The 58724-nt window shown below is 39.0% G+C and overlaps 3 protein-coding genes across 4 annotated transcripts; 2 read left to right on the top strand and 1 right to left on the bottom strand.

The window, feature by feature from the left end:
- The first annotated feature begins 1596 nt into the window (after window positions 1-1596).
- slc26a10 (solute carrier family 26 member 10) lies at window positions 1597-24877 on the top strand. Of its 2 annotated transcripts, XM_079802851.1 has the most exons (20): window positions 1839-2157; window positions 3118-3228; window positions 3356-3513; window positions 3601-3765; window positions 3906-4058; window positions 4255-4337; window positions 4703-4850; window positions 4941-5054; window positions 5270-5347; window positions 6588-6683; window positions 6800-6906; window positions 9671-9740; window positions 9927-10106; window positions 11290-11344; window positions 11444-11532; window positions 11623-11677; window positions 11752-11858; window positions 11980-12006; window positions 22785-22865; window positions 23323-24877. In XM_079802851.1, the coding sequence occupies exons 1-19, from the start codon at window positions 1893-1895 to the stop codon at window positions 22809-22811; spliced, it is 2088 nt and encodes a 695-aa protein (XP_079658977.1). In that variant the 5' UTR covers window positions 1839-1892; the 3' UTR covers window positions 22812-22865; window positions 23323-24877. The 2 variants fall into 2 exon arrangements, with proteins under 2 accessions (XP_079658978.1, XP_079658977.1); XM_079802852.1 differs by lacking the exons at window positions 22785-22865; window positions 23323-24877 and having other exon boundaries at window positions 1597-2157; window positions 11980-13860.
- b4galnt1a (beta-1,4-N-acetyl-galactosaminyl transferase 1a) lies at window positions 13284-29904 on the bottom strand. Its single transcript, XM_079802853.1, has 11 exons — window positions 29482-29904; window positions 23769-23986; window positions 23270-23446; window positions 22782-22888; window positions 21745-21785; window positions 20728-20908; window positions 20035-20127; window positions 19751-19938; window positions 19531-19671; window positions 15586-15823; window positions 13284-15497 (listed from the first exon to the last, which is right to left on the bottom strand). The coding sequence occupies exons 1-11, from the start codon at window positions 29497-29499 to the stop codon at window positions 15277-15279; spliced, it is 1623 nt and encodes a 540-aa protein (XP_079658979.1). The 5' UTR covers window positions 29500-29904; the 3' UTR covers window positions 13284-15276.
- An 8394-nt stretch (window positions 29905-38298) lies between these two features.
- On the top strand, window positions 38299-43508 carry LOC307117244 (uncharacterized protein; the record flags this gene model as incomplete). The annotated part of the gene is made up of 10 exons (XM_079802036.1): window positions 38299-38402; window positions 38496-38544; window positions 39111-39458; window positions 39559-39676; window positions 39930-40021; window positions 40108-40225; window positions 40335-40439; window positions 40625-40825; window positions 41229-41405; window positions 41517-43508. The coding sequence occupies 10 exons, from the start codon at window positions 38299-38301 to the stop codon at window positions 41732-41734; spliced, it is 1530 nt and encodes a 509-aa protein (XP_079658162.1). The 3' UTR covers window positions 41735-43508.
- Between the last annotated feature and the right edge of the window lie 15216 nt (window positions 43509-58724).

The raw sequence follows: 58724 nt of genomic DNA, 5'->3' as shown, positions 1-58724 counted from the left end.
CAATAACAACAGGCTGAGCTATCTGACCAATCAGAGCATAGTAGGCTAGCAGAAAGGAGGGGTTTAGATCAAGTGTGCCACACGAGTCCTGAAAAGTGAAGCCAAAGCATCTTGATCGCCCCCCGGAGTAACGTTATGATTGACAGCTGAGATTGACTGCTTGTCTGAGTGAAGTAGTCACTGAGACACTAATGGACATTTTTCGGGAACTTCGGGATGAGATTGGAGCATTAACTTGAATCTCTACATTTCCATAACTGTTTATTTCAATTTGATTAGGCGGGAGCCCTTGGGTGGGACCTTGATATCGCGGCTCCACTTCTCACTCACTACTGCACAGACTCGGGCTCCAAGTTGCTACTGCGCAGACTCGAGACCCAAAATGTCAGCGCCATATTTGAACGCTGGTGGCTTCACTTACGTCAACGGAAGTGAGTGAAGGTGCATCGGCCATCTTTTTTACAGTCTATGGTTAGAATCTTCTAGACTCTTTGAGAAATGAGGTGATGTGCAATGTACATTATGAGAAAATTAACGTGTTTTTTGACCTCTGATGCAGGCAAATCTATTGTAAGAGACCTCCACAACAAAAATAGGAACCTTTAAAATATGTTTTTTATTTTTTTAGTGTTAGTTTATGATGATAACCCTGGTCAGAAGCCATACTAAGATGAATAAGAACTACAACAGTACCGCCTTAACCAAGAGCTTACAGTGTGACAGCGGCCTGCCCCGTCTGACCCAGCGCAGGTGTGTGGCATTCTGCACGAACCAACAATCAACATGGCCAGGAAGAGGTTCATTCATGCGTCCTAATACTGGGCTATTACCAAAACAACTGTTCCATTTATATTGTATCACTCTTTGTTTTATGGGTTGCACTTTTTTTGCGTGATTGCAATCTTAGGCACCCATGACATTGTCTAGAGGTACAAACGTCAATGGTTTTGTTGGCTGAGCCAGCGCTGAAGTGATCTCCACCACGTTCACACTAAAACTGCAGACTCACCCATTTTTCATTGAATTTTACCAACGTATGTTACTTTTCAGACAATAGAAAATACTTGACAATGGAAATGAAAAACAACTGGTATATCTTTTTGATAATCTTTTTGTTTAAAGAGTTATACTTTGTCTACTCAATAGATTATGTCCCACTTCTATAATATGACAAATCTTTTCTTCCTCTTTTAGTGTATCTGTCAATGGAATATAATGCTCACCAGAATCATATTGGGGTTTGATCAGCGAGGCAAAGAAAACATATATCATTACACTTCACAAGGCAGCTTTGGTTCCTCAAAGTCCATGAAGACACCAAAGGCAGGGAGAAATCGACCCCCTCCCGGAAATGACCACCTCTAATAATCAGTAATAGTTGTGGTTTGAGGTTTCACCTTCAGCCTGTAAACAATAGTACTTTGATCATCATGCAGATGTCCCACAGAGCTATACATTGTACACTTTCTATAGGCTTCTCCATGACTCCTCATGTCATATAGTGATGAAGAAAGAGTCTTTTTTTTAAGAGATACGGGCCATGATGGGGAGGAGGGACTGAGAGCTGGTCTATGTGTTAAAGATGAGAGTATTCATGTCATTGTTTGCTTTGTAAAAAGCCTTTAGCAGTAGGACCTTGAAGACTTGCAAGACATTTAGGTTTGTCAAGTATTAAGCTCCAAAGTAGCATGTTTTTTTTTTTTGCCGTCTTGACTTTGACTTTACTAAAAAAAAAGCCCCTGCTGTTCAATTGGCTCCAGTACTTGACAGGAAAATACAATTGTTCCTGATGTCAAATTCCAGCGACTCCTATAAATGACGGGTTGGGCACTTGCTTGGAGCAGTTTCTGAAGATTATTTACCTTGCTCGCGGAAGAACACTTTAGGGCAAGATGAGCGCATCAGTGGCTGTGTATAGAAATATATACACTGAGGATCGCTTCAAACAGACGTATGGTACGGAAGCCCAGTCTAGAGGGAGAGAGAGGCTCCGCGACAGACTGGCGCAGAGATGCAGCTGCTCTCAGGTGGAGTGTGTTCACCTGCTCAAGAAGAGACTGCCCGTGTGCAGCTGGCTGCCAAAATACAAACTCAAAAAATGGCTTTTAGGAGATATCATAGCGGGACTGACTGTTGGAATAGTACACATTCCCCAAGGTAAAAATTAACCTTAATGAATTAGGCTAGTTGTTTCTAGTTGTATTAGGCTAATGTAATAGCAAGAGGGAAAAAAAGTCATTTGAATTGGCTAAAATCATTGACAACATTATATAACATGGTAAATGATTTAACATCAACTAGGCTATTATTTAACATCAACATATTTTTAGTAGCTATGGTACAGCTTTGATTTTTTTTAATCGAATATTTTTTTAACTATATTGTTAGACTGTTTATACTAGACTACTTTAGGCTATATAAACATCAAAAAGAAAAAAAATTTTTATTTTATGTTATTTTAATAGGATATAGGCTATATATATTTGTTTTTTTTACTAATGTTGGTTTAAAAAGTTCTTAGAAATGTAAATCTATGTATAAACGTCAGATTCATATGGTTTTGTAAAAACGGTCGTTAATTTTTTTTAAATAAATAAATAAATAAACTAAACCATCGAATAAAAGTCTTAAACTAATGTTTTTGCCACTTGAATACACGTGAGTAGTAGAGTACACAATTTAATAGTTACTTTTAAAAAGTGTCCCCAACCCAAAGATATAAATGTAATATTTCAGAAGATACACGTTTCAAATAATTCTTTGAAAATGTCCATAACACAAAACTATTCGTAAAACGCTCAAACAATGAAAGTTTCTTGTCAGCAATATGGCGTCCTGCATGTTCGTTACGCGTTTATGGTGAGTTTGATTTTTGTGTATAAAAATAGAGATTGCTGACCGATATATAATATAATATAAAATAATATATAACAATTTAATATATATATATATATATACAATTCCGAAATTGATAACCTGTTCATCATAGAAAAAGCACAGGCCTGTTTAAGATTTTGTGTGAATGTAACTTTTTTTAATAGCTGAAATATGCATCATGTCTTTGACCCATATTCAAGACGACGTAAACACAAATAAACATTTTTCCTTTGTTGTTAGGAATGGCCTTTGCTTTGTTGACATCAGTGGCTCCTGTCTATGGCCTTTACACATCCTTCTTCCCAGTGGTTCTCTATATGCTCTTCGGCACTGGTCACCACGTTTCCACGGGTAAAAGACCTTTATTCACGAGAGTTTGGCTTTGTAAAAAAAACTATTTAATCCGAAACCATGTTTAACCAGTCAATGTTTAATCAAGAAAATGAAATACCATTATCCAAGGGTTTGACATTTGCAGGTACCTTTGCTGTGTTGAGTCTGATGACTGGCTCGGTGGTGGAGCAACTGGTTCCCATGCCGCTCGCTCTGAATTCCAGTAGCCCAGAGGCTGCAGAGTTTGAGGCCCAGAGAATTGGGGTGGCATCAGCTGTAGCATTTCTCTCAGGCATAATGATGGTAAATGACATCTGCTCTATTTAAACACATAGCACTCTATTTAAACACAGAATTATGATTGTGTGTTGCCTGTTTTTATTGTCCCAGCTATGCATGTGCGGCCTCCAGTTGGGTTTCCTTTCCACATACCTCTCAGAACCGATTGTTAAGGCTTTCACAAGTGCAGCCGCTTTCCATGTGACTGTCTCACAGCTGCAAAGCATGTTGGGATTACGACTACCCCGATATGCTGGTGCCTTCTCTCTTTTTAAGGTCAGAAATGGCATAACACAGATGTTTTTTTTTTTTCTATTTTGGTTACTAGTTATTCTAGCAACAGCTGCAGCAGTATCACTGAATATAACTGAGCAAAAATGAATCAGGCATGTCAGAAGTTCCCTTTAAACCCACAGACTCTGGCTTCAGTGATGGAGAATGTGCCCCAGACTAATTTGGCTGAGCTGGTGATCTCACTGCTGTGCCTGGCTGTTCTGGTGCCAGTTAAAGAGGTCAACTCACGCTTTCGGGAGCGCCTGCGCACTCCCATCCCTGTAGAGATCATCACTGTGAGTTTGCACTTCACAACAGGCATATGAGAAGATTTCGAGTGACTTACATAAATAAGCCAATGAACTTTTGTACAAATATTTGCCATTCACCAGCCAACTAGCCCAGTATAATGAGAGTTTCATCATCAACGCTATTTTCTACTGTGGTCTGCATTGTGAAAAATAATCTTCCATTCTGTTGTGTCTCCTGCAGGTAATAATTGCAACAGGAGTTACATATGCCTTTTCTCTGGATTCCAAGTATGACATACAGATAGTAGGACATATTCCAGCAGGGTAATATATTCTTGTAATACATTAGATTCATAATATTCATAATTAGTAATGGTATACTTTACAGTTCAAAGGTTTAGGATTGGTAAGATGTTTTTGAAAGAAGTCTCATGCTCAGCAAGGCTGCATTTGATCAAAAATACAGTGATATTGTTACATATTATTACAGTGTAAAATAGCTGTTTTCTATTTTAATGTATTTTAGAATGTAAGGGAAGGGTCAACAGTGTAATTATTGATGTAATTACAGAAATTAATTATAGCTAATTACATGCAGGTATTTTTTTTAAATATAAGTTAAGTGTTAACAATTGTATATACACAGTAAGTGCATGATTTAAAGTTAAATGTGTACTATTTTTTTTCAGCTTCCCTGAGCCACGGCTGCCTGCATTGGAAACAATTCCAGAAATCGCTGGTGACACAGTTGCTATCACCCTTGTTGCCTACGCTGTGTCTGTTTCTCTGGCCATGATTTATGCTGATAAACATGGATACTCCATTGATCCAAATCAGGTAAATACTGCATTTATAATCAAAGTTATGAAAAGTGCTGGCTGGGTTTGTAAATGTGTTTGTCATCAAAAGATAATGTTCTTGTTGTAGGAGCTTCTTGCACATGGGATCTCCAACACTGTGTCCTCTCTCTTCACCTGCTTCCCCAATTCAGCTACACTGGCCACCACCAACATACTGGAGAGTGCCGGAGCTCACACACAGGTACTGGTTTGTTTGAGATCACCTCTACTGTTCACTGTTCAGCCTCTAAAAAAAATGAAGTAATGTTATGTTGCAATGGTCATGCTGAGAGAATGATAACCACTTTACTGTATATTCACTGCTAGAAGTGTAAGTTAACGATTTTCTGTACAAGTTTTGTCTTGTTTGTCGAACATAGTATAGTTAGATTCAATAAAACCCTTTTTCTTCAACAGCTCGCAGGACTGTTCACAAGTTTGGTTGTTCTTATTGTACTTCTGCTGATAGGACCTCTATTTTACTTCTTACCTAAGGTAAGAGTGCCTTCCCAGCTAACAGGACACATTCTTAGAACTTTGGCTAATTTTCTAGCAAGGTTTTCAACAAACGTTCTTCCATTAAAGGTGAACTATGTAAGATTTTAGCAGTAAACTATCCAAAAACTACTAGGCCAGTGTTATATATTTTGTTCAGTTGAGTACTTAGAAAGAATATCCCAAATGTTTCCAACTATTTGTAAATCGTGAGAAATTGCTATTTTAACCAAGGAACCGGGACGAGTGAGCTATGCGTTTGAGGGAGTCGCCTGTTGATTGCGTCATATCTGCGTTACCCTCGGTTTCCGGTTTTATTTAGCAGAAACGCTGTACTCTCACTGCAGTGTGAACAAGTGTCATAGCAGCCGCCGAGCGAACGTCATAACTTCCTTTTCAACACACTCAGATGTGTCTAATACGATAAACAGAGTTGCGTTACCTCATACTCATGACTGGAAAAGAGGAAGTGGCGCCAGCGACCGTGTCATAATAAAAGTCCCGCCTGCGCCTATGCCATAATAACAGTCCCGCTCTTCAATCGCTCTTGCGGCCTTGCTCAGCTCCACAACTCTTGGCCCGCCTCTGCTTCATACTACAGTAATGTTAATAATCGCATCCATGAACATGATTTCTGCCCGAGTCCTATCCTGACTCTTTTCCACCGGCTGTCAGGTGAAGACCTAGATGTCCCCAGATTCTGCGCTCAAATGTGGCGTCATCAAACTACGCCTTTGTTTTGAACAGAAAAAGTTACATAGTGTAGCTTTAACGTTAATAGAATGTTTGTTCATATTTATCTGGTCTTTAATAACATTCTCAAAACGTTAGCACAAAAGTGTTATTTTATACATCATTCATGTAATATTTTTTCTGAAACTTTTTAGTTGGATATTCGTCTAACATTTTTTAAATGTTACTACTTGTATCAAAATGTTCAACATTCAAAAAGTAATGTTCTTATAATGTTTAAAATGATTAAACATTCCCTTAATGTTTTTGCTAATCTTCCCACAAACAAAAAAACTGTCTGTCTTGAACGTTCTGAGAACATTTAGAAATAACTTAATGGAAACGTTATCAAAACATTCTTAGAACACTTTTTTTTTTTAAAGAGTGGGATATTTCTTTAGAGTAATACTGACTTACGGTTCTAAACAAATAGGGTACATTTTGACTTCATGTTCTCTTTAAGGAGTTATCTATATAACCAACATCTCTCTCCCTTCTCTCCACCCAGGCAGTGCTTGCTTGTATAAACGTGACCAGCCTGAGACAGATGTTTCTGCTGTTTCAGGATCTTCCCGATCTTTGGAGAATCAGCAAAATCGATTTTGTACGTTTTTACCAGAAAAGTGCTAAATATAATCTTTAATTTTCTAAATGACATTGATTGACATGCAATGAATGACAGCTGATTAATTTCAATTCTTGTTATGTATGTTTGAGCAGATGGTGTGGCTTGTGACCTGGCTGTCAGTAGTTGTGCTAAATGTTGACCTGGGCCTGGCCATTGGAGTGGTCTTCTCCATGATGACAGTTATCTGTCGCACACAGAGGTATCCTTAGGGCATTATATACTCATTTTGTTAATATTTATTGAATAACTTGGATTATTGTATAACATGTTATGACACTTTATGACAATTATGAGCATATTGTCACTTTTTGAGATATTTCCAACTTTAGGGTTGTGATCTCCACTAGGGGTCACTAGTGCTCTCTTAAGCCCAATTTATACTTCTGCGTCGAGTGTACGCCGTAGCTACGCCGTAGGTTGTGTGTTGCACGCGTAGCCTACGACGTACCCTGACGTGTACCTCTCCAAAAATGTAACAAAGCGTCAATTCTACGCGGACCGCAAGCGCTGTGATTGGTCTGCCAGCCTCCCTCAGGTCAATAAATAAATAGAAAAAATCTGCGATAGGAGTGTGTGTGTGTGTGTCCAGAAATGGGATGATAGTTTAATCCTTACATCTGCTATATAACAATATTTTGTAGTGAGGGATTGGCGCTTGTCTGTGCACGAGCCCCCGATACTGAAAACGGCGGCCACGAGAACTCTGCATGATTTCAAAAATGCATTCCAGCGCCAGATCGCCATAAAAGCTTAATTTGTATTAGATACAACAACTCAAGCTGCAAAAAAAGCTGCTATCTATTTGCCGTCTGCCCTGCTGCTGCTACTCTGACAATGTACACAAACAAGCTTCTTCTTCTTCGGCTTTTGCCTTAATATTGTGGGTTACACCATCAACATGCCATGGTGGAGACTGCCTACTAGCGGTCTGCATGTGTAATTGCACATTGACGCAGAACAACGCAGAAGTATAAATGAAAACCAACGCGTAACTTGCGGCGTAGCGGATACGGCGTAGGTCCGATGCAGAAGTATAAATCAGCCTTTAGGGTCACCAAACATGCTTGATTGAGGAAATGGTTATGATTTCACTATAGACTTTAAAAAAAGATGGAGAATGTGTCTCCACTTCCTTCCACTGTAGAAAAATGAAGCCAAAATATCCCAGAAATAGCTGCTGACATTGTCTGCCATACTCCCGCAAACTCAGTGGCCGTTTACACTACACCATTTTCAACTAAAATGGAAAACTTTTCATTTACACGACAATGGCGTTTTGGGGGCCTGAAAACACAAACTTTCAAAAACAGGTTTCAAAGTGCAAGTCTTTGAAAACTATCCCATTATTGTCGAATTGCGCAGGTGTAATAGCCTACGTGTTCAGTCTTTTTTTTAAAGTACATTGTTGTCATGTAAACGTAGCCTCAAATGCAAGCAAAGCTGTCAATTGTTATGTTACACCGTGTATTCCGCTTTTTATAGCATCAAATAACTAGCTAAAACCAAACTTATTGGAAAAACGAACATACGCCAGTGTGATGAGAACTATCTGAAATAAAACTGTTTCACACGTCAAGCTTTTAGGCCAGGCTTTCTCAAGCCAACATCAAAGTTTGTTCACAAAATGTTTTGGCTTCACTTTTCATGACATGTGCAGCACATATGTGCTGTGTTCGAAATTACCCCCTACACCCTCATTCACTATTCCCTGCATTACTTCACTTGAAGGAGTGGATGAAAACGAGTGTGTGAATTCAGACACTGAGTACGCCGGAAAGGCTGCCGCTTTTGCATAGTTTGTGTATGCTGTTTAATAATTATTGAAAACTTAGCAGACTGGCAGCTCCAGTAGCAATGAAAAGATTTATCTTGAACTCTGCCATGGAAACTAGCATGTATAAACCTTAATTAAACAATTTAATAATCAATTAAAAAGGAATTTATACCTGTATGATATTACGCTGGACAGTGTGGTTTGGAAAATGGATGGATGAATGATGCACCATCTCCTAGCGAGACGTGGGAATTCATTCAGTGGGCGACTTTCTCAGTGCATTATGGGTATTCTCTAGCTGTTGAGCGTACATCAGTTGTACACTCTTTATTGCGGTGCATTGTGGGATTGAATGAGTACACTCAATACTGTCCACTATGGTTTCGGACACCACTACAAATGACTGTGCCCTCAAATAGTGCCCTGTTTAAGGGTATAGGTGGCGAATTCAGACACAGCCTTAGATTTCGCTCTAGACACTAAAACTGAAACTGCAATAAACACATAAATGATAGATTATAAAATTAATAATTATATAATAAAAATGATTCAAATCCTATGGCTAAACCAGACCGAGCAGCTCTATACCTGTCAAAAAATTGCTAAGCTTTAAAACAACAACCACGCAACATATTGGAAGTGTGCAATGATTTTTGTAATCACTCCTGAATGTAATTGCTGTAGAAACAAATGCACAGGATTCCCATAAAAGATGATAGTTTGTGGATGCAGGGTACTTCTGTGTAAATCTAATTTAATTACAAGTATGCTTAGATTTCAGAAGGGTTGTGAAACATATAGCATTTAAACAAGTGATCCTCTGGGAGAAAGATTGGAACCACTGAATTAGAGTATCATTCTGACTGTATAGAGATAACGATATTAGCAATCCAACTAGAGCAGCCCCAGTGAAACAAGATATTGAGTACATAATATAATTGGGATTGAAACTACCTAATTAGATTTGTGTATTTATCTGCTTTAATAATCATGTTTACTACATCCTTTAATTATGCTTTCCAAAGCTCAGGGGCTGTATAAAAACAGCAAACCAGTATCCCTTACAGACCCCTGTGTTCCAAAACAACCTTCCTCTCCTGGCGGATATGAAATTCACATTTAAGGAAAGGGGAGATAAAGTTGAGACAAAAAGATGTCCCTGAACTCACAGTAAACTTTCTGTTTTAAGGGCCAGCTGCTCTGTGTTAGGAAGAGCCGCCAATACCGAGATCTACAGATCCATCAACAACCACAATAAAGTGAGTCAACAGAGTCAGTCATATTAAGTTTTACCACTCATAATGTAATTTACTATGATTAGAATTGGGCCTTGTGCATTTGGAAATGCAATCGAATAACCTTTGCTCTGCTGTATTTGTCTTAATCACATCTCTGTTGTGTAACTAATGAAATGGTAATACCCTCTCCATCCCTCTGTACCGTAGTGCTATGAAGTTCCTGGTGTGAAGATCCTGACCTACAATGGGCCTATCTACTATGGGAACCGTAGCTTTTTCAAGGCCGATATGGCTCAGCTTCTGGGCCTCACGCCTGAGCGGATACGCAGCCGAGAGAAAGCCCTGAAGGCCAAAGAGAGGAGGGAGAGAGAGGCCATTAGTTCTGTAGTAAGAGGATCAATATATCAATTTATATGTAATATGCTCAACAAACTTTGATGTGACTTGTTCTGATTTTGCTCTTCTGATTTGCTTGCTTAGCCTGAAAATTACCATTTTATTTAAAATAATTTATAACATGAAAAATATTTCTGAATGTTCATAAGCCATGTTCAGAGCTGTTGTAAAAGCACAACTGCACATTCTCTTAATTTTTAATTCGCCAAGTCGCCATTTTGCATATAGTTATGTAACTATAATACCGAACTATATTACTTTGTGGAAAAATTGTTTATTAAAGGTGCACTGTTACTTTTTTTCCCCCAAATTAGTCGATATATTATCAATCCTTCTTCCTAAACTTGTTTTTGTCTTACCCTGTTTCACTATGGTAAGTGTTTATATTTTAGACCTGGCGGGATGGTTTTCATAGAAAAATTGCGTACATACGCATCCGTGCGTGTTTTATTATTGTTTTGATGTGTATGGTGTGGGAGTGGCATAGGTTAGTTGTCACAATGAGCAAGAAAGGTTGACGTGTCACCCGTTTTAAAAAAGGCAGCGGCTATTTGCACTGTGCACTGTTTACACCAAATGAAAATAGCATATTGTTTTAACGATAGATGCTATTTACACTAAGTGAAAATAGTGATTTATTCTATTTACACCATGTAAAAGTAGCAGTTCTTTGCAATATGTGTAAATAGAAATTAGATGGTATTTATACTTTATTTTGGCAGATACATACTATTTGCACCTCAGTATTGTTGTACATTAACAGGATGCAATAATAACATAGAGTGTAAATGATTATATTTATTAAAATTATTAATTATTATTTGGTTGCACGCACAACCAAAACAATGTTTTTCCACAAAAAGCATGCAGTTTTGTTTTTTTAACTTCTAGAAGGCCAAACGTTACATAGTGTACCTTTTAAGATAATGTTAAATATTATTTTATTTTTATTAAATATTAGTGTCTCGTGGCTGCACTTTTATTTTACCTGCATAAGTGGTTTTAAAATCACTGTTATGCAGAAAAACTCTAAAAGCATAATCAGTCATGTATAATAATTTTTATGTCTTTGCCTTGATATTTTGGAGATTTTCTTCTAACAACAAAATAACAGATTATGAAAAGAAAACACCTGATTGGATAACTTAAAAACATTTTTTAATTGTTTTTCAAGGAACAAGGAGTTGCAGACAGTTCATTTTCTTCAAAGAATGACTTGTTCAGACCAGGTGCGTTCCCACATTTTTGGTAGCATTAAAACGCACATTAGAGAGTAATTTATTTCAGACGAGTCACACTTGTGGGGTTTTCTAAATTGTTTGATGCAGAGATGGCTGAGGGGGAAGTCCAGGCCGTGTTGATAGACTGCAGCAGTGTCATTTTTGTGGATGTTGCGGGAGCTCGATTATTCATACAGGTGAGACAGGGCGTATAGGTTTTGTTTTGACATCAGTCTGCATCCTCGTGAATAATGTCATATGCTCACGGTACTTATATCCTGTCACAGATGTGCATGGAGTGCCAGAAGATTGGGGTAATGATATACCTGGCTAATTGCAATGGTGAGTTTCCAGGTAGATAGACAAACCTTCCAAACTATTTCCAACTATATAGTAATATTTTCTCTTTTCTGTAGAGAGTGTACTGATGATTCTCACATCCAGCGGGCTCATGAACTACATGAATCCTCAGCATATCTTTGTTACAATCCATGATGCTGTGGTCTACATACAACAGCAGCAGGTGAGATGCAAAGGCTTCTTCATATACGTCATTTCTTCAACAACAAAACAGCATATTTTGAGTGCTAAACTGTTATGGCACAATTTCGTTTCCATTAACATTTCATCATTTTGTTTGACAGGAGAAACCTCCTGAGAACAACACAACGGTATGGGTATGATTTATCTGACACTACCAAAGTAATGCAAGATTCATTCTAACTGAGACTCAAAACAGGACCCGAAGACCTGTGGGTGACTACAAGTGTGTCGAGGAATGAGTCATTCCAACATTTGCTTGGACTTAACGTGCTGGGATGGGTTTGTCAGGGCCCTCCATGGTGTCTAAGAGTACACAGCTGCTGTTGTGTTCATTACTTGCTAAAGGCCTGTTCACACCAAGACAATTGTGAAAATTTGCTGCGACAAACATTTTAATTTGAATGACGACTGGTAATGCGTTTGCTTAGACCACATCCAAATGAATCAATATCGTATTGAATGGAGATGGGAATTGAATCCCAGACTTGAACCGTGAAATTTGTGTCAAAACTCAGCCCTAAAAAACAGCAACACTGTGAAATATTACAATTTTAAAAAATTGTTTTCTTTTTTTTAAATATCAACAAAGCGATTTGCATGCTGTCAATGCGATGGATTTTTTACGAAGAGGTGATCTTTTCCATCTTGCACTTAGAAAATTGGCCTAACAATAAGATTCATGTTTTTGGTCACATGCCCAGAGCAGATCCTGTTACATAAAACTTGGTGGCACTCACAAACTGAGTGACAGTAAACAGCAGAGGAACAATCTGGAACAGGCTCTCATCTCTTTGTACTCTTTAATTTACTTGTTTCTTGATATCAGAATATGAACGGATGTTTGAAGACATGTATATACTGTTTGACTTCCTTCTTCGTGACAAGCAGGTGTCACAACACAAACAGACAGTTAATCAGTGCTTTGTTTATCATGTATTACTGGGGTATTTCAGATTTTTTAAATGCCACCTACTGTCAGAAAGTGAAATTACTTTTTCATTCAGCCCTCGTCTGTAGTTTTTATGCATTGGTCTGAACAGGTGCATTTTTTTGTGCATTTGTGTTGGTGTGAATCGGCCTTAACATGCATAAACATGATTAACAGCAGTGCTAACAATATTGCTAGCCCTGCAAACTCCAAAAAAGAGATAAATTATGGTTATTTGATCAATTCTGTATGTCTGAATCTTTTCAATTTTTCAAAAGTGGCTGAATTGGTATTTTAATATGCATTTTCTGATCTTACATTGTTGCCATCTTTTACTTTTACAGAATACTGTGCATGTTATTAAAACATTCTTCCATAAGCTATATTTATTTATGCAAAATTCACATTATTGTCAAACTAACTGGTAATCATTACGTTGTTCAAATTATGATGTTCAGAGATTACCAAGAGACCAAACCAAGAAATAATTTTTTTATTTAGCAAAAAAAAAAAAAAAAAAAACCTTCTCCTTCACTGGACAATTTGTGTTCTTTCAATATCATTCTTAAAGGTTAAACTTAATACATAAAAAAAAATATTACATTTCATTTTGATATATCCTGCTTTACTCAGAATTCCCTCTTCAACCAGGTTCTGATCAAAGTTCGGTCATAAACTCTTTACATTTAATAATGAGTGTTGTAAGTTACACATTGTCAGTGCACCACTACTGACTACATCATTATAACCCGTTACCGTGACCTCATAAAAAATATATACAGTTCAAACACAGACTCTAAAATTCTCAAATATATTTCTGTTTATTGTTTGATGTCTGCATTTTTCCTGCTGTATTTCAAAGACCGCTCTCAGGAGATTGTCAGTTTTCTCTTTAAAGCTCAAGAAATAATACACTAATTGGCTGGATGGAAAGCAGCCCACATTACTGGTGCACAGCACAGGACTGCCCAGTTGCCACTGTTGGCATTCCTCAGCCACACTGATGTTGGTGTTATACAAAAGACTTAAAATAATAATTCTGTTTAATGATGGTGTGATTTGACATTGTATGAAATTCTTCATGAAGCAAAGAAAAACCAGAGACAAAACCAATGTTTTAAAAATGTAAGGGATATTGTGACAGTAGATTTTGATGAGCAGTTATAAATATACTGAATACATTATGTTTTGCATTATAGCATGATCAGATTGTGATTCAATAGGAAAAAAAAATACAAACAAAAAAATAAGGGTTAGACAAAAGTTTTTTCTGGCCCATATTGGTGGAAAAGTTCAAAAGCTTACTTTGTTTCTATTAAAAAAAATAAACCAACATGAGAAATACCAAAAAGGGGTAGAAAACAAACTCCAAATATGCAAGCACAAAATGTATCATTTCCTATTAACTTAATGGAAGTCCTGATGATTTGCCGCCATCTTGTGGCTTGAAAATGAAATTACCACACTTAATAAAGTAACAGCAACTTCGAAAATTATCAGAAGAAAATACTCCAAATCCACTATGACATTAGAACGAGATTAAGAACAAACTCGTGTTCAAATAAACAATTATTAGTGAATGAGAGCCAATGTACATTTGCTTTTAAATTGTACCACATTTAGCATGTGCAATGCATAATGTAATTCATTAGCCAATGTGTTATTAAGGGAAATATAAACAAATAGAAAAAGAAACATTACTACAAACTAATTTAACTGCCATAGTACAAAATGTAAAATTATTCAAAGAGACACACTAAAGGGGTAAGTTGGCCTTCTGAAAAATATGAATGACAATAAAGCAGAATCCCATAAAAGAGATTCATCTAAAAACAAAGTATTATATGACATATATGCATATAAATTTAACTGCCCATATTTTAATTGAAGGTATCTCATAATAGCAGCTATTTTAACGAACTATAATGAATTTCAATGAACAGCCAAGAAATGTAGGCTGTATCGAACTCAAATGACTGAATAATAACACCATGAATTACAATCAATATTAGGCCTACATTTTAAAAATGATAACACTAGTAAAATAAAACGCCACTCCGAGCCTTCTTCGCCAATTCTGGGGGACAAACTTACCCCAAGGGTCTAATTTTATATTTTCTCTTCAAAATAAAAACTATTTTGACTTTTTTCTCTATAAATGTTCCCGCGAACCCCTCATTAACAAAGACACAAAAACCTTTAATGTTCAGCATAATAATGTCACAGATATGACACTATTTTGCAGAGACACTGAGAAAATCTCACAAATGTTGAATGTTGCAAAATGACAAAATTAAAGAGTGCATGGCGATTCATTAAATGTGTTGAGATGTCTGATAAAGAGGGAAAATGAAGGAGGCTGGTCATCTTGCTCCGGGGGGCTACCCTAATCTTCGTGTTCATTCATTCTGGCGTTATGTTTGTCGGCTCTTTATCAAGGGTGACTGCCATGAAAGTGTTCACAGAACATTTAGTCGCTAGTGACACATTTAAAGTAATTTTTGAGGTAATAAAGCTCATATTCATTCATAGAGGTCCCTTGAGTGGAATAATTATAACGGAACGTGGAATAGGCTTTGTCAGTCTCAGACTGTCCCCATGGCAACATCGCCTTGATCTTCGATGCATGACTAATAATAACATCATCACAGGAGCCCACATGAAGGGAGCCAAGTCCATCAATAAAAAATGCTGAAGGAGGAACAAAAATGTCACAGTAAGCCTTATACAAAAACACTGTCACATACATGCGTGATATACATTGAATTAGACCTCTTACCTAAATGGCCAACTCGAGCCAGGCGAGGGTCAAAGCTAACTTCTCGTATCTTTTCTGTGCGACCCATGAAAAAATTAATGACGGCATCTGCAACAACACAATTGGGAAATCCCTCGATGACGTGGTGGAATCCTGTCCTTATGTGTAAGCAATCTCCCTCTTCATCCCCTGCGCCTGTGGAGACGGTGTGTCGATAGGTGGCAGTGTATCCCGTCACTTCTCTGACTGCTCCCCCCACCTCACATAGCAAACACAAGCAGTTTATGTCAGCCAGATTATTAAAACTACATTATAATTGCACAACAGTATTACCAACATATTTTTCAACATTGTTTTTATCTATTTTTATTACATTTAGGCTATAAATAGGCTATATCAGTTAATACTTTTACATTTCATAAAAATTATGCTTACCAAACATTATAGCTAATTTGTAAATTAATTTAATCAAATGTATTAAATTAATACACCATGTCTGTGTATGTGATTTTTAAAAGTGGCAACAAGTCAGTAGCTGTGTTTCTATTACCCTTCAAATTGCACAAATTGAAATGGAACACGTGAATTTCACGAAAACGCCACTATAATCGCAAAAAAGTTATTAAGCTTGCATGATGTGAATATTTCGCAAAGCTGCAATGGAAACTTGCATTTACAGGTCACCTGGCGCAGGCCTGTGTAAAAGTCGATCACGTGGTATGTTTGGACAGAAGACGAGAGTTCTTTATTAAACTCATAAAAGACACCATAACATCGGTTAGTGGAAACACCGTCATTTCAAAATAGTTCGTTTTAATCAACATTTAGAAAATATTGCAAAAGTTTTGCGCAAATCTGTAATGGAAACCTGGCAGTGGTGTAATGTCACGAAGTTGCCTAGATTTCCGAAATAAAATGTATACTTTTACTCCGATACATTTCCCCAAAGCATTTGTTACTTAGGGCCTACTAGAGTTGCCACCCGTCCCGTGAAATACGAAATCATCATTGATACTTATTAAAGCTACTGTATTAAAACTTTTCAGTCAAGAGTGAGTGATTTTCTCTGTCTTTTGATGTTTTATCAACATATTTCACTCAAAAATTAAAATTCTGTCATTGTTTTAAACCTGAATAAAGTTCTTTATACTGTTGGAAAATATATTTTGAAGAATTTTGAAAACCAAACCGTTTCTGGTCCCCATTAAAGGAAATAATAATATGGAAATTAATACAGGTTTGGAACAACATTCAAGACCTGTCCTGTGCCCATTTAATATACAGACAAGCAGATTTTACTTTCACTTTAGACATAACCGACTGTGTTTATGTAAACCATGTGTGTATTTGACAGTATTAGCGCAGTAAGACTACTTAGTCCAGTAATCACGTGTTTGACAGGCTTTTAGTGAGCATGTTAAAACGGTGCATAAGCACACGAATGAAATGTTTAACCAGCAAGGCTTTAAAACGCATGCAAATAATGAACTTTTGTTCTTGTGATTCCTCACTTCACCGCTCTGTTAAAGTGTGCAACAGCATTGCAAACGTGGCTAAACACCCCTAACTTTAGTGCATAGTGATTGGATATTTGCTCATATCAGCGCGTAGACTCACAGGCACACTAATTATTATTTCTCTCTGAATTGGCTCTGTTTTTCTCGATTCTTCCTCACCACAGGCCAGCTGATCTGGAGACAGTTCATCCCACTGCCGGTGGTTTTATTTGCGGACCAAGGGAACACTCAGCATGGATGCACTCGCGCACAGCTGGCCCTGGGGCCTGCGCAAATATGGGTTTCCCACAGTGTGCCTACTTGCACAGACCCTGTGCAAAGTCCGGGAGGACGAGGAGCAGGTCCTGTTGGTGGCGCCGTACTGGCCCAACCGGACTTGGTTCCCAGAGCTAATGCTCCTCACGACAGCCCCTCCCTTGCAGATTCCTCTGAGGAAGCATCTTCCACCCTGTGACACCCGCGTCCAGACCTCTGGAAACTTCATGTCTGGTCCCTGGATGGGACACGGAGGTTCTAGGTGACTTACCCCAAGAAGTAGTTAACACCATCACTTCGGCACGAGCACCATCTTCGAGATGAGAGGCTAATGGCTTGAAGTGGAACCTGTTCGTCGAGTGGTTCTCTTCTCCCGAAGATGTATGATCATGTCTGTGTTTAGAGTTTGGCCTGGCTATGTGCCAAAGGTTCCTACCACTCCCTTCAGGGACCAGGTGGTGAACCTGCAAGCACTGCCCACGGTGGAGGCAAATCCAGCCCTGGCTTTGCTCGGTCCTGTCTGCACTCGGTGGCTGCACGTTGATAGAACGCAAAGCTTCAGGACCTCAGATCAGCTCCTTGTCCGTCACAGAGGTCAGCAGAACCGAAAGGCTGTCTTCAAGTAGAGGATGGCCCACTGGATAGTGGATACCATCACCTTGGCTTACAAAGCACAAGGTGTGCCCTGTCCGCTCATGGTGCGAGCACACTCTACTAGAAGTGTTGCATCCTCCTGGGTGCTGGCACATGGCGCCTCACTGTCAGACATCTGTAGAGCTGCGTGCTGGGCGAAGCCTATATTTAAAGCCGGTTTCCTCCGGTGTTCACACCTCAAACAGGTAGAAGTACTGAGAGACCCTGGCTCTTGTCGGCTGCCTGCGCTACTACGCTTATATTCTCCAGAAGTGTTTACCAATATTCTTACCGAATGCCTGCAGGGAACAAGGGTTACATAAGTAACCGAGAGGTTGCACAGTGTCATATTTTGATGGTCACATTTAAAACATGGACTTCCTGCACTACAAAGAATGCAGCTCACACCTTTTATCATATCTTTAGAGCTGCATTCGGTCATGCAGGATGTGTTAAATGTGCCATTACAACTGTGACTTTGTGTAACGAGACTGTCCTTAACTAAAATGTTGCTATAGTAGCCTAATATTAATGCTAGAAAGCCTATGCACTTGACAATTGTGATTTTTCTTTCTTAAATATTCTTTTCCGTTTCATCATTCAAATCTATTTCACATTCATCTTGACTGAGGGGAACTATTGCTCATGCGATTTAATAACCATTTCTCACTAGCTGAAGCACCATGCATGTAGCATGCATCAAGCAGCACGTCCTGACTTTGCCAAATTGGACATTGTTGAATCCAGAAACATGATGTACTTTGCAAAATCAGATTCTGCGTTTAAGCATGCGTTATCTAGTTCACAATCCCCCAATAAGCCAAACACATTGTTAATGGAAGTGTTTGTTAGTGCAGTGCGAAAATGGCAGCAATGCTTCTCAACATACTACACCCAGCAGCCTTTAACTTTATGAATGTTTGTGTTTGTTGAGGCAGGTGAACCAACCGCCAGGTGCATGACGCCCCTACTTCTTTGCATCTTAGATTTTTCTGTTTAAATTATTTTTGAATCTCATTTGTTTGCCACAACTAGTCAAACAACATGAAAGCTTTGTGTTATGAGGAATGTATACATTGCATTATGTTTTTTTTTTTTAAATGTCACCTTTGGTTTTGCGGTGTATGAAATATAAGGAAGTTATCTCTAAATGCCATAGCATGTGTCTAAGAGTGCAGTAATTTGCTAGTTTAGGTGCTCCTTTATGAGAATACAATTTGACAATTTAGCCAGCTTGCCAGACAAACGCCTTATTTTTAAAGACCACTGTGATTCACACAATTTTGTAGATTTTTGTAAATTTGAGATTTTGTAAAGCAGTTTTTAATTACATCCCAGTTTCTACATCACAAAGCTGTGGCTTCATACGTGGGAGGGAGGGGGAAAAAATGCAAATATGTGCAAGTTGGGCTGCCATTATTTCACAAATCACATTATTCATTGCTTCCTGCTTTCTCCCTACCAACATGTAAAAACATGTTCCACAGAATGGCACCAAATTTTCGTGAAAAACATTCGTCTTGGTATGATTGAATGAAAAAACAGCAAAAGGCTCTCTCACCAGGTCCAAAGTGGTTCTCTCCAAAATATCCACCATTTTTTCCAGTTTGGTGCTTGAGGTAAAAATAAAGTCATCATCCAGCCAAAGAACATATTTGGTTGTTACCTGAGAGACTGCCAGATTACGGCCAGCAAACCAGCCCTGTAATGAGGAGCAGACGCACTTTAAACAATCTATTTGTCCTGATAAGAAACCATAGTAGCTCAAATAGCATCCATACCTTGCCAAAGGGCATAATATAATGTTCGATGTAGGGTCCAGATACAGGTTTAGGATCCTTGGTGTCATCAGCTATCACTATAGTTATAGTGGGGTAGAACTGTCGAATGCTGTTGATCAAATCCTGAAGTTTATCATAGCGTAGAAATGTTTTCGTGGCAATGGTGACCAGGGTGCTTACATTGTATTCTGTGGGAAGGACAATATCAAAACATAAGTATTGCAATATTTCTAATAAATATAGTTGAAAAGACTATATAATTATTTTTAATATATTGGTTTTACCTTTTCTGGGTCCAGGATTATAGAACTTAGGCATTGGTGGATGTCGGATCTTAACGGTGAAGGTGGCCTGGAAAATACCTGCCTTAAATTGTACTGCCATAGACAAAGGAATAGCGTTATATAATTAAAAAAGACACACACACACACAAAAAAACTACTGAATATAGAGCTAAACATGCATTACAGCATAAATAAATGCTAAATGGCATGTATGGTCAGTCAATGGCATGTATGGAGTCTTTTTGTTGCAATGTATCAAGTCCTGATCTTGATAATATTGACGGTCTTGCCTTATTTATTGAATTGTGTACTTTGGGTTGTAATTTATATCGTTCTATTTTATAAATATTTATAGATGGCTCCATCCTTTGTGCTATTACAACACCACGGTAACCTGTTGTACAAGACGACGGGGAACATAAGCTTAATGGATATTTGATTTGACCAAATATTTCTCCATGCAGTGCTACTGTACAGTCATAAAGGCAATCATGAAGTTGTTTGCTCAGTGATAGGGTTTGTTGTAATTGTAGATAGAGAGAGAACATGTTTGAGGGCAAACTCTTTGTTTAGTTAAGCCAATGAGATAATAAATAGTGGTTTCCATAATAAACATCTGCCTTCATCATACCTAGTTGCTTACGTTCACGTAAAGTATATACCCATATAAAAGAATGTGTTCTGGGGTCTTACCTACATCTGCTGTGTTGGGATGGAACAGTGTGTTTGTGTAGGTAACAAACTCAAGCTGTCTGTTTAGTGAGGCCAGCGATCTGCTCATAAACTTTATACGCATCTCTCCTTCCCCTTTGACTTGCACTCCATCCACCAGCGCTGCCGTATTAAATGTTCCCATTGTAGCGTTCAGATCTACCTGCAAATTATATTGTAAAAATGACTTTGCTGTATTGAAGCAGAAAATTCTTGTTCTATGATGAAAAATTACAATCGTTCACTCCCTCCACCACCATTGCTTTCTTTAAACTATATTTCTATTAATGGTAGTTCAGCCCAAAAATTATAATTGTTTAAATATTTACCCTAATTTCAAACCTGTATGCTGTTATTTTATTGTGTGGAACACAAAAGAATTAAGAATAATTCTTCCCAAGTCTTTATGCGACTCCATACAACAGTTTAGTGACCATGGGCTAACAAGATCCATAACAAACACATTTTTGTGTGATATACATTTCAACTCATCTAAAGTCACATGAGAGGTTTGTGTGAGAAACAGGCCCAAATGCAAGTCATTATTCGCTCTCATAATTATACATCTTTCTTACCAAATATGGTAGCTCTGATGACATGATGTTTGTCACACACACCATATGATGTGTTCAGTTTAGATGTTGATGCATTCAAAGGTTATCGCATGTCTTGTGAACACACATCATGTCATCAGAGCTGCTATATTCACCATATTTGGTAAGAAATATGTATAATTATGAGATATATATATATATATATATATATATATATATGTTAGCCCCTCCCTCCTCCCTCATTTTTGCAGATTAACAGCCCATGGTCACCATTATGAAACAAAGCTGTAACGGTTACTCTACCACAGGAAAACAAATTAATACTGGTTTGGAATGACATGAGGGTAAGTAAATAATGACAATTATTATTATTAGTTTTCTTTTGTGCTAAACTATTAATTTAATCAATTACCATTTATGAAACACAGAATAATGGTGGACTTACCAAAAAATGTTCCCCTTTGTGTATTTGGTTCAGACTCAAACCTTAAGAACACAATAACACGGACTTATCTTGTGCTTTAACTCAAGACATAGCTTGTGCGTGCTTAAAAAAAAAGTGTGAGTTTTACTGATCATAATCTTTGATGGACCAGACAGGTGTTAAAATGGCTATTATGTAGAAGACAAACATGTATATTAAAATAAACATTTTTTTATTTGTTTGCTGTTGAATGGAAATTTAAGTTCTCAGGTAATTCAGTTCAAGACAGATACCAAGTCTTCAAAATGGTGACACAAATCTGACTTAAAGGGATAGTTCCCCCCAAAATATAAATTTACTCACCCACAAGCCATCCTAGGTGTATATGTTGACATTCTTCTTTCAGACGAATACAAAATCAGAGTTATATTTAAAAAAAATGTCCTGGCTAGTCCAAGCATAATAATGGCAGTTCAAAATGTTAAGCCCAAAAAAAGTACATCCATCCATTATAAAAAATAATCCATGCCACTCCGGGAATTAATAGGGGCCTTCTGAAGTGAATCGATGGGTTTGTGTAAGAAAAATATCCATATTTAAAACTTTATAAAGTAAAATATCTAGCTTCCGTCGGACCATCTTCCGTATTCAATTTACGAAGAAAGTGTAACGCCTCTCGCGGTTCAAAATGCTTGCGCTACGTCATCGGTGTGCCACTTTTTTCCGTAAGTTGAATACGGAAGGCGGTCCGCCATTGTAATGCTTGGAAGAGCCAGAACATTTTTAATATAACTGATTGTATTCGTCTGAAAAAAGAATGTCATATACACCTAAGATGGCTTGAGGGTAAATCATGGGGTAATTTTCCTTTTTGGGTGAACCATCCCTTTTATCCACATCTCTGATTGTAAATGACACATCCAACAAAAAAACAAAAACAAAAAAACATTTTTTTTTTTCCTTCTCTAAATGGCAACTACAGGATGAAACCAGCTTATGACATGCTGTGTATTCTCTTTATCTTCTGTCTATGATATTATAAAAACATTGTGTTTTACCAGGAATTAGAAGGGTCCCTTTTGGTCTGACTTCCACACCCTGCGTAGGGTACTGAAGAGGGCTGTTGGCTTCGGCTAAGATAAGTGAGTCTGCAGCTGTATGAGTCCTGAATAGAGAAAACACTACTAATTTAACAGTTAAGGTCATTAATGGTGTTGGCATCCTACTGAAAGGAATAGTTCACACAAATTGAAAATTCTGTAATTATTTATTAATGAGGTTCCAAGAGAAACAAAGATATTTTGAAATGGTGCATCTTTACAATGAAAGTCATTGGCATCCAATGTAGTTTGGACCCCAGCATTATTCAAAATATATTTTGTATACAGAAGAAAGGAAGTCTTACTGGTTTTGAATGACATGAGGGTGAGAATTTTCATATTTGAGTGAACTCTCCCTTTTAATAGGTAAAGAAAAACACAAAACTATGGTATCTTTTTACATTACACTTAAAGAAAACGAGCTAAAACCTGAAATGATGCACCACCTCTTATAGAAACTGCGATACTCTTTATTTCTGTATTGCCTTGCTTTTTGCAGGTCTGAATCTGGGATGGACGCATGTAGCTGTGTAGCAGATACTTGAGGGAACAGCAGCTGAGAGAATGGGAATGTAATGCCTGGTTTATCGCCTTCACAAACACACCCATTTACAGCAAGTAGCCTGGTCAAAAGTAAAAAAAAAAAAATTAAAATACATTTGAAAATTATGGGCTAAAAATCAGCCACAAATCATGTCATTCCATGCACTAACATAAAAGAGTGGAAAGTGGAAGAGGTGCCACTATGACAGTTAACGTGGACATTTCCATTTCAAATAATGTGGTTTTAGATTTAAGCCGGAAAACCGAAGACCTTGTGTCACCAAATGCATTTGCAATAGGCCTATGTCGTGATCAGGAAGTTATTTTTTTTACGTTTTTTTGTATTACAACTATACAAAGCTACATTGCCACATACGTTTGTGTGTCTCAATTTCTACTTACTTTGACATGCCATCTTTGATATGGTAAGGGATTTGGTCATTTCTACGGTCCATGTTTTGCAGCTTTTCCTTCAGTAGCGTTTTTAAAGTGTCTGCTCTCTGTTGCACATCAATCGTTGTAATGGTGTATGCGTTCCAGTGGTAAACGAGCATGGCTGTAAGCGGCAAGACCACCAGCAAAACCACCACTGCTTTCTTATTTGCGGCATGCATAATTGCCTAAAGCACAAAAAGACAGGAGAGGTTTTGGCTATCACACACGTATTTACAGCTGAACATACACATTACCTTCAGGATACAGTTGATGACAGTTGTATCATGACAAGATTTTTAGCATGATAATGTATATGACAATGTTAGTGTATTTGGTCTTGGCAAATTGCTGAATTGCTGCTACTGCAGAGCAAGTACAGGCTACTGCCAATACATACGTCGATACGCAGCTGTGAGTAAGACAGTGCTGCTGGAGAAGGTGAGGGGGTTTTAGAGGATGTCTGAAGCACACCGCAAACTGCTATATTGCATGTAACCAGCCTTTTAAATGTTTTGAGCAACAAGCTCATTGGCTGCAGATGCAACATGGACCACTCAACTTGTGCAAGTAGTTAACGCTTTAATTATCATCAGCTTGTGTTAGAACCTCATCAGTCTGCGCCATGACAGAACTATGTATTTATTATGATTAACCAGTCCGGTCACTGCTTTTCATTCATGTATTCTGGTCAGTACAGAATTCTGCTGATCTCAAAGCAGACGATTAAATCCAACCAACCAACTGCAGCATCAGTTAAAACACAAAGCAAGGACCTCATTTTCTTAAATTTGTATTTCTCTTTAGTGTTTTGGAACTGGCAGCTTAACAGTGGAAAGTGCTGCAGCACGTCTTCTTGAGCTTACAAATGCAGCAGTTGCCAAGCTAAAATCCATCTATCCATTTTCTGTACCAAAACTCAAATCTATGACCCCCTCCAAAAAAAGCTTGTGACTTAACATTCACCGTCATATATTTTAAATGAAATTAGATAAAAAATATATGAGTTTATTATGAGTTAACATTGCCTCAGTTTGTTTTTGCTTATTTTTTGCCAATTAAAACCCACTGTACTCTGCACCCGTGTCCTCGTCTCTGTTCCTGCATCCTCATCTAAATAATTAAAACACTGTGTGAAGCGTCGGTTTGTGGTGAAGCGTCAGTGAGTCAGAGGTGTTTTTTGTCTGCCTCTGGACAGTGTAAACAATGTTAGTTCACCTTCTGGCTGCCTAGAAACAACAGAACTAATGTAGTTTTAAGTCAAATGCCAAGACTAGTGTTACCTTCCATCTATGACGACTGCATAGAAAACAATGAACTTATTAAAAGCTGGCCTTGCAGGATTCAAAAGAAAAAGAATGAAAAAAACCCCACAAAAAATTGCAAACAAACGCGTGCTCACACACTTGCAGGCTATGTGGGTTGTATACTTTGGTTTTTGAGAAAACAGGAAGTAAATCAAAAATACAAGAACAGAGAGAGAGGGACAGAGACAGGTTTGTTTTAGTTTTTTAACCATAGCCTACCTCTAAAACCATACCTCTAAAGCTAGAGTTAACATTCTTTATCCAGTTTTTTTTCCACCAGTACATGCACTAAAACTACCAAAACACTTCATCCATGTCTCAAATAAACTAACTCTTCAGTAGCAAAGGGTTTTCAGTCACCCTACAAACACGCTTTGTCACTCATAACAATTACCTAAACACTAACAGGCAGCATTATATAATGTTTTCTTTTGTAAAATCTCTTTACAAAACAAGAATAACACTTATTGTTTAGAATTCACTGCAGTTTATGTTACACTCAAAAAAATGATTTATGATGCTGTTCACTTTATTTAAGCAATTCATCTTGATTTAACACCATTATATTAGGTTTCTGGTTCAAATGTAATTGATTCATGTTAAACTGACTTAAAACCGTTACTCTTTGACATAACTTGATGTTTTCATTTTGAAATAACATGTTTCAATCAAGTAACCCAAAGAAATAAGACTTTCACTTCCCATCATGCTTTGCAAAGTGGCTGAATTCGGAAACTAAATGTTTAAATAAAGTGCAATTTGATGCATTTTTAACAAGATGAGAAAATTGAGAGACTTTTTAATGCTTAATGTTTTGTTATGTTGGTATTTAAAAGTTTGTGTTACGTTAGTGTTTTTGGAGGTTACCATTGTGGTGAAGTGTAGAGCATTTAACTATACTAATAACTATTAATAACTAGTACTAATAACTATTAATTATTATTAATATAAAAACTATTCTGGGCATGCCATGGATGTAACAAAACCATCTTCTGGCTAGCCATAAAATCTTGTAAAAGGTTATGTAAATGCTCTCAAAAGCTATTTTTTGAATTAATGTAATTAAATCATGGAAAGGATTTCCATGTGATTAAATTTTCTTTCAGCACTAAGTACTAGTAGTGGGAAGTTCGAATCATTTTACTGACTCGGATCTTTGAGTCTCGTTCAGCAAAATGAATTAATCTTTTTTCGAGTCATTTTGTTCATTTCAGAAAAATATAATTAAAATGACATGTTAAATAGCCCAACCCATCTAGTACTTATGAAAATGTTGATTACATTTGTAAAACTAAATAAAAATAAACTATAGGGTACTGCAACCAAAGCCAAATGATAAGAAACTGAAACGTCTAATTAATTGATTAGTTGTTGGGTCAGGCTATTGCAGTCTAACTCTGTTAGTTCACCTCACCTCCTGATCCAAGACATTCTTTCTTTTGCAACTTCATATTTATCACATTTGTTCTCCGCCTCTCGTGTCTTCGAACTCCTCGAGACATTAGTTGTCGACTCGTCTGTGTCTGACTGGGCTGGGCCGGGCCATGTGACACAGGTCCGGGAACAGAATGATTAGTTCATCTTTCGAGTCTCGAGTTCGGGTTTGAGTCTTTCGTTCTTCCTGTCAGTCCCATAGAGTCTATGCTGTCAGTAGCGGAAACAGAAAAGATTAGTTCTTACGAGTCTTTCGGGTTTGACGTTTGAGTCATTCGTTCTTTTGCCACGTGACTTGTCACCGTATTGAACACTAGTTCACAACCTTTTTACTAACAAGCACGTAGTTATTTTATTTTTATTTTTCATATATATAATTCTCAGTTAATATCAGACATAAACAAATATGGGAAATATATTGACTATTCAAGTCTAACATCACAAATTCAAGTCAATTAGACTATTACTCATTTTCAATCATATAGCACAAACACACACACACATACATACATACATTTTATATATATATATATATATATATGTATACTGTATATATATATGTATATATATATATATGTGTGTGTGTGTAATATGTTTTTGTATAGGTGCTATAGGCCTATAAGCTATGTTACAAAGGTTTAGGTAACATTTTTAAACTGATTTTTATTCATTAATAACACAAGGACAAAAAAAATTATACAACAACTCAATAGAGAAAAATAAAATACAGTTGATTCAAAACAAGTAATAGTCTAATTGACTTGAATTTGTGATGTTAGACTTGAATAGTCAATATATTTCCCATATTTGTATATGTCTGATATTAACTGAGAATTATATATAAAAAAATAAAATAACAAAATAAATACGTGCTTGTTAGTAAAAAGGTTGTGAACTAGTGTTCAATACAGTGACAAGTCACGTGGCAAAAGAACGAATGACTCAAACGTCAAACCCGAAAGACTTGTAAGAACCAATCTTTCCTGTTTCCGTTACTGACAGCATAGACTCTATGGGACTGACAGGAAGAACGAAAGACTCAAACCCGAACTCGAGACTCGAAAGATGAACTAATCATTTTTGTTGTTTCCAGTACAGAGTCAGCGTAATGCGCATGCGTGGTCAACACAAAATGAACGAATCACTCTCTGAGACAACTCGGTAGTCCCGAGTCATATTAAAGATTCGTTCAAAATGAACTATTAAATTAAGCGGTGCCTAACCATATTAAATAAGTTGAATCAACCTTAATAAATTAAGTTGACCCAACGTAATTACATCAAATTGGAATAACAGAATTGCATAACGCTGAAATAAAGCAAGTTAATCATGTGGAAATACTTTCCATGATTTTTTTATGTTCATTCAAAGAGTTATTTTTTTGAGTGTACCTGTTCCATACATGATTAGCCTACAGCACAAAATTATTTATAAGTCCCCCTTTTGTATGGTAATGAAACTGAAAGACTAACATTTATGTAGGTGTTCAGCTAGGCTACATCTAATTGTGTTGATAGTTTTGATATTTCAATTGTTTTTAGATTCAGAATATAGCCTATTTGACAATGACACCTTAAAATAAAGTGTAACCTAACTTATTTAAGATTTGGCCATCAAATGTATTTTGTGCCAAACCGATGATGATGATTCACAGTTTAGCCAAAATATCCTACTGCTGTTGTGCTCATGAATTACCTAAATATTGAAAAATCAGTCCTAGCGATTGAAAAAATAAATAGCTAGCCGCGTTCTATAACGAGCCGCAGACAGTTGAAATCCGCCAGGAAATGGCGGGTTGGTGGGTGTTAATGTCAAGCCCTGCAGCAGGTACTTCGTTATATATATATATATATATTTTTTTTGTTTCACTTCTTTAACTATTGTGAATTTATATTATGCATTCAAATGAACAGTACCCAATGCAAAATCATAGCCGTGGCCACCACCAATGCAGAGGCGCAATCCCTTGGGGACGCGCCTCTGCATTCCGCACGCAGAGTGAAGTGTTCCGTGTTTCACAATCACCATATGATAGGCTATATAAGCCCTGTGGAAAACAATGAAATAAAATACACGAAAACACATCACAGCCATAAGTTTTTGCCCAAACTTCGAAGGCCTGTTTATTAAAACTAGAGGCATATCTTAACTTTAAGATTACTTTTGTCATGTAGCGCTAGACCCATAATCTGCCCTATACCTAAATTTACGACCAGCCGTTTTTATGTTTTATAAGCAGCAGTAACTCATCTGTATGTAAAACATTAACCGCCTGGGGTAGCCTGTCCCATCACCCTGTCATGAACAGTACAGGCATATAGGCTAGTCAATGAATGTGTTTCTTATAGACTGTTATTTTATATATTCTGGAATATTTATATTCTGCTAGTCTCATCTGTGTTGCAATTTATAGGCTATATCAGGCTAATATAACGGATATGGCTTTTACTCTACATATTAACTATAGCCATTTAATTCGTTTGAACCCCAAAAGTGCAATCGACTTTAAAATAGTAGCCTGGTAAATTGCTTCATTCTACACGCACTTCCGTAATAGGCTGACAACATGGTAAGCACCTCTCTTTTTTAATAGCCTACTACTGATTAATTATTAGACCGTCTAATGTTGTGTAAAGACAATAATGAAACGTAACGTTAATGTTTATTTTTTTCCCGCAGTGGAGAACAGTGACAACAAATAGGCTAGCTAAGACAAAAGATTTTACACTTTGAAAATATTTTTTTTCTGTAGCCTATCTAAACATTTCTTGAAATGACTGCATTAAACAGACCCATTTTCTTTACACAATTCTAGCTTTGAATTACCGAGCATAACCGGCTACGAAATATTACAATTTCTGATTTCTTTTGGGGACCTTCAAATCAAGTTTTTTCAATCACATAGTTTGACATTTAAAAATATAATCTGGAGTATGTCTTACCCTAAAAAGGGGATTCATTCCGAAATCGATTTAATTGCTTCAAGTGCGTGTGGAGAAAGTGAATTGAATTCTTCGAAATACAAATAGAATAAAGCAGCACTTTTAAGACATTTAGCAAATACACTGAAAGACGTAGATTACGTAGTAGTAGTAGCTAGTTAACCGGATATAGGCTAAATGTGCGAAATGGAAAAAAAAGTGGACTGTGGTAATGCACAGAGGTTGTGTAAAAAACGTCGCGGAGCAAAGAGGACAGAAAACGCGCTGAAAGACAAAAACAACACCGAGCAGCAGTGAGTTATTCTGCATAAACGGGTGGAAAACACAACTTTAAAATTGTAAATTATTCCCATGCATGAGCAGTCAGCTTCACTCCCTCTCATCTTGCAACGTGTGAACGCATGTCTCTTTTTTTTTAGTTGCAGTTAAAGGGGTGTGCGTCTATGTCGCATAGCCTTAGGGACATTCTACCAGAAACGTACATTTCCATTTGTAAAAAATCTTGGGGGAAAAAATATCTTATTCTTAAATCTGAACATTGAGTCATATACAGGCAACCCAGTATCACGCCAAGGCGTGTAATACACACGCTGGTCCTCTAGAGGATGCGTGTCAATGTCACGCTTTGCCTCCTCTAGGCGTGAAAATGACACGCATTTATAGAGGTAGAGTACCAGCAGGAGGCAGTAATTTCCTCGATGCCAACAACTGGCCCACGGACCAAAGAAGAAGACCAAAGACGAGCGATATATCTTCAAAAATCCCCGCGTCTTTCTCTTTCCGGTTGTCATATTCTTCTTCAGGTAACGTTACGTCCATTTAAGAAATCGTTGTATAACGTTATATTTGTGTGTGTGGACTGTGGGGCTTTTTAATCGATGGTGTTAACGTTACTGGTGGAGGACTGTTTGCTTATTGGCAAATCAATTAAATAATCACTGAAACAGTGACACTGAAACTTGCTCACATAAAAATATAGACCCTAATGTGTGTTTTTTTTAGCCATTAACTTAATTTCTTTAGCACGAAATTCGTTCCGTAAAATGCGTTTCTAATGGAAATATATTCTATTTTAGCGAATAATTGTGTAGGAAAGTACTAATATTTATCCTGCTCATCTATACAAGACAGAACCAATCAATCACAGAGAGCGTTCGCTGATATGACGTTTCGCTCACAGTGCGTGTTCAAACTGCTGCGTTTCCACACACACACAAAAAACTATTTGAAATACACAACCGTTCAAAATGTTTATGTCAGTAGGATTTTTTTTAAAGGAAATTAATACTTTTATTCAGCAAGGATGTATTAAGTTGATCAAAAGTGACAGTAAAGGCCTTTACATTGTTACACAAAATTCTATATAATGTAAATGCTGTTCTTTTACTTTTTTCCATCAAATCTGATGCTGAAAATTCAGCTTTGATCAAATTTTAACATATTCAAATAGACAACAGAGAGCCTTTATAAATATCAATAATATTTCACAATATTTCAGTTTTATCAAATAATGCAGCCTTGGTGAGCTGAAGAGACTTCTTTCAAACACATAAAAAAAATGTATGGACCCCAAACGTTTGAACGGTAGTGTACATGTAACATTTATTGTAATTATAGTTTGCGCAATTGCATTTATTTTATTGATCGTTAAGAGTTCAAATGGATTGCGTTATGTTCTGTAATTGTGCAAACCACTTTTGGGGTACAACACTGGCAGCCCTTTCAAAAAAAATAACACTGGTTTAACTTCGGTAACCATACTCATAACTAATTATAGGCGCACAGAGAGAACAAATCACAAAATCTTTTAGTGGTCATGAAAATATATTACATTTACATTTATGCATTTTTATCGCTTTTATCCAAAGCGACTTACAGTGCACTTATTACAGGGACAATCCCCCTGGAGCAACATGGAGTAAAGTGCCTTGCTCAAGGACATATATTCAGATTTAACATATTAATGAGGCATTCACATGTAAGTCAAACGACAAATAAGCCATGTATGAAAGTACGATATAGATTTCCATAGTTTCTATGAACTCAGATCAACTGTTCATTCAGGCAGTTTTCATGCTGAATATGCATTGTGCAATGACAGCATCACAGTTATCCTCTTTATTTTGTTACAGTTCTGCATGTGTAATATGATAAACCAAGGAAGCTTTACTGCAAGAGAACTAACTATGTTTTTATTGTTCTTTGTCTAACAGTTCCTGTCTTTACTCACCATCCTTCCCTGTTACCTTCACCTTTATAAGAAAACCAACGGCTCTTTTTAGAGCCACTCCTCTTACTGTCACACACTCACACACTCTCTCACTCACACTCACTCACACTCTCTCACTCACTCACACACTCTCTTTTCTCACTCACTCACTCACTCACTCACTCACTCACTCACTCACTCACTCACTCACTCACACACACACACACACTCTCTCACACACTCACTCTCTCACTCACTCACTCTCTCACTCACTCACTCACTCACTCACACTCTCTCACTCACTCACTCATTCACTCACTCACTCACTCACACACTCTCTTTTCTCACTCACACACTCTCTCACTCACACACACACACACTCACTCATTCACTCACTCATTTACTCACTCACTCACACACTCACTCTCTCACACACTCACTCTCACTCACTCACTCACACTCACTCATTCACTCACTCACTCACTCTCTCTCACACACTCTCTCTCACTATCACACACACACACACACACACACACTCACTCACTCACTCACTCACTCACTCACTCACACACACTCTCTCTCACTATCACTCACTCACTCACTCACTCACTCACTCACTCATACACACTCTCTCACTATCACTCACTCATTCACTCACTCACTCACTCACTCACACACACTCTCTCTCACTATCACTCACTCATTCACTCACTCACTATCACTCACTCATTCACTTACACACTCTCACTCACTCACACACTCACTCTCTCACTCACTCACTCACTCACTCACTCACTCACTCACTCACACTCTCTCTCACTATCACTCACTCACTCATTCACTCACTCACTCATACACACTCTCTCTCACTATCACTCACACACACACACACACACACACACACACACACACACACACACACACACTCACTCACTCACTCACTCACTCACTCACACTCTCTCTCACTATCACTCACTCACTCACTCACACTCTCTCTCACTATCACTCACTCATTCACTCACTCATACACACTCTCTCTCACTATCACTCACTCATTCACTCACTCACTCACACACACTCTCTCTCACTATCACTCACTCATTCACTCACTCACTATCACTCAGTCATTCACTTACACACTCTCACTCACTCACACACACACTCTCTCTCTCTGACTTTTGTTTGAGTATTGTTGACATGGCTGCTCAGCAAGACACAGGGAGAGTAGAGGATGCTATTTTTTTGGCAGACATGCTTATTGCTGAAATCAAAGTGAGTATGAGACAGTGATCTTGCAATATTGGTGAATTAGCTAAATTTGTATGAACTGCTCAAGAGTTGGCTGTATTTCAGTGTTATCATACAAGGCTCACTTTCTGTCATGCAAGGCAAAGGAAGCCATGGGCAAAGCAACACCTGCTAAAGGCAGTACATTTAGTAACCGATGGGTGGAGAGAGATGCTGAAGGACGTCCACTGCTCAAAAGATGCAGAAGTGGAGAGACACGAAAACGTGCTTCAGATACAGGTAGTCCATGTCCAGATTATTTGTGATTTCCCACCACCCAATTTTTATGTAATTAATATATGTAAATATATTTGGTTTTGTGTCACTTTTGAAACATAGACCATGTGGGGTTTCCAGTGCACAGCAGGGCTCCAGACTAACTTTTTTCACTAGGAGCACAGTGGCCCCCAACTGAATATTTTAGGGGCACAACCAGAAATTTTAGGGGCACACACCGTAAATCAACATGCTAACCAAATCTACTAATTTCCACTGTATTACTAATAGGGATGGGTATCGTTAAGGTTTTAATGGTATTACTACTCTTACCGATACTGCTTATCGATCCGATACTTTAACAGTATTCTTACCGGTTCTTTTTATTATACATTATTTTATTTATTTTTTATTTAAAAAAAAAGCATAATTAAGAACATAATTAAAATGGCTTTATAATCTGAAAAGTAAAATATCTATAGCAAAAGAAACCGCAAAGTTTGAACAAAAATATAAAACATCTATTTGTAAATGGACCAGTGTGCAGGCATTCGGAAGGTCTGCTAACATTAATATTACAGTAAAGAACAAACCTACAAAGAAATCTAATAAAGTAATGAAATGTAAAATAACACTGCATAGTTTTCACTGTATAAATTGATAGATTAATGCTTATAAAAGCTAAGTTATTAATTCAAGAGCTGGAATATTTTCTATTTGCCTTTTGTTCGATTCGAATTAATGGCTCAATCGTCAGCAGGTTTATTAGACGCTGCCCCTTTAAGACCGATCGAATGTAGAACTAATAGAATCATATTCTCCTATTTCTCCAAACTATTTACGCCCATTTAAGATATAAACTGTTAAAATAACTACTCTCCAATCCAGTCATTTTGACACCGGCTATTTGTTGTTTATTTGATGGTTTAGACGCGCACACGAAGCCTAAAATATCAAGTGCAAGTCGGTCCATTTCGCAGCACACACACATAAACCGCCTTGAAGTTGGAAACAGCGTCTCTTGCGCGGATTATTGTGCATTTAATAACTCTTTATTATCACACACATCCCGCAGTTTAGCAACAGTAGAGACTGCAGTTTACAACAATCACTGATTCGGACGTTTAGTTTAGGTTTAAGGAGAAATGACAGCGCAAGGCTGTGAAGGGAAGGATGAGCTCGACGGACACGGCTATAGGAATAGTTTTACCTCATATCATCTTTTTATAATTCTTGGAAGCCGAAATCGAAAATAAAATTAGATTAATATCCAGAGGTGTCAAGTAACGAAGTACAAATACTTCGTTACCTTACTTAAGTAGAAATTTTGGGTATCTATACTTTACTGGAGCAATTATTTTTCAGCCTACTTTTTACTTCTACTCCTTACATTTTCAAGCAATTATCTGTACTTTCTACTCCTTACATTTTAATAATAGTCTCGTTACTCCTATTCCATTTCGGCATGTTTTCATTCCGGCTTGTCGTAAAAAAAAAAACTATCCAGATAAATCGCGCCATGCGGACAGAGTGAATTTGATTGTGGTTGGATGAGAAGGATAAACACAAACCATTTCGACACCCTATTGGGTTGTGGGCGATCAATCACGCCTGCACCTGCACAAATCACACACACCATGTGGCCAGATAGGGCGGGTTCTCGCGTCGAGCCAGCACTTTCAGCCAATCAGCGATCAGCAGGCAGACGTGCTCATTTATGACTTTAGCCGGGTTTTTAGCCTATGTTTTTAGCGCGATAACTCATAGCTGTATATTCCAGTGATCGCTATGCCAGTGGAATAAATATACAGTAAGTTGTTTCTACAGTAAAGAGTGGGAGAGTGACTCAACTCTCAAACATGAATTACACCTGTGACTCAAAGACTCTTTATAAATATAACTGTTGAGTCCTGTCCATCGTCATATACACACTTAGGACATCTGCAACCCTACAGCTGCTGAAAGAGGTTTAAATCAACGATTAACCCGTTTTGACTGTGCTAAGTTTATGTGCCATGTACTTCACGAAATACATGCTGTAGTTTTGTCAAAGCAAAGTGCAACACAAAGGTAAGAGCATTGTTGTTATTTTTGTTGGCGGATTATTGTACAGTATCAATGAATTACGTATTTTGGCAGTGGTATGTGCATTAACGTGTGACATGCCTGTTTACATTGCTTTTTCCAATCTCTATAGGCCTATTAGGCACTTTTTGTACATAAATTGGCTTCTTACTGTTGACATTGAAAATGATGCATGTGTTTTTCTGAGGGATTGTCGTTTTGACAGTTTCTACCTGGACATATAATATATAGACAGTTTCTACCTGGACATATAATATATAGTCATATTTGATCCGTTTTACTGGGAAATAGATTATTATTTTTTTATCATCAATGTTATGTTTTAAGGAGATAAAATGGTAATTTACTTATCAACCTTGATTGGTATGGCAATAAAATATCACATTATTTTGACAGTTAAAGTTTTTTTTTTTCTTGGAGTGACTAACTTAGTTGCCTATAAGTATTGTAAAGGTGCAAAAAGTCAAAATTCAGAGGCATGTCAATAACTGTTTATATATATATATATATGTTCATTTGGTGAGTTTTTGGGCTGGAAATCTTTATATTATATGCAACCATTGACAGCCATAGCATTTTTCCCCTACTATATAATCTGCTTGGTTACAAACATTCTTCAAAATATCTTCATAACAAAGAAACTCATACCGGTTGGAACAACTTGAGGGTGAGTAAATGATGACAGAATTGTCATTTTTGGGTGAACTACCCCTTTAATGGCATTTTTTCCCCTTACATTACTTTTACTTTTATACTTTAAGTAGTTTTGAAACCAGTACTTTTACACTTTTACTTGAGTAAAACGCTTGAGTTGATACTTCAACTTCTACAGAAGTCTTTTTAAACCCTAGTATCTATACTTCTACTTGAGTAATGAATGCGAATACTTTTGACACCTCTGTTAATATCACAGCATATCCCAAGAGTTTAAGCAGACTAAACTTTTGTGTAGTTCTCTTGGCCATCGTCACTCATTAAGCTGACTGACGTGTTGTGTTCGCTGTAGCTCCACATGAGAGAGCGCTCGCTTTCTCTCTCTTTCTCTCTTCTGGATTGCGAATGGCAAAAATGCATCAAGGACAAATGGTTTAATATTATCTCATATAGAAAGATAGAATTTGCCAGACATAACGTCTATCAATTATAATTAGTAAGTGTATTTTCTTAATTTCTCCAGTACCGACAGCAGGCAAATTTACTGGTCGCACATGTGCGCCTGGATGTAAAATTCAGTCGCACACTCTCAAATTTTAGTCGCAAAATGCGACCATTTAGTCGCACTCTGGAGCCCTGCACAGGCTTTTTGTTTATGGTAAACTTTATAATTTTAATTATGGTTTTTAATAATTTTGCCCTTTAAATACTGTATGTTAAACTGTGCCATCAGAAACACCACATGCAGAATCTGTTACTTGTGTTATTGACTTCATCTATTTTTAAGTGTATATTTGCTATCAAAATAGGACTGGAAAAACACCCCGAAATGTTAACTTCAAATCAACTACTGTAATGCTATGCAAATCCAAAGATATGGATTAAATTAAATGCTGCTAACAATTCTCACCTGCTTGCCATTTGATCACAACATTCCTCAAAAAGTTGCCCCATGTATCATAACCATAATGGAATTGTCAGACATCGTAATTAGCCATGCCTATTATAGGCTAAAGTCACTATACGAACACTGTATTATATGCTTGTAAGACATTAAAATTGTTATCTCTTTTCCTTTCTATCCTTTCTATTTATCTTTTCAGTTGTTTCTGTGGTTGGCAGTGGGGATGCTACTCCTTTTGAGTCAGTTGAGGAGGTTCCCACAGTTACCCAATCAAACTGCTCTCAACACTTGTTTGGTAAGATGACACCTTATTGTAATTAACCAAGTTAACAATAAGCGTGAAAGGAATTATTATTTCCTAATTTCTGTCTTTCAGACAGTGAGATGCAGAAACTGCAGGACATTCTGTTCTCAGCAGACGTCGAAGGCACAAACAAGCATCCTTCAACGTCCACATCATGGTCCTTGCGGCAATCTGTAGCCCAAGATGAGTGGCGGAAAGCAAGGTCCTACCACATCAACTGTTTGCTGTCCTGCAATGTGGTTCCAGAAAAGAACTGCATCCACTGCACATCTCCTGCCATCATTCGCTGCAGAGACTGCATGCCACAAGAGTGGCTGTGTATGGATTGTGACGTACAAATACACAAAAAGCTCGCCCTCCATAACAGAGAGTCCTGTATTGAGGGAATTTACAAGCCCATTGAGCCAACACTGTGCTGTGTAAAAAAAGATGGCAGATATACACTGGTCAATCAAGGTAGTGTTTTGAACCTTTTTGTTAAAGTGGTTAAAGTAATATTTATTTATTTTATTTGTTTACCATTTTAATTTGACATATTTTAATGCTTCCTCGCTAATTATTGAACTTCTCTTTTCAGTATGTTTATTGCCTACAGTGAGACCTTTCCATTTATGCACTTGTGACACTGCAAACATCACAGAATCAGCTGGCAGAGCAATCATTTTGGTTTGCATAAATGGTATGAACTACAATCTATTAACCAATTATTGTCCCTTTGTGTACAAAATAACCAAGTGTTTGTACTTTTTGATTTTAGGTCGGTATGAGTTGCACTTACCAAACTTGGTGTGCAGATTATGTCTGGCACATTGGACACCTGACATGAGTGACCTAATAAAAAGTGGTTATTGGCCAGCATCTGTGAATGCTGACACTCTCTTTTCAATGGATGTCTTCAGCTCATTTGAAGAAATGAAAACTGTTGCACCCAGTTTATCGAGACAAGGTTTTCTGCGTATGTTGGAGAGGAGGACTTGTCACTTTGGAAGGGTAAGATCAGTGTGGATCAAAGTTGCCTTAAGTAGACATGGGAAAATATTAGTGTACCTATTTCATTTTACTCTTTACTAATTTAATGTACAGAGTGGGAAAATACATGGAGACGTATTCCAAAGAAGCTATCTGGAATACACATTCTGCCAGTACCAGTGTGAAAAAATGGCCAGCATAGAGCACTTTACCTGCCCGGCATGTACACCTAACATGCTTGCTCTATGTGCAGATGGCAACAGAAAACAGTACCGTTTTCGTCAGTCAAAAGGGTTAGTTGTTTTACACTTGTAGTTTTACTTAAAAATGAACAGAACAAATAATGTCTGACACTGAACATTATCTTTTTTTCTTATTCTATTAAGGTCAGAGGAACCATATTTTGATGGCACCTTCATTGCCAAGGACACTGATGTACACCATTTTGTTGATGAGATCAGGAGTAAAATGAAAAGTGTTAGTAAAATATATATATAGTGTTTGCAGATTTGATTTAAGTCCAGCATTTTAAATGTATGATTTTTGCTTTATTAAATAGTTAATGTATCATACAGATTAGTATCTTAGTTTGTTACAAGCACTTTGAGCACTATGGTGCACTCTTCCAGGAATCTTGTGTTGAGGTTTGAAATTGGATATGGAATGTGTGGTGGTACTCAAAGTGGCTAGTTCAGTATCTCGATAATTCATTATGTAATAGCAGATCTCTGCAATGTATAGTGACTGTGTATGCAGTTTGTGCATTTCAACTAGTTTGTGTAGCTGGAGTAGAGAAAGCGGAAGAGGCATTTTCTGAAGCTCCCTGAGCACTGACAAAACCATTAGTAGTAGTTTGAAAGTAAACCTTTATTGTCTCCAGTGATTACAGATACCAATTGGTGTGATGTAACCTGACTCATCCTGATGGATGAAGTTACTGTTTTAAGGGGGGGAAAATGCAAATTTCAGTTTTAACCAGAATTTATTATTTTGTCATGCAGACTGCTGGCAGAGGGATCTGTGGAGCCAGTCAGTGGTCTGCTGCACGTGAAACTGCCAGAAAAGCAAGCAAGCTTGATGAAGAGGGCCTTGAGGTGGTTGTTTGCAGACACGGAGTGCTACTCAAGGCTCTTAACATGTACAGGGGCGAAATATTTGCCTATCCACTGTACCTGCAGAAGGAGCTCCAAGCAGCCACAAACGGACAGTTCTATTGCACAGATATTGCTTGCAAGTATTGGCCCTACCTTGAGAAGTTGGCGGTCTCCATGTTGGAACTCAGACCTTTACTGCAGATGAGACCATTCCTTTCTGTCATGCATGCCAAGGCTCATTCAACTAAGTGTGAGGTACTGCATACTCTTTATCATACCATTTGAAATTGTATTTTTATTTCTTATATAATACACTGTATATGATTATAATATAAGTGCCACACTGATATGTTAGATAATCTGGAGTGGCAAAAATCAGGAAGGTGCAGGCACAACTGCAGGGGAGGAGGTTGAAATGGTAAACAGCTACCTGTCTCGTTGTGCTCTCACAACCAAGTACATGACAAAATCTGGTAATTGTTGCTTATTTATATTATTTTAGGAAACCTGTCTTTTATTCTTTCTTTTCATTCTTTTTATTTGTTCTGTAATACTTTGTCTGAGATTGCATACAAGAAAACTGTAAATATTCTAATATGACAGTGCATTAATAAAACTGCATTACATCTCTCTTAAATTAAAACTCAATTGTCAATGCGTGGATGAACTGAAAAACCATGAGAATTAATGAGACTTTTCTCCATCACATATTTTTTTTGTTTAAAGCCAGGAATGACATGCTAACTGTCCATGCTATTGGGTGGAATCGACGGAAGCAGGAAGGCCTTCATCTTGCATTATCCAGCAGATACATCAAGGTAATATGTTATGTCTGATTCATGTATACAAAGCTTTTCATGATTTTTCCACTTTTAATCTTCTTGTTTTGTTTTTTTCACACCAGACTTTCAAAAAGGCTGAGGCTGAGTCTCAGAGACTGGAGGATTTGAGCAGTGAACTGGGGTGCTCTGAGAACATTGTTCATCAGTGGGTACATGATGTCAGACAATGGGCTATTAACGGTACAGTATTTTATATATACATAAATTTAAACTTGAACTTTAAACTCTTTAAATGTACAGCATAAAAGACATCAGAATCATTTACTTGTATTATTGTTGTTGCTTTAAGATTCTGTAGGTACCAGATGTGATGACCAACATAGCCTTCAGAAATCAATTGGACAAATGTTTCTTGGTGTTCATCAAAAAAAAGCCAGCCTTTATAATCAGACAGGTATGTTGATAATTCGTCTAATATTTTTGTAATTTTTGGTGAGGATGTCATATGAATTTTTTTTTTTACATTTTGATTTAATTGATTCTTAAGTCAGTTATATGTATTAGTATTTAATTTAACTTTCTGATATCGGCATACACATTCTTGTGCATCATGTTTTCTGTGTTTTGTCATTTCTATAGACAGCAACAAAATTCGACACTTGCGTCGAAAAAAATTGTGGGAAGAGAAGAGAAAACTCTTACAAACAGTCAAGCTCTACAATGAGCAGGTGCCAGATGAGGAGCGCATCGTTGAGGAGAAGGTGGTGAGCGCACTCTCTGTGGGAGGTGGAGACAGTGGTGCAGACAGTCTAATATGGCCGTGGGAAGGGCACAGCAGTGGTATGTAACAATTTCTCACTAAGGCTATATTTGTGTGTGTGGCTGTTGTTATTCTATCATTTTTTTGCAGCAGTGGTGCTTTTGAGAGAAAATATTACAATTTCACAATTTCTCTTGCTGACTACTACAATGAGGATTTACTGCCTTTATCAGGCTGATTCTTTATTAGGTGACATAATTTCGACCACTAGGTCTTCATCAGGCTTATATCACTTGTGATCTAGGGTGAGGGTGTGTGGGTGTCTTCCTAACCTCTTATACCTTCATAAGCCGACTCTTTGAATCAAAATTGTTGCACCCGTCACCAGGTTATGGGATGTGCACACACTACTTGTGTTTTTCCTGGTGTTTAGAATGTACATGTCAAATTTGTATTGAAGGGATGTTATTTGTGTGACTTCAGAATCCAGCAACATCCTCACCAAGAAGAAGGTTTTTGATGCGTTCATGTCAAAAGTGCGGCTTCAAGAGGAAAAGATAATTGTGATGAGGGAGATGAGACAGCACTGCACCTATCTCAGAAGGCTGGCTGGGAGCATCCGGACAATGATATCAGAAATGTCTTCTGACAGAAACAGTGGTAATAAGCTAACTTTTATTACCTTCTTGGTGTAAAGTCAGTTAATGAATAGCTCAACAACACTAACTGAATGGAAGTTTTGTCATGCCTCGCTTTAATTTTTCCTTCTAGGCAGTTTAAGTGAAGAGGGTCATTGCGGGCTACTGTGTCTTCTTCAGAAAAGGCTTGCCGATGTGGAGGAGAAGTTCCAAGTTGTCTGCTCAAGATACAGCCAGGCTTTAGGACCTAATGCTGCTTCTCTGCTGGAGGATGGGACTGAGGAGATAATGGAGGACCATGAAGAAATTGACTATGAGGGTTCAGATGACAGTGATTTTGAAGCAGTGTAAACTACTGTTAAAGGGATAGTTCACCCAAAAACGAAAATTTGATGTTTTTCTGCTTACCCCTAAGGCATCCAAGATGTAGGTGTCTTCGTTTCTTCAGTAGAACACAAATGAAGATTTTTAACTCCAACCGTTGCTGTGTGTCACTCATACAATGCTTGTCAATGGAGACAAATTCTATTAGAGTAAAAAAAAAACATGGACAGACAACTTCAAATTAAACCCTGCGGCTCGTGACGACACATTGATGTCTTAAGACACGAAATTATCGGTTTCTGAGAGAAACCCAACGGTATTTATGCAATTAATTTCACCTCATATCAGACGAACACTTCAGCTCTCCAGACTGCCATCACTTCCCGTAGGTGAGGTCAAAATTCCGGCCTACAAAATTACACCTACATCTTGGATGCCTTAACATCACATTTTCATTTTTGGGTGAACTATCCCTTTAACTGTTTGTTTGTTTGTTTGTTTGTTTATTTTTTATTTTTTTTGCGTTTCTCCACAACTCATTTTACAAGCAGCAGGTCGGTTATTAAGTTTATTGGTTATAAAGAGCATATAACTAAACGTAATCACACAAAATAACATTTTCACATGTTAATTGTCAAGCAGGTATACATGTGTTGTATTAATTAAGCAGTGTAAACTACTGTTAACTGTTTTTTTTTTTTTTTTTGCGTTTCTCCACAACTCATTTTAAAAGCAGCAGGTTGGTTATTAAGTTTATTGGTTATAAAGAGCATATAACTAAACGTAATCACACAAAATAACATTTTCACATGTTAATTGTCAAGCAGGTATACATGTGTTGTATTAATTAAGCAGTGTAAACTACTGTTAACTGTTTTTTTTTTTTTTTGCGTTTCTCCACAACTCATTTTACAAGCAGCAGGTTGGTTATTAAGTTTATTGGTTATAAAGAGCATATAACTAAACGTAATCACAAAAAATAACATTTTCACATGTTAATTGTCAAGCAGGTATACATGTGTTGTATTAATTAAGCAGTGTAAACTACTGTTAACTGTTTTTTTTTTTTTTTGCGTTTCTCCACAACTCATTTTAAAAGCAGCAGGTTGGTTATTAAGTTTATTGGTTATAAAGAGCATATAACTAAACGTAATCACACAAAATAACATTTTCACATGTTAATTGTCAAGCAGGTATACATGTGTTGTATTAATTAAGCAGTGTAAACTACTGTTAACTGTTTTTTTTTTTTTTTGCGTTTCTCCACAACTCATTTTACAAGCAGCAGGTTGGTTATTAAGTTTATTGGTTATAAAGAGCATATAACTAAACGTAATCACAAAAAATAACATTTTCACATGTTAATTGTCAAGCAGGTATACATGTGTTGTATTAATTAAGCAGTGTAAACTACTGTTAACTGTTTGTTTTTATTTTTTGCGTTTCTCCACAACTCATTTTAAAAGCAGCAGGTTGGTTATTAAGTTTATTGGTTATAAAGAGCATATAACTAAACGTAATCACACAAAATAACATTTTCACATGTTAATTGTCAAGCAGGTATACATGTGTTGTATTAATTAATTAGTCAATTATAGTCATAAATATAACACTTTTTTCATTATCCTGCTGCGTAACTGGATACAAGAAAATATCAACTGACAATCATTGGCTATTTGCCTTAGGTTATGTCTACTATTGTATTTTATGTATGTATGAATGTCCTTGTGGCCTTTGTTTTAATGTATAACACTTATTTACATTGAAAAGTGCTATGTAAATAAAAAAAATGTATCATTTTATTTTCTGTATTAAAACCTATAAGTGGGAAATATTTAACCTAAAGAAAACTAATAAAATAGGTTAATTTGAGACTCTTAAATCAGATTGCCCTAGGTGCAAATGGAGTGCCAGTGGTTGTTTGCCTCTTTGTGTTAGCTGTGCGATGGACTGGCAACCAGTTCAGGGTGTAACGTTAAGTTACCCCACCTCACCAAAATATCAATGAAAACGAATTGCCTGCCCCTAACATCTAGGGCATTAATTTCAATATGGAAACACAAATTTTAATAAAGAATTACATATTTCTAAATTATATGTTGGCATTATAATTATATAGCAGTTATTCATGTTTCTTTCCCTAACACGTTAGAAAAAACCGCACCTTACGCGCCTGCGCCAACACGGTTACCTTAGCAACGACTCAGAACCTCCTAAAAAGTGTTTTTGGCTAATAATAATCACCAAAACACGATGTTTTTTGGTCTGTATTCATACAACGCGTATTATGCTTTTGCTGTAGCATGTCTGTTAGGAAGTAACGTTATACTATAGTTATTTTTGAAACCCTACTTGCTTACAACCGTAACCCTAACCGGAAGAACTACATATTTAACTGGCAGTCTATCACGTTGTAATCCGCTGCAAGAGGGAATTGTAGTTTTTTTTTGTAAATTACTGTTTCTCATAACTGGATGGCTGGAATTTAAAACTGAGAGTGCACTCAGGAGTATGGACGAATTTGAAAAGCGGTAGTTTGGTCAGAATTTGAAATTATAAATGATAACTAGGTGAATTGCAATTTTTACCATATTTGTGATGCCCCCTGTTGGTGATCACACCAAACGGTAGCTATCATGATGGGAGAGCTCAAGAGCTTGGTATAACATTTGTTCTCATCATTGTAGCCCCTTCGATTGCTGAATTATAAGACTTGCAATATGCATTAATGTCAAGGTTCAGAGGTCAATATCTCAAAGTAGGAGCCATGTACAGCCTGCAGACTTGCCATGTTGTTACTCTGCTGCTCAAGACCTTTCCAATGATGTATTTGGTTTAGTCCTATGACAAAATTTAAATTTTCACTCTGCCCACTCAACCCCTGTTTCATGCATACATTTCAAAGACACGTGAAGTGGTCTAATGTGTAAACATTGATTAAAATGTATTTGTTGGACATAATAGCCAAATTCCTTAATAAACTATTTATTTTGACTTATTTGAATCATAGATGTCACTGTGGGCCTCTTTGAATGTTTGTTTTCCACAAATCTGTTTGTCTTGTATCTCAAGAAAACAGTTCCAGAGTCATCTCGAATGTTGTTCATGACTTTGAATTAAAGGGGTAAGTGACAAGTTACATTACAAAAAGAAATGTTGTATCATTATAGATATGAGTAGCCCTCAAAGCAGCAACAGTTAAATATGCCAGCCTACTGGCTGCTTATAGGAGCTGACCCTCAGCTTCAACCATTGACATTGAGGCTGACCCTTCAAGCACGTGACCCTCAGCTTCAAGTACTGAAAAACGTCTCAGGTTACGAATGTAACCATTGTTCCCTGAGAACAGGGAACGAGACGCTGCGTCAGCTTCGACGCTACGGGGAACGCCTCCAGCGTGACTGGTGCCTGAAATCACATTGAATCACGTCAATCCTATTGACCGGCGACAGCCTATGATGTCATCAAGGTGCGACCAGGAAGTATATAAGGGCGCCTTGCCAACATGACAGTATCTATCGTCTGAAGGGACTGTTTCGGCAGGCAGGCCCTGCGGCATGGCACAGCGACGCAGCGTCTCGTTCCCTGTTCTCAGGGAACAATGGTTACATTCGTAACCTGAGACGTTCCCTTTCGAAAGGGAACTCGCGCTGCGTCAGCTTCGACGCTACGGGGAACGATATACCAACGCCGCCATGCCGACGGGAGTGCATGCCCACTGGCAGTGACAACTGTCAAGACAAGCAAATCTTGCTGAAAAGCCTGAACCACTCCCCTTCTGGTCACGTTAGGCTGTCAGTGACAGCGCTCCCTACGGTCAAAGCCCAAGCTTATCGCCTGAGAAGGAAAACTTCACACGTATGAGTTCCTTCCCAGGCCTTGCTCAAAGGCCTGGAACCAACCCATTCGACTCAGAAGGGGTTCCTTTAAGGGAACGTGGCAAGGGAACTACGAGGGAACCCTATGCCAGTCACTATTCGGGAGATTATCACCGAATGCCACCAGGGAGACCTGACCAGGTGACCCAGTCTAGTATGGGACACGTAATACGGTCAACCCTGTCTGTACAGTACAGAGCCTCTGGTACTCGCCTCCGAAGAGACATCCCGCTAGGGTGCTGCAAGAAAGGGCAGCATCACCGACTAGCCGAACCTCAGGGACGGGTTATCCCGGAGAGCAGCGCTCAGCGAAGTGCTTTTCAAACCTTTGCTAGCGAGGGGCCGCTCGATCCTCGGATCTACCAAGCACTTATTTTAAAACGTGCTTAGGAGGCCAAAGGCCTTATAGGCTGAATATATCGGGAGGGGCCCCTCGGGACCTACCACCAATAGAACAGCCCCAGGAGGCTGTAAGCTCACAATAGACCCTCGTTTGAGAGGAGCTCATAAGCCTGCCCGGTAGGCAACCATGCCGTAGGCCTACTATGAAGGTCCCGTCCTGTCGGGACCACATAGCCGCAGTGACACTTCGTCGTGCTAGGGTAAGAACACCGCCTTCAGGTCTCGCAAACGGCCAGAGGCCGGTGCCTGATAGCGGGTAGCCACTAGCTGTCAGCAAAAAAGCCAGTTGTGTGTTCCCGCCTAGGGAACTCGTCCCCCAGGGAGGCCGAGAGAGGCCTCCACCTGGTAACCTGATAGACCGCTCGCGCATCCAAAGCAGCGCTCGTCCTCAGGAAGGCCAACGGGCCTGATACCTGATCGCAGTCGTGCTAGCCCTCGAGGTAGCTGGGAAGACCAGGGACTCGCTTAATCAGGAAGGCCAAGCGGACCTACCAACTGCAAGACATCGGGCACTCATAGCCAAACTGAGTGTGCTACTCATAGCGCCTCAAGCTCACCACAGCGGCTGGGGACCGGGAGCTCGCTTTCAGGGAGGTACCATGCCTACCACCTGATAGCAAAAAAGTGCCACTTATAGCACTTTATGGACACCACAGCGGCCGGGGAGCCGGCCTCTGCTCATTGACTGGATTTATCCAGGAACCACGAGACCAGAGCGTGCCCTCGGAGGAGGCCACGTGGGCCTACTACTCCAAAGCGAATCCCCTCAGGGAAGCCCGTGCAGCTTTGCCTGATAGCAACCCATGCTACGATCCGTTACCAAAACTGGGGACCGGGGAACGATTCCAGGGAGGCGCAATGCCTCCACCTGGTAGCAGAGCATGCCGTCCGTCGTGCTTCGCACATCACGCTCATTACCACAGTGACTGGGAACCGGAACCGTGAGCTCATCGTCAGGGAGGCCACCATGCCTACCACCTGATAGCAGAAGCTGCTACTCATAGTACTTCATTTCCGGGAGTTTGCCTCCAGGGAGGTCACTCAGGGAGGCCGGATGAGGCCTACTACCTGCTAACACTCGTGCTAGCCATCCAGTGACTGGGGCCCAGGAACGCCATCCGCAGAGGAGGTCAAGTGGGCCTGCTTACCCCACAGCAGGCCCATAGGGAGGCCCAGTAGCGCCTACCACCTATTCAGCAGCTCGTACCAGCCGTCGAGGGACTTAATGCCTATGGTGCCCCCTCAGGGGAGACCGAACAGTGCCTGCTGACCACAGCAGGCTCTCAGGGAGGCCAAACAGGGCCTAACTCCTGAGCGAAGGAAACCCAGACTGGGAGCCTTACTCTAAGAATGCTGGCTGCTGCTACCTGGGCTGACGGCAGCTGTCTACTGCTGACGAAGGCCTGGAAAACCAGTTAACACCTGGGGACTCATCCCCAGGGCCAATGACGGGTCACTGCTGACGTCGACACCAGTGGAGAAGAGCCTCCGAGGCCCACTCGTGGGCCATAGTGTCGGGACTTTCCTGCAAGGAGGCCGGTTAGCGCCTACTACCTGTCCTGAAGTCCAACTGCCCAGACCGTCCAAGCTGGCCCCTCAGAGCCAGCTGGCTCCTATACCCGCACCTGGGGCTGGCTCCATCCCAGAGGCAGCTAGGGACAACCTGCTTCGTCGTGTCCTAGGGCCCCCAGGACGGCGCAGTCTCTTGGGCAGGGCCTACAAACATGGACCTAATCACATTGCCAACAGCAGTGTACTCAGCAGAAGTGCTCAGCAAAGACCCTCTAAAGCGAGGGGAGTACAGCTTACGTCACCTGCATCGGGGCGGCTGTCTTTCTTTCCATGCAGCGGCCAACCTTGATTGCGAGGGCGTCAGTCATTGGCAATGCTCGGGCCTCAGGGGAGCATCCGACCAGAACCATACCGACAGAAGGATTATCCGATGTTCTGCTCAACCCGGGCCCTAAAGGAGGTGAAGCAGAGACATAAAGCAAAGGAACAATATCACAGAAATGTGAAAAACCACCGGCCGTACCATCCTCCAGGAAGAGGCCGGGGGCCGCCAGCAGATGGCGGCCACCAAGCTCCGAAAGGCGGAAACAGCAGATAAAGTCTAACCGCAAACCGGCGAAAGACGCTTAATTCCACCCCACGACTACTGACAAAGTCGCTGTCTCCTGCAACATCCTCGTCTGCATTGCACGTGACACCAGAACGCAGAGAAGGGGGCGGGCCTTGGCCTGACGACTCTGTAACAGAGGAGGCTGAAACAAGGATGCATAAACAACGCCATGTTTTTAAATGAAAAGACAGGCCAGGGGCGAACACCTTTATTAAAAGGGAAACGCCCCCATCCTTGACAAAGCCTAGGCCAAGTGGTGCGACATAAGTCCGCACTAGATCTACTCAGGGCCCGGGAAAGAAATATTATCACCTCTAAAAAACCCCTTTTTCAAAGCTCCGCAGAGCTGGGCGCAGATCTCACTACAGCTCGTGCATTAGCGCGTACCCGGTCTTCAGCTACTTTTCACTTTACGCTAGGAAAAAACACAGCTCACCCCTTACACTACAAGCCCTCAGGCGAGAGCGCGATTCAGTTACCCAAACAATGGGGAAAAAATATAGCACGGAGAGGCAGCAAACTCTCTAGCAGAAAGTGAAGTATTCACACACAACCATCATAATGTTGCAAAGAAGATCGTTCTTAGCTTACTCACGGGGAGCTGCAGGCCCTGCGAAGATCCAGCGGCGATCCAAATTTCCCCAGAAAACCTCTCAGGCGAGCGAAGGTATAGGAGTTCTGAAAAACATAGTTTTGAAAATGTTTCACCCTCAGAGAGGGGGACTCACCGATCGCTCCCAGCGGTGCTTCCAGCCAGCCATAAGGCTAGTATCCGCCCGCCATCCTGAGGGGGGCGCTTTCACCAAACAAGCCAGGCGAGCCGGCAGAATCTTACATTTTCTGCTCATCATAGGCCACCGGCCTGATGTAAAAGCGCCCGGGGGAAAAACCAGAGGAAGGGAAAAAAGGCAGCGTTCATCTCCGCGCTCCTCGGGGGGTGGAGTCTGCTGCCTGCGCTGGTTCCGGTTACCAGCCCCGGCTTCCTTCCTCTTCCTGTCGCGGGTGTCCCGCCTCCCCTGCGCCCCAGTCCTCCACGGCGGGGCGCTCGAGAGGCAACGTTGGCTCGCTATTCCCGTCTCCAGCCCTCAGACTGGGACGGGCCGGGGACACCCGACTGCCTGGGCGCGGTCCCGGACCTCAGCGGAATGCATCTGAATGCCGCCGAGCGCGCCTTCGCCTCTCCGAACCTCCCCACCACCGCCTCTACGGAGGTGCCGAAAAGTTCAGATGGCGAAACCGGGGCATCAGGGAGAAAGGATTTTTTCCTTCTCCCCGATGTCCAAACGGTTTAACCACAGATGTCTCTCCGTGGCCACCCTCGCCGCCATCGGCGCTATCTGAACGGTGGCCCGGAGAGCAAAAACCGCGGTCCGGCGCGACTCGACTACCGCCTCAGGGGGTCCCTCCCCCCTGATCGAGGTCCCTCAGCAGGTCTGCCTGCAACACAGCTGTGGTGTGCAAAGCTGCTGCAGCGCGACCCACTGACATGTACGCCCTGCCATTCAGCGTTTAGACCGGCAGGGTGGGAGCCACAGTGTCGCCGGCCGCCCAAAGGCGAGATTAACATAACATCTCGTCCACGGGCGGCATCGACACATACCCAGCCAGGCAGTCCCTAGACATCAGCGACATCTAGCTCGCCGATGTCGACAGATGCAGGGCTGAGTAAGGTTTCTTCCATTCCCTCGAGGTCTGCTGATGGAGATCTGAAAGGAATGGAAGACTCCCAGGAGTTGGGAGGTCATGGGCGGAGAGAAACCGATCGTCCGAACTGTTTGGACGCTCAGCCTTTCTCCTCATGCACCGCAAAGGCAGCTGCAGTCTACCCGCAGCGCGTTCCATGACTTCCAGCAACTCCCGTACATGGGACAGGATGGTAAGAAAAGCTTCAGCATTTTTAACTGACTCACCCATCCTCTGCTCGAGTGGAAGAGCAGCAGACGAGGAGGAGGAACATAAATCCAGCTCCTTCCTCCGAGGTCCGCCTCTCGCGATCTGGATCGTCCTCAAGAGCCATAACTGTCTCCAAGCGACGAGCCCGATCCATCTGGGAAGCGCTTTTGGTATTTGGACGCCGCTCAGCCTCAGCTCGAGCGTGGCCGTTCCCAGATGCTGAAACCTCTCCTCTCGAGAAGAGGTCCCACCGAGAGCGGAGCATTTCCAGAGGACAACGCTCACAAATACTTTCACAAGTACTTTCACAAGAGGTTCGCAAACCTCTCATGTATGCTCTTCTCCCAGACAGTAAACGCAAAGTGTGTGTGTATCCAAAGCGCAAGATACACATTCAAAACACACCTGCAGAAGTGGCGTTCTCAGCACACTTCATTGTTATCCTTCTTGTAGACGTTTCACGTGAAGACAGGCAAAACAGTCCCTGAAGACGAAAAGATACTAGGCGTTTCTCAATGTCAAGGAAGGATCCTCGGAAGCCAGAATTCCGAGGATGCTACGTCATCGACAGCCGTCGAAGGACTGTTCCAATGTCGAGGATCCTCGGAATTTCAACCAAGGTCTGAGTCCTTCGTTCGAAAAATATGCCATATACAGGAAAGGATGCATACGAGTAGACTTCGCGCACTTAGCGTTCTCAAATCACCCACAATCCTATGCGCGCAGCTTTGCTATCTTGTTCAAAAAATACAAAATATCGGACGTTGGCGGAGTCGGAGCGTTAACGGGGCAATATGCTTTCAAGTGTAACGTTACCAAACATTTGTTATAACCGTAGTAAATATAAGTAAAGTTTAACTTTTGGTGACAGTTGGTGGTGGTTGAGGAGATTCCCCCCTTCTATGTAAAAGCGCTTTGAGTTAGTGCCTAGAAAAGCGCTATATAAATGTAATTAATTATTATTCTTATTATTAACTTTTAAATGCCAGTACAAATTACAACCGTATTGATATTATACAAATGACGTTATTGATGGCTAACGGACCTTTTCACTGACGTAATGAGGCTGACGCGCACTTGCAAGCCTGTTCCATTTACCTGTTCTCCGAATGCTAAAGAGGAGCCTCGCCTAGCCTCTGAAGGAAGTGACTTGGAAGGATTAGTCCTACAGAGGAAGGATCCTTGACATTGAGAAACACCTACTGTCATGTTGGCAAGGCGCCCTTATATACTTCCTGGTCGCACCTTGATGACATCATAGGCTGTCGCCGGTCAATAGGATTGACGTGATTCAATGTGATTTCAGGCACCAGTCACGCTGGAGGCGTTCCCCGTAGCGTCGAAGCTGACGCAGCGCGAGTTCCCTTTCGAAAGGGAACTCCATCCTCCCATACCATTATTTTATAGTTATAGTTTATAATGATGTGTTTTATGCTGTGGTCATATGGTTAAGTGGCTATATACACAATCATCTAATTTACCTAGATGCTAAAGTATTTTCTGAATGTATGTTATATGCGGAGAGCATTCACTCAGTGTCTTTATCTAATTTTTGACTGAAGTGGCTTTTAGAGGCTTTTGCATCTGAACTCTTCATATAGTAATTATATTTACTAATTACTTTACACCTCGTCTCAAATATCATCTTTCAAAAGTCCTGTGCTCAAGTAATTGTAGTAAAGATAATTTTATTACAATAGTAGGTCTACCTGTATTGTGATTGCTAAGAATATAAATGTATTCCCCCTACATTACCTTCTTAATTTAAAGTCATCTGTTTGCAGTAATCTTAGTAAAAGGGCTCCATCCAGGAAGTAAATTAGAAGTAAAGTCACAAACTGCATGTCATAATTTCACAAGACACACACACACACACACATGCATTTACAATACTTTATGAGGTCACTGACAGCTTTTATAACCCTTTTTATTTCTCAAACATTCACAATGCCATTGGTAGGACTTACAACAGTTCACATTATTTTAAATGATGTTGTGATTACTCAGCAACTTATGTATTGTAGTTTTACATATAGTTAAAACATTTACTTTATTATATTGTCACGTTTGTCAATCGTTATGTAAAAAAGCTTTGTATAAAGTTGTCTAACAGGTTGCTATTTAGAAATCAAGTTGCTGTATGCCAAGGCACTACACAAGGCATGTGTAGGCAAAATATGTGATCAATTAATTAGTGTGGATGATTGATATGCTTTAATAGCCCAGCACTAACAGAACATTATGTTTTGTTCATTATTAACATTATTCATAGATAAGACAGTATGGTGAAGATTACATTAATCTGAAGAGAGAAAAAAATGAAAATCTTGGATGGCATTGGGTGAGTAAATTATCAGGAAATTTTCAATTTGGGGTGAACTAATCCTTTAAGGATCAACAGCAACGAATATATTTTCTTATGAGACTATTCTCTCAACAATACCCAGATACATTTCCTGTTGTCTTGCTCATATGAACATTTGCTCATGCAAATTGCAAATGCTCATATAATGAAATACACTGTTCAATAAATAGTGTGTCTGAAAATAAAGTATAAACAAATTTATTCCTCAATGTTTTATTAAAGAAAGTACAATACAGTAAAATTACAAATCACTGAACTCACTCAAAAGTGACAATAATTAGGGTGCAATACACAAAAGTACTAATATCCTTCTTGGGCACCTAGAAGGCACTAACAAGTGTCCATATCCGCCACCCACTCCAATGGCCACTTCTTTCCACTGTAACACAAAAAGGAAAGATGCAATTAGAGTTTTTGGTTATGCAGATGAACCGTAGACACATTAAGACACATTAAAACTCCTGTTGCTGTTTTAGTTGGGTTTCAATACATCGCAGTAGGCTAATGTTAGTCAACTACAATGCAGGAGAAGGAAAGCCTTAATTGTTATTTTAAGCTAACTGCTCAGTTTCAGTCATTTTTTGAGACAATTATAATTTAAAGCATTAATTGATCGAAAGCATTTTGTCCTAGCAATGCAAAATACGGAATGTGAAGTCCACATTTTATTTTGAGACAACATATGTGATAAATGAAAATCACAAGCTGAAACTTAATATACTGATCCAGTTACAGTATTTCACAATCGGTAAAACACTAAACCCCATTCTCTGAACCCAATGCTCAGTGGCCTAAACCCATTTGTCAAATAAGTCACTTTGTAGGCAAAACCTTAAAGTTCAGATAGTTAAGACACTGTTTGCAAAATCTCATCCACTCTTTTTGCAAAACTCTAAACACATTCTTACTCACTAAAACACATGTTGCAAAATGGTACATACATGTGGCAAAAGTTGAACACAACTTCAACACAGTTGTCATCGTTTACACACAACTCAAAATTGTTCACACTTGTTTCTAATGATGTGATCAAATCAGTTGTCTAGAATATAAGCCAGTTCAGGACATTCAGAGAAGAGAACAGGTAAATGTATTGTTTTTCTAATTTGTGCGACTGAAAGTTTACTGTATACATTTGATATAGTACATCAGTTTGTCAATAGAAAGGGGAGTGGGGGAAAAAAGAAAAAAAGATTTACAATGCATTTTACATATGAATGTGATGTCCATTACTATTGTTTCTGTATGTATACAGTTGTAAGAGCATTTTCCCTTTTGTAGAATTGCAAGACTACCAAATGAGGGTGGAAGGACTCCTTTGTTCTCCCAACAGCAAGAGGCTCTCATTGACTTTGATTTTGCAATTGCACAATATTTTGTGTAATACGCTTTTCATTTAGAGTTGTCTTTGTTCTTTGGCCTTACTTTATTTTTATGCTGAAAATACAGAAATTCAATACTGTATTACTTGCAGTACTTACAGTATGCAATATATTTGCTGTACTGAGTTGTGAATTATTTACTTTTATTTATGGCAAAATTACTTTCTATATGCAATAAACATTTTTTCTCTGTAACTACATGCCTTGGACGCTGTGTTCTCAATTTTTTGATGTAGTGTCTAATGAATGCTGATGAGTGTGTATATATTGACTGGCTGTGTTTATGTTTTGAAAGTATTGTTTGATTTTGAGCACAGATCAAATGGTTTTGAGGCAAGTGTTTGATTTCCAGAAGAGTCAGGGGTTTTGTGAATGTAGTTTAAAGACTGGGTTTTGTGTTTAAAGTTTTTAGAATATGGGTGAAGGTTTCAAGAAATGTGTTTTAGCAATTGAGAAATACTGTATTAAGGCAGACCTGGAGCTTATCTGGCTGGTTGCCTTTGAAAGCTCAGGGGTTTTAAAATGACAACTATTTACTAGCTCAACTTTATTTCCTACAGGGAGTTTAATGGGTAGATAAAAGGCTAAATCATCAGACCGATGACTTTCACATAATGCAGGCCATGTAGTTTGAGCACAATTATTGGCCATAACTGTATTTTCGATGTGCATGTAAATGTAGTAGGTGTTAGTGGCAAATAAGATACTGACAACTGACAAATTAAGGGAAAAAACAACATTAAGTGTCTTAGTAAGGTCGTGGGCCACCAAGAGGCACCATAACAGTTATGTCATCAAAACAACAAATGAAAGTTTATCTCCCTGGTAGAGTTCAGAGACTTAAAGAATCAATGTCAAAGAGCATGAAGCTCTTTAGGGGGCACTTAGTGGCCAAACACCTTAGACACTTTGTGTTGGTTATATTAACATATTTATGAGCAAGTATATAGCTATATAGACAATCTTTACCTTACAAATGTAACTAACATATGTCAATAGTACTTGTTAAAACGAATTGGCTATGTGTTACCCATGAGAAGTCATACATACCAGAGTTTGCATGGCTCCCACTCCACCTGCTTCCATTTTTGGCCCTAAAAATAGTGAGACTTTCAGTTTCAAATATTTGCTATGTTTAGCAGTTATGCCAATCACCAATACTCTTTCATACATTACACCAATAACCGAAACATTATGTAACCTGTGTAGTGTTTGAGCGGTATTATATTTAACCTTAATAACTTTGCATTTGGCAACCCTCTTCACAGGGTAAAAATCCTGGCTCCCTTTCACTGTGTGTGGGCATTCTAAAAGGAAACAAATATAACATTCACAAAGCTTAACACTACACTCAACAAGCAATTATAGAATGATAAGTGGTTATTGTAGTTATTCTGCTACAGAAGTTGTATGAACACTGGACAGTTACTGTAATCCAAACAAACTATAGGGTTGGGTGGTTGGGATAAATATATTGGCAATCAATGACAGATTAAATCCATGAATCCAAATCAATCTCTATTGTGCTGCCTGGGAGGTGTTGATCGCTTTCTCAAAGCAGATAATAACATGCTTTTGCCTGTGAAAGCCAAATGAACTTGAACAGTTTGCTTCAAAAATGTTAGTAGCACAGCCTGTTAACACTAACTGGACACTTATAAAATAAGGGACATGGGGGGGGGGCATGGGTCAAGACTGAGCAAAAATGTGGCAGATTCCAAGGCGAGACCTTTACAGGAGGCATGTAACTAAGCAACAGAGCTGTCCTTTACTGATGACGAAGTTGTATGTCCCAAAGCTTCTGCTACACACTCAAAATGATGTACTTTTTCTTCACAAAAAGAATACATACTTTTAGGGCATAGTACAAGTGTTGCAAATTGGGACACAGCACAAGACTAATTTTGAATACTACAACCAGGTTCCTACAAATTTTCCATTTTAAAATTCCAGACTTTTCCAGACCATATTAGACACATACAAATGCAAATACAGCTTTCATGAAGACTCACAACAATTAATGTAAATTCCAATGTATGGATTTACACACATTACATCAACACACCTTTCTTTTTATGTGGCCGCACTGTAGTGGGAGCTGGAAAACCTCCTTCCACACCTTCATCTAAATACAAGGAAACATAAAATATTTAAAAAATTTAAATTAAAAAATATTGTATAGCATCCATGTCAACCATAAGAACAATGCTATTAAGCACAGTTTATAATGAAGACTGGGCATTTTTTGTCAAACTTAGTTTTTTATTAGAGTAAATTAGGGTTAGGGTTAGGGTTAGCCTAACCCTAACCTAAGGCAGCACACGGTGAGCACTTGATACATAAATTATGCATTATGGGTGAATTATTCCTTTAAAGATAACCATGTTCTACCGTTAGCAGGCTAAAGCCGCTGAAGGACTTGTGCAGTCAGTTTGGAATAATGTCATCAAAGTGAAGTAATCACAACTGAAAATAGCAATTTAATCATTCCACAACTTTATAACATTGAATAGACAGTTGATCTGCCAAAATCATTTTCCTTCAAGGTGTCTATGGAAAGTAGGGTCGCAGGATATCGACAAAATGTGATATTGGAATATTGATCATAAATATTGTTAAAATTATATTAATTTAAATATTCTTATACATATGTATGCAAAATAAAAATAAAAATCACAAAAGTTGATTGGCACCCGTTTTTTCCCTTCGATCTCCATTGTTTCGTTGTATATTGCATACTTTCTGCAACATTTTCAAATGATAATATTGTTATTGCAATATCATGTTGCGCATTGAGTCAATATATTGTGCACCCCTAATGTGAAGTTACCAAAACACCCAGAAAAAAATCCTAAATAGGGGCAAACACAGGCATGATTTAAGTAATGACATCAGCTAAATGGAGGAGTTCATGGAATTTGACAAGAGGTTGTAATCCAATAATAGTTTATATTTATTTATATATATATATATATTTATTTATATATATACACACACACCCATTTCTGCAATCCCTATTCCAGATACCTAGACTCTGAATTTGTTTACAGTTTCATATAGCTCTTTTTCTGCTTACCTTTTTCAAGAGAAACTGGGGAGGCTGCTAAAGGTCCTTGTGCAGAGTGAGGTCCTTTACCCAGGTTCTGGGATTGCTGCTGTGGGGTTGCTAAAAGGGATACTGGCTGTCCAATTGGGGACTTTGGTGGTCCAATAAGGGCTGCTGGGGGTGCCGTTGGAGCTGCTGGGGGATGAATCAGGGCCACTGCTGTCTGTGGATCTGTCGTGACCATTGGTGGTTCAGTTGAGGGTTCAAGGGATACTGGCTGTCCAATTGGGGACTTTGGTGGTCCAATAAGGGCTGCTAGGGGTCCCGTTGGAGCTGCCGGGGGATGAATCAGGGCCACTGCTGTCTGTGGATCTGCCGTGACCATTGGTGGTCCAGTTGGGGGTTCACCTGGGGCTGATGAGGGTTCAGGGGCTTGTGCTTCAGCATCTTGTGGGGTCCAGCCTACATTGTAGAAGTACAGAATTATTTAGAAAACATTAAATCGACCTTTTTCACAATTTTACTACATTTTAAAGAACAAACATCTAATCGATTAATCAAGAAATAAAAATAATAGTTAGTTGCAGCCGTAGTAGCAAAAAGAGATGTGTATCGACCTAACAAGTGCTGACTGTTCTACCAAACTACTTCTACCGAGCAGTATTGATATAAAGGGTTACTTCAGTGATTTAGCATTAGGCTTTGTATCAGTAGAAACCCAGTAGTATATTCGAATTATGGTACTTCCCCCTCCTCATATCCCCCTGAGACGAGAGAATTATGCATTTTATTTTAATGACTAAGAATCGATTAAGATTTTTTGGCCAGAGGCTAGAGACTACAACCAGTAGAAGGAGCTAGTTACGCATGTTTCTCGGCCTCTGGCATTCATAACGATCTGGCTTCCATATGCGATCTGAAAACGCGCCAGTCTGGACACTCGCTGTAAATGACTGCCACTTACCTCAGCTCTGCTCAGCTCTTCTCTCGTGATGAATTAAATCTGACTCCTGTCACGTTTTTGTCGTGTCTTTTGTTCGGCTCACTCACACGTTATTGAAAAGACACATTCAGTTTTTAATTGTAGTGTTTATTCTCTAACTGAACAAAATGATTGTATTACTATGAAAATGAAACCGACGTTGGGGTGTAGCCGCGGTGGGCAAGAGATGTAACTAACCAGTAGCCGTGGCTTTGGGAGTGGCCTCGTTGGGCAGCGAAGCAAGTGCATTCTGGGAGTTGTTGTTTTTCATACACATGAGACAAAAATACATTTTCTGTCTTTTCACAGTCTAGAAGGCACCAAATTCAAAAATAATTTCACATTTCTACTACATAAATGACCCAGTTTAAATACAAAGCTTAATGCTAAATCACTGAAGTAACCCTTTCAAAGGTGAATGTTCCCAAGATCTGTGATGGCATGTTTGAGAGTCTGGTGGTTGACCAATTGTGCCACTTTTTCTACTGGAATTATATAATTAAAAATTATAGCATGGCTAATAACCTTGTCTTCTAATTCAATGTCATAGTTTGTTATAAACAAACAAATAATAAAATATAGGCTATCATGAAATTACTTTGCTAGGACCAGTGAAAAAAAAAGTGTAATTACCTGATCTGCATTATCTATAATGTGCATGGATCACTAAGTTTGGAGCCAAGCGCTGTTTTAGGGTGTTACCTTTACTTATTTAAAATGCGTGATTGAAAAAAGGCAGCATATCTGCATGCATTTGTAAAAAACAATGTATCTCTTTAATCCACATCAGAGTTCAAGCTTGGTTTAGTATAAAGGGCAAGTGTGTGTGGTCCTGTATCTATAATGGATCATCTGGAGTGTGCATTCTATTCTATTTAAGGTTAAAATTAAAAACAAGCAGATTATATTATTAATGGTATTTTATTGATACTTAAAGAAGAGCAGCT

This window comes from Gobio gobio (assembly GCF_949357685.1).
Source record: "Gobio gobio genome assembly, chromosome: 21".
Taxonomy (NCBI): Eukaryota; Metazoa; Chordata; class Actinopteri; order Cypriniformes; family Gobionidae; genus Gobio; species Gobio gobio.
This window is presented reverse-complemented; position numbering and strand designations above follow the sequence as displayed.

What these genes read in the sequence shown, in the direction of transcription:
- b4galnt1a (XM_079802853.1), bottom strand. An exon ending in ATCAAAGATGGCATGTCAAA is followed by an intron (nt 23,447 to 23,768) that starts GTAAGTAGAAAT and finishes ACTTTTGACCAG; the next exon opens with GCTACTTGCTGTAAATGGGT. An exon ending in AGGGACCCTTCTAATTCCTG is followed by an intron (nt 21,786 to 22,781) that starts GTAAAACACAAT and finishes TGTGTTCTTAAG; the next exon opens with GTTTGAGTCTGAACCAAATA.
- slc26a10 (XM_079802851.1), top strand. Translation starts at nt 1,893, where the DNA reads ATGAGCGCATCAGTGGCTGTGTATAGAAATATATACACTGAGGATCGC. An exon ending in GTAGGACATATTCCAGCAGG is followed by an intron (nt 4,338 to 4,702) that starts GTAATATATTCT and finishes ATTTTTTTTCAG; the next exon opens with CTTCCCTGAGCCACGGCTGC. An exon ending in TCTACATACAACAGCAGCAG is followed by an intron (nt 11,859 to 11,979) that starts GTGAGATGCAAA and finishes TTTGTTTGACAG; the next exon opens with GAGAAACCTCCTGAGAACAA.